The sequence below is a fragment of the Patagioenas fasciata genome, chromosome 1, assembly GCF_037038585.1.
Source record: "Patagioenas fasciata isolate bPatFas1 chromosome 1, bPatFas1.hap1, whole genome shotgun sequence".
Lineage (NCBI taxonomy): Eukaryota > Metazoa > Chordata > Aves > Columbiformes > Columbidae > Patagioenas > Patagioenas fasciata.
Window position 1 is genome coordinate 50,503,039 of NC_092520.1, and position 72,089 is coordinate 50,575,127.

Here is a 72,089-nt window from a genome sequence, read left to right on the forward strand (position 1 = left end):
AAGGTAGGAAGTGATTGACTGATTGTTAAAATGCAGATATAATTCCTTTGTCTTGCAGGATCTCTATAGAGTTCAGTTTCTTAACATAATTTTGTATAGGATGTGACACAAAACAAGGAATGAAAGTAAGCTAAGGCAGGAGCAAAGATATAGGATCGTTAGACTGAGGGTGAGAAAAAACGAAATAAAACAAGAGAAAGGAAATATTGTAATTTTTAAACAGGAAGACTGGTGTATACTCTGGTGACTGAAATAGGGGTTAGACTTTAGTGCCTAACCCGAACATCTCACTACCTCTGGACTAGAATTAAGTCTTCCTTACAATGCCTTTTTTCCCTTCCTTCTTGAAGGACTGTGAAACAACAAATTCCTCAGTCTACTTACACAGTAGTAAATAAAGCATAGATGGGAAATAAGCTGAATCACTGCATGTCTGATCATCTTTACTGCTTAGCCAATTACATATTTGCTGCCTATCTTCCAGTCTGCTCCAACTAGCCTTTTACAAGTCAAATATGTCTACAAGACATACTGCTTAGGCTATATCTAAGCATCGTAGATGTGAAATAGTTGGTGTCATTCAACCTTGGACCAGAGATACACCGCTTGCTGTTTTTTAGGCAGTAGACTAGACATATCCTTAACTTCGTACACAATATAAAATTAATTTTTCAAAAAGCCAAGGTCCAGGTGAAAATTAAGAAATTGATTACATTAATCATTCATTTCTGCAAAGTGCCTATTTTTATAGTTGCAAATAATTATTTATGTATGTAATTTTATACTACATGCTATGTCCTTAGAATCTATGGCAAAGCAGGATTAACCATCAATCTCATATAACTCCTTCATTTCAAAAAGCATAGGATTTTCAATACTTCTTCTAATTAGAATCTGATGACCAATGTGTGTTTGTATGGTCACAGCACAGTATTATAGGATATGGGCATATTTTACCTTCTGGGCAAAAGGAGAAACTACATGGCAATATTTTGTCTTGAAAATATGATCAAAAAAGTTTAATTTAGTAACTCACTTATGGACCTTCTTAGTCATCTTTGCAGGAAGTACAATGAGAACCGATGAACACAAGGAATGACTACCACTACCCTAAATCAGGGATCCATCCAGCTTAATATCCTGGTTCATATTACTGCAGTACAAGAGGCTACAGAAAAGAACATCACTTCTGTAGTCCTTTCCTCTTCCACTCCCTGTAGTTTTGGACTGAGGAAGTTAAAGCACACACCACTGCCCATTCCCTTTATCATTTGTTTCAGGCCGATGTTATCCACTCTATAATTAAGATTTAGATACCATGAAAACAGCAGCAAATGGAAGTTAGGAGGGATTGTTCTTTGTGTCAAGACCATAAGGTCTGACTTCTGTCACATTTTGCTACACATTCATCTTCTAAAAACTACACACACATATATATAATACACATGGTATAATGTAGTGCATTCATATAGGTAGTATAATACATTATTTAATAAATATTCTATGCATATTGTTTATTAATAGATTAGAATAGAATAATAGAATATTTTGGTTAAAAGGGATCAACAGCAATCATTTAGTCCAACTTCCTGACCAATTTTGGGCTCACCAAAAATTAAAGTATATTATTAAAGACATTGTCCAAATATCTTTTAAGCACTGACAGGCTTGGGGCATTGACTACCCCTCTAGGAAGCCTATTCCAGTGTGTAACAATCCTCTCAGTAAAAAAATGTTTCCTAATGTCTAGTCTGAATGTATGCAACCCTGAACCATTCCCATATGTCCTGTCACTGAATCCCAGGGAGAAGAGATCATCACCTCCTTCTCCATTTCCCCTCCTCAGAAAGCTGTAAAGAGCAATGAGACAAACCCAGAGTTCTTAACTGCTAATGATAGGACATTCCTTTCAGTCCTTTCATCAGCTTTGTTGCCCTCCTCTGGACACGTTTGAGTACCTTAACATCCTCAAATTTTTGGTCCCAGAACTGCACACAAGATTCCAGGTGAGGCTGAACCAACACTGAATACAAATAGACAATCACCTCTTCTGATCGACTGGTCATACTGTATTTGCTGCAGCCCAGGATGCATTTTGCCCTCTTGGCTGCCAGGGCACACACTGCTGACTCATTGAGCCTGTTGTTGACCAGCAAACTCAGGTCCTTTTCTGCAGGACTACTCTCCAGCCACTCTTCTCCCAATTTATACTTTTGTACAGCATTTCTCCAACCCAGGTTCAGAATCCAGCATTTAGACTTGTTAAATTGTATGACATTGATGATTACCCATTGCTCCAATCTATTTAGATCCCATTGCAAGGCATCTTGTCCCTTGAGTCAGTCAACAGCACATCCCACTTTGACATCGTCAGCAGACTGATAATGCTGCATTCAACTTCTGTATCCATATCTTTGATAAATATATTGAACAGAACTTGCCCTAGGACTGAGCCCTAGAAACAAATGATCTTTAAAGGTCCCTTCCCAGCCAAAATATTCTATGCTATCTTTGATACTAATTTGAAAAAAATTACCTAACATCTTTCTTGAGCCTTCAGATCAGTTTCATTTATATTTCACAGAAACAAACAAACAAACAAACAAACAAACAAAAACAACAAAACAAAACACACCACCACCAACAACAACAAAAAACTATCCATAGATCTAGACAGATATTATAAGGGGAATTTTGTAGTAAGGACTGATACTTATGTTCTGTGTTTAAATCACTTAAATAATTACTTAATTTGAATGGAGAACAGTTAAATGGAAGAAGAAATTATACATATGTATCTATATGTACGTGTACATAAAATACTCATTAGAAATTGGTCTCAGATAGGAATCATGGTTCTTATAAATTACTAGCAGTGCTGTAACATGGGAAAGGACTACAAAAATTGTAACACTTTCAGCATTCTAAGAGTTAAAATGAGTTAGAGATGAAACCTGAATTCTTCAAGCTATGAAAAGTCAGCTGTTAACCTCTCCTGAGCCCTCTTCCAGCCACCTGCCAGTCTCAGTACAAAAACCAACACAAAATTTAACACACTTTCATATCCAGAGAAAGCCTTTATAAAGATTAAAGCTTTGCATTATCTTTTCTTCATGAAAAAAAAAAAAAAAATCTTTTTTCTCTCAGTGACACATCTCCTTTTAGAACAGATTTCTATTATGTGTGAGATTTCTTTTTTAATGGCAGTGATTCAGCTTATGGTTTCTTCCAACACTTCACACCCAAATAAAAACCTGTTAAAATTAAACAGAGGTGACTGCAAGCTGACATCTGTGTCAATGTGAAGAACAAGGACAAACTTTCCATGTCTCTCTTTTAAGAACAAAAGGGCCTTTTATACTGGAATTCTGAAAGCACTCTAAAGGATTACACATGTAACCTTTCTTTAGAAACGAAAGATGAAAGTGCTGCAGTTAAAAGAATCAGTGTCCTGCAAAATAATAAATAAATAAGTTCTTATTTGGGAGAAGATTATTGACAAAAGCTGAAGCTATATACATACCCTCTAAAATGCTATGCTCTATAGTATACTTCATATTTGTAGTTTTATACATATATTGCTTATTTTTAAGTAGACATTTTGTCAGAAAATAGATACCTTTGTTCATAGGTGCTAAGAGCTATGTGCTGCCTAAAAATAGAAACTATTCTCATCTTTGTTATCTGAATGGAAAACTGATGTACTTTGGATGTTGGATACAATTTGACCAGTGTGCTATACATACTCACAAGCAAGGTCTGCAAGGAGAAGCTGCACCAGCAGCACATAATGGATGTCATAAAAATAAATTATGGTGCTCGTAATGGGTGACTCTCTTTACACAGCACTGATGTGCTCATCTACCACCCTAACAGGGAATCGTGACAGATGTGCTGCCTTCTGGGAGCTAAGGTGCCAGATATTGCCAAGAGGGTGCAACAGCTTGTCAGGAGCACAGACTGCTACCCACTGCTTCTGTTTCATGTGGGCAGAAACGACACAGCAAACCAGAATCTGGGCAGGATCACAGAAAACTATAAAATTCTGGAGGTGCAGGTGAAAAATATTGGTGCTCAGGTTATCTTTGTCAAGAGTGTGACCAGCAGGTCAAGGAAGGTTACTCTCCGCCTCCACTCTGCCTCAGTGGGGCCACATCTGGAGTACTGCGTGCAGCTCTGGGCTCCCCAGTCCAAAAAAAACCAAGGAACTAGTGGAGAGAGTCCAGTGGAGGCCTAGGAAGATGTTTAGGGGACTGAAGCATCTTTCTTGTGAGGAAAGGCTGAGACAGTTGAGTCTATCCAGCCTGGAGAGATAATTTAATCTAATGATTAATTTAATCTAATATTTTAATCTAATGACACAAGTAAATACAGGCAATTACATATGCTCTAAGATAGAATATAAAATACATATTATATAATGTTTCAAGTCTGTGCTAGGCTTATGTATATTAACATTTCCTTTAGTGAAAAATATGTATCTGAAATGTTTTTTTCTCTATCATCTTTCATCCAGAATCTAATCTTTAAGAGCATGAAAAGGAACCATGGGATTAATGTAAAAGATGAAAGAGAGCTGCCCTTGGATGGTATGTATTATCAGCACATCATCATTTCTGACAGGAATGACAGAAGAATGTTGAAAGAAGAACTATTAGTCAAACAGCATTTTGGAAAAAAAAAAAAATTGTGTCCTTTACATGAAAAAATCTTGAGAAAAAAAAATATTTCTATAGAAATCTTTTTCTTTTTATGAAAATAAAAGCTGAAAATTAATCATTAGCTTTTTCATTAGACCATTTTGGCTTGTCTTCCCTAACTCTTCTTTAGGATAGATTCCCTAGACAGATATTTTTTTCAATAATCGTATTTGACTCCTCAAAGTCTGACACCAAAACTAATCATCTCTGACTTTCATTATGTTCACATGAGAAGTCAGAGTGCAATAATACTGGTTATATTAGACACCTTTTTTTCAGGATTGGAAAAAGTTACCATCCAAATGTGCCTTTCTCTTTTCGTTGTCTGCAAAGGAAGACTTTGGGAATCAACTTAGAATGAGATGTTCAGCTTTAATTTTTGTGAAACTATGGTGAATGAAACCTACCCTAAGCATCCTTTTGAGGTCACACTACTAGATATTGAATACACTTAGTCCTGACTGGCTTAGAAAGTCAGATGGTAGCACACCTTCAGGAGTTTTGATTCTTATACTGTACACCAAATGTATTTTCTATATCTTACTCCATGTTTGTATTTTCTTTAGATACACTGTTATTTTCATTAAAGTTTTTACTTTGTTTAGTTAAGAAACATATTTGGACAGCCAGTGGACAGTGGTATTTCCTGTTTTTAAAAAATGACAAATATTGTATTAGTGAAACAATTAAATTTGCTTAATCAAAGGGAATTATTTTGATTATATGACATTATTTTAGACTATGTCTCAACAGACAAGCATTTTGTAGCAACCTCAAAGCAGCATGTTATGTAAGTAAATTGAAAGTTGTGTGTATTATCTAACAATGGTTATAATTGGCTATCTACCATTATCACTCCAGTACCTGTACATCATACCAGTTGTCTTCATGTACTATAAGGCCCTCATTCTGCAAGTTGAAACACACTCTAAAAAAACACTTACACATGTCCATAATCTCACTATCCTCAGTTAGTCACTGCCAGCTACAGCACACTTGACATAAATCAAATGTAAAAGCCCAAAAATTTCTAAAACCTTCAAAATACGCTCCTCAAGGATATGTGCCATAATCAGTTTAGAATTACTTATTGTTTAACTCAGTTAATTAATAAGTCTCAGTACATATATGCATTCTTGGAGGAAATAAACTGGATGTCTATTTTGACGTGACTGTAGTAGAGTGCAAACAGCAATAGAAGCCTAGACTTCTGAGACGAAGGAAGGTCTAGTATTTTGCATTCAAGATCAAATCTAATCTCTTAAAACAATAATGGTAATGTTATTCAAAACAGAAAATAGTAACAACAAAGACAAAAAATATCCTATAGATCATACAAATTAAATCCTCTCAAGTAAAAGAAGGTTTTCAATAAAAACCTTATGACATCATGATATGTACTTCAACTATAAAGCTAGGAAGTATTGGAAAAGCAGACCAAGTGTGTGGCAGCTTCTGAAAGAATTCTTTGTGTGTATATGTGACAGATCTACTAGACTCCCCTTAACCAAACCAGCAGCAGTTTGGTACAGTCTCCAAAGGAGGTGAAGGCCTGAGCTGCAGCCAGGCCAAGAATGTGTTTTAGGAAACCCACAAGGAAGTAGAACAACACACTGAACATTGACAAGTTGTGGGTGCGAGGACTCCCATACACACCTTTCCCACTACATGAAATTTTGCTACCAGCTAACCACCTTATTCCATAAATTTGACAGCCTGGGTGAGCCTATTTTGAACTTTCTGTGCTAGACAAGAGTGACTGTATGGCAAGGATCTTTTACTTCTCACAGATCACTGGATGAGCCCAGTTTAAATATTATATTAATCTTTTTGCTTAAATAAGTAAGTTTTAAATAGAATGAATCACTAAGAATAATAACGGAATGTGATTTTAATATATTGTGTACTTCATGTTACTTAGTAAGCTCAATTTGCTGAAATCTTCAGCTGTATGTTGTAAAGTTTTCAGCAACCTGGCTTCATGGATTGCTTTAGGTCTGTAAGTCTCCTCAGGCACTATGAAAGGTTTTTGAGCACTGAAAACAGAATGTGTGTTCTACTATGTGACAAAATGTAAGAAAGAACAAGAAATTTCCACATCATGCATTTTGAGATCTATCTCCAACCTCAAATGTTTTATTATCTAATGGAAAATGAATGATCAGGAGTCTTAGTCCAAGAGTTTTTGATCAGCTCTGTGTAACCTACTTGTTACTAAATGACAAAAATTCCTCTTCTGCCTGGCTGTTCTGCTTTCCAGTATTTTAAATATACATCTAGTAATGAATCAAATATATTTGTTTTTCTTAGAAAGAAAATAATAACTTAGAAAGCTATAATTCTTTTAAAAATACATAGTCAACATTAAAAAAAATAATAGGTTGATTTAACATTCTTAGTAGTATTGGTACAGTATTTTTTTTCTGTCATAGTGCACTCTGGAGTGGTGAATCATCGTGGAGTGGAATAAAAGTGAATTCAACTTCTGAATCTGCTAAAACTAGCGTTTTAAACATGAAATGCCTTCTTTTGGAACAGATGCTCCAGAAATGCAGTTTTTATTCTGTGTGTCTTTATTTTTGACTATTTTAAAATTGAAAGTGCTGTATCAACATCCCTGGAAAACAAGGCTCTTCACTCAGCCATCAGACATCCAGAAGTCATGTGGAAACATCATAGTTTTGCCCTCTAAGTACTTTGGATTGAAATTAATATGTGTGTAACACATCATTGTGTCTTTGTTTTTTTAGTTTTAAGCCATGGTCTGTGCTGTGGGTTGAACTGGGTGGGCTGCCTGACCTCTACCCTGCCACTGTCACCCACCCAGCTATTCTCTCACTACACCTCCTCAACAGGACAGGGGGAGGAAATAAAATGAAAAAGCTCATGGGTCAAGATTATCCCAGGAGAGTGAGTGGTGCAGAGGCACGGGCAACGGGGGTTGTGGGCAGTCCATAAAAGTTCCTCTTTGCTGCTCCCTCATCCTCCTGAAGTTGGGCATTTCAGTAACAACACCAAAGATGTAACAAATTATTTTTCATTACATAATAATAATATCAATATCACGGCCTTGGTCCACATTTATTTTTCTTCCTGTCTCCAGGTAATTAAGTTAAATCATTGTCATTTAATGAGAATTTTAATATCCATCAGAAAAAAGAAGTTGTTACCAGCTTGGATCTTCAAACATTTTTCAATATTTCTGCAGCTACGCAATAATAATTGCAATTTTTCTATCATATCACTGCAATTTTCTTAAAAAAATAGGAAATTTGCTATGATAAAACAAAGTAGGCAAAGTTTCAGTGAAGTCTGGATGTATGTGTTATCAGCACAGTGTTCAGAACTTTTAAAAAAGCTTTTGTTGGGTATCTGACATGTTTCTATGAATTCAATTTAATCATTCGTATTAACAACTTCTCATTAAAGCTTCTATAACAAAATGTTTCGACTCTTCAATTCCACATAACAAATAAGAGTTCTCTGAGCAAAATACACTGATCTTGAAAACACAAAGTAGATATATTCCAAGATCAGACTATAGCTCGCTGTACTTTTTAAGGTTTAACCACTCAGGGCAAGATTGTCAACATTAATTAAACATTTCTAGCTTAAGGAATGGATCTAATTAACTGAAATGTGTTCGCAATCTGATTTATTTTGCCAAATAGATCAGAAACAATTCAAGGAGCTTTTAGCATAGAAGAGACCAAGGAGAATCTGCATCTAAGTGAGAGCACTTAATTTTAAGCATTTTCATGATTATATGTGACATATACTTTTTGATAAATGTTTCACATTTTCCATTGCGTTTCCAAATAAAATTATTCCTTATTTTTACTTTTTTAGTCAAGATTTCTATTATTGATATTAAGCAAATCTGTTTTTGTACACAACAAACGTATGTTGTAAATAATTCCATCATTATATTTTACCTCTAGATTTTGATTCTCTTGTTGCAATGAGCACTAAGTTTCTGCACAGTGTTGTCTGTACGAAAGAATACTTGTCTTTTAAAACAGACATGACTCTCACTGACACTGGTCAGATCAAGACTGAATGATAACAGCTCAGTCAAAGCCAAATGAAGTCCATTTTTTAGACATATCTTGAGTTCAGCAGGCCTTGGCTCAGACTCACATGCCTGTGTTTTTCCATCTCCATTTTCCTCAGGCAAGCAAGTCCTTGCTTGCAGGAAACCCATCTGGTACTGTGGTGTGGGAGCTGGCTGCAGGAGGTCAGAATGTGAGGAGCCCAGGCTGGTGCAAAAATGTCTTCTGAGCCTCAGGAAGCCCTGAGACAGAACCAAACAGCTCTACCAGTCTCTCATGCAAAGAAGTTAAAGTAGCTCAAGGCAGTAGCTGAGGATTGGTTAGAAAATAGTATGATTGCATCTTCCCTGATTCCTATGGATCAGAAAAATAGATGTTAATTTAAAATATGTGCAGAAAAAGTTATGCTTAATACTATTATTTTAATGGAATTAGGTTGAAATTATTTTGAAATGTCAACTTCTCTAACACTGACAAAGTTTATTGTTTTATAGCATCGTTAGAGAGTTTATCAGTAGCTAATCCATGAATATAACAGCAAGCTGACTGTAAACATTGTTATTGTACTGTTGTCACTAATGCACTACTAAATTGTGAGAACAAAATAGTACAGAACTTGCTGTTTTGAACTCTTGTTAACACCACAACTTAGGTTCAACCAAAGGTCTATAAAGCTTTGAAGAGAAACTTCAGCACCGTTTTAGAGAAAACTCTGTGTTTTATATGTGTTTTGTAATCACAGAAAATATAGAATATACCAAAGCACTTAAAAGATATACACAAAATTAATTGCTACATGATATACTAAAATACACAAAAGCAAAAGTCAGAGATATGTCATGCAGGAAAGTCTTCCAGATAGTCACCCAGCAAGACAGAATTCTGGTATTTATGAACAAGATAAATATTACTCATATTATAGTAGCATCTACATCTACAGTTGATCTGTGATCATCTGTCCCTTCATTAAATTCTGTACAAACTCATACAAAAGGGATAAAATAATGTAATTATCAGGAAGAAACAGCTTGAAAAGGAGCAGGAAAGGGAAAGATGAAGGGGAAGGGGGGAAGGGGAAGAAGAAGGGAAAGGGAAGAAGAAGGGAAAAGGAAGGTGAAGGGGAAGGGGGGAAGGTGAAGAAGAAGGGAAAGGGAAGAAGAAGGGAAAGGGAAGAAGAAGGGAAAAGGAAGGGGAAGGGTAAGGGGGGAAGGGGAAGAAGAAGGGAAAAGGAAGGGGAAGGGTAAGGGGGGAAGGGGAAGAAGAAGGGGAAGGGGGGAAGGGGAAGAAGAAGGGAAAAAGAAGAGAAGGGAAAGGGAAGGGAAGGGAAGGGAAGGGAAGGGAAGGGAAGGGAAGGGAAGGGAAGGGAAGGGAAGGGAAGGGAAGGGAAGGGAAGGGAAGGGAAGGGAAGGGAAGGGAAGGGAAGGGAAGGGAAGGGAAGGGAAGGGAAGGGAAGGGAAGGGAAGGGAAGGGAAGGGAAGGGAAAGGAAGGGAAGGGAAGGGAAGGGAAGGGAAAAGTCTAATAATATCCTCAATTACTCAATAAGAATCCAAGGTGTTATAATACTAAGTAATTTGCTCTAGGTCGTATATATTTTGGAAGGTAGCTTAAATCTTCTAAGTAAAAGCTCGATGACTTATCTAGAACTGGTGTTCATACATATTGGAACCCTTCTCATTAAATGGTCACCCTTGGCTTTCTTTTTTTCACAGTAGCTTTCCTCTCTCTTTCTATATGTTGACTTTCAGGAAAACTGTTTTATTTCCTGTTTCTGTTTTATGAGTTAAGGCAAGCAACCAGAAAGGGGACTTTTCTGACTCTCTCCCAAGCCAGTTAGAATTGCAGTTCTTCAAACCAAGAAACTCAAAGTTCAAAGATTTCAAGAAGTGATGACACATTTTGAGTACTTTCACCTACCTCTCCCTGAAGCACAATCTTTCCCTGAGTTCTGTCTGGATTAGTATGGTTTTGAATAGCTTCCAATACATATGTCAATTCAAAAGGTGAAAATCTTCCTTTAAAAAACATCAAACTATCAAAACCAAAACAAAATCAAGACCTTGTTTGCTTCTTCCTGAGGCAAATGGAAGAGGAAGTGTAATTAATTTTTTTTTTTTTTTTTTTTTTTTTTTTTAATGTGAGCTCCATTTACTTCCCTGGTGAATGCTCTTTTCAAAAGCAAAACCTTATTGGTATGAAGTGGTAAAATTACTTAGCCTTATAAAGCAACAATTTCTCTTTACTCTTGGGGCTTGGTCTCCCTTACTTTGGAAATGGAAGAAAAGACAGATGAAAACAAATATTTTTACAGAAAATAAGTACGTAAATCTAAAATTGTAGTGCCCACTCATCTGTGACTGAAGTGAAAAGGGATTATACTAAATCAGAACCTACTAAAATGTACTAATTTTTTGCAGGTTAAAAATTCTGAACAACTTAGCATCTGTCCAATTTCTACTGAGAAACCCAACTTTAGAAATAATATAACACACAAAATGTATTTGGGACAGCTGTATACTTCTAAAATGCTTTTGATGGAAGAATGTGAAGTACTTTTAAACAAACCTGACAGGTTGAAGCATCTATTCATACAATGAAAACTTGAGCTTCAGCTTCCTTCCATGCATGAAGGATTGCAAATGTACATTTCTCATCCTCATGACAGTCACTTAAGCACTAAACTTGAGGCTGTCAGCTGTGCAGAAGAAAGTATAACACTTCCATTTTTTCTAAAGAACCTGTTGTATTAGCAGAATATGTCAAGATTTACTGGGCCAGGAAAAGGAAGTGAGTGTGTCATTTTAGCTTAAAGTTATGGCATTTAAACAAAGATGAAAAACCTTTATTTCCTATCCCTAGTCCAATAATTTCCTTTATCAATTTTATTTTCTAAGGAATTTAAATTTTAGCAACTGTCAACAAGACTATGAGCAAGAAACTCAAACATCTCCTTCTATTCCCTTTCCCAAAAAACCCTGCTGACTTTTGAATGTTCTCTTCTTATTCAAGTAATTTAAAACTGTCTACTGCTTAACAGAGAATTATAAAAACCTTCTAAATTTTGAGCTATGGCACTTCTATAAAGATAACAAATGTGTGTTTGAAATCTGATAGCAAGTATGATAAACTCAGCATTGATTTTCTGTGGCACAGATGAGACCAGAGCTAACAAGTTGTTTTCAAAAAGTACAAGTTGTTTTTGATAGAGTGGTTTTGCCTATCTGTTTTCACTCTAGACTTAGCAATCTCCAGCGTGACATCATTTTTATATAAGAGACATTCTGCTGCTCAGGACTTGATTACTGGACACACCAATGTGCTGGTAAGTCTGGATCTCATTTCCAGGCCTCTTCTTTTCCCTGTGTACTGCATTTTAAATGTAACTAATAGTTTTACATGTACTGCGCAAATACATATAACTACCACAGCGTATGCAAGGGAGGGGTGGATGCAGCTGAGTGGTGAATCAAAAAAGGTAAGGTTCATTTTACTATGTTTAAGCCTTTAAAAGCTAGACATAACATATATAGGCATAATTCATTCCCCTGTTAAGGAATGTGTGCGCTAGCAGGCTTATCATTCTTCGCTGACTTTGGAACATATCCAGGAAAGTTTATGTAGGCTAAATAGCTAAATTTTAGGGAGTTAATCCATTTCAAATTATGGACCTGTGCCCACAAGATGAATAAGCCTTTCTTTTCTTTTAAGTAAAGTATGTCATCACTGCAAAGAAAATACTCGACCTTGTGATGATTTGGCCTTTTTAACTGTTTTTTTTTTTAACTTCTTTTAAAGCTGAGTCCAAAGCAGAAATTTCCTGAATGCGTTAATTTAAATTCTCACACACTACTTCAATCCATAATTAGACTTTTTCTGGTTTATTCAGTCATCCAGTGATTGTCAAAGTAGAATGGCCTCCAGCTTTTTTGGGGACCCTTAGGCAAATCGCATCATGTAGATATAAAATTAAAATGATGTAGTCATGTCTACCACTAAAGAAATATTTGATATCTTGATATCTTGATATTTTAGCTTTAATACTAATTTAAAAGGAAACTTTTAATAGTAACTTTGCTGGGTGTTTCAAAACCTCAAATATAGCTATTTATGAAGCTTATAACATTTAAAAGATGCACTTACAGAAACGTAGTACAATAGATACTAATTCAATGCTATACAGATTTATGTAAAAGCTAGACATCTAAGTTCACTGTATTTGTTGTTCTGTAGGATAGAACGATTCAGAAAAACTTAGGCGTATATTTGACAGCAAAAGTTTATGCAAAATCATGTAAATGAATTGACAAAACAAATTTAGTAATACTAATGTCTCTGAAGTAATTGACCAACTTCTTCTAAATTATGTAACTCAAGAGATAGATTGTGTCTGTACAGGCAGAACAACAGCAACGTGTAAGGCAAATGACAAACCAGAATATGTCAATCAAAACCAGGTGAGATCATAGCATATATTCACGTGTTCTAGGAGAAAATATTTGTTCTAACTGCACTGGACACCATATTAACTACAATATCCTGGTATAGATGTTATAAATGTAGAAGTGATGAAACATACAGACAGAGAGAAAACAGTAGATTGTTTGAGAGCTGAGTGTACTTGTCTGTGCTTGCCATGTGTGTGTGTATATATATGTATGTATGCATACATACACATGTGTACACGTGTATTTGTGTGTTCGTGTGCCTACTGAGAATACTTGCTCAGCCTTACTACTGTTGACCTGTGGGCATGGAGTTGTGGTAGCCTCACATTTGTTGGGTTACCAAATTAATGGCCTGCTTTCCTGAACCTCCACATCCCTGATAGCATTTACAGAAGTTTCCATGCATTTCTTCCTCTAATGCCAGAGGATTATATTAAGGATAATTTGAAGTTAGGAACTCTTCTTTAAACAATCATCTCTAAATTTTGCCTGTGAAATAAAACTCAATAACTGGTGGCATATGGAGTAATGTCATTTACAGAACACTGCATTGTGTCAGAATGCAAAGTAACTGGGAGAACTTGTAAATACGAGAATTCAATAGACTGTCTCTTATCTGGTAAGGTTCCCTAGGTCATACAGTTGGTTCTTGAGAGTGAAAAAGAAATGGGGAGGAAAAGCCTTGTTTGTCCAGTGACCTGTATGTTAACTTAATTCTTTCAAAATATAAATGTTTAAATATACAAATAGAGACCCTTACTCATCACAAATAGAAGTGACAGGTTTTAAATATTTTTGAGACATAATAGCAAATGGGCTTTCAGACATGGCCTGAAGGACAATGCGAATGGGGACTGTGGTATAGACACAGTATGTTTAAAAAGGCATCAGGGAAAAAACAGTGTATGCATATGTATATGTATGGATGTACACATGAATGCCTGTGCATATGTCACACATTTTACACACACACACACACGCACGCACACACACACACAAATTTCTTTAAATCTGCCGTTCACTCTTTTCCATTCAAATGGAAAATTCTTATAACAGTACTTGCTTTGAGGAAGAAAGATGTCCATCTATTTGATATACTAGATGATTTCTAGGCTAAAGAGGTAACTTATGCTGATAAAAGTTATCCTTTTAACTGTATTGCTGTTCTGCAATTATGACAAAGGAATTGTAGTGTGGAACAACACGCAGAGAACATCTGCAAAAAAAAAAAAAGATGCATTTTAAATGGTTTTGTGAATACATGCCCTCTGGTTAGATATAACTATAGAATTGTGTTTGAACGAAACTCATGGTGACAGTTGAGGGAGCACACTAATTTAATAACATTTGATGAATTAAGAAACTGTATTACTTTTTAAAATCACTTACAAAGACTTCTCTCAATTCCCTTGGTTGCCTGGTTGATTCTTCTGGACAGCATGTCAAAAAGATTTGGAAACACGTAGTTTGTACAAACCATTGTGTCTGGTTGAGCCTCTTTTTCACTTTCTAAAGAGACTTACATCAAAGCTTTATATTTCCATTCCAATGAATATGCTCTGTAAGAGAGTTTTCCTTTTGGGACAAAATAGTGCTGATTATCACAAAATTTGTTCTTAACTGAATGCATGACCTTTAGTTTCCATCACTTTTAAAATTGTTTCTTTTCAAAGAAGAAGAGTGTGTTAATGACACAAAGTGCAAGCATCCTTAATCCTTAATGGTGATAAACCACTTGTTCATATTTATACATAATAAAAAAGCAAATTATTTACAAAAATGTAACTTTCCCGGAAAAACTCTTAATATGGTGGCACAAATATTTAGTGATTAAAACCAAATACTACAAACATTATAACTTTATTGTCAGTAAAATGTGTATGAAAGAACTATTTGAACTTGGCAGTCGAGTTTTCTAAAACATTTTCAAAGCACTCAGGGAATGACTATGACTGAAGTAAAAAAACCTTACATACCCAAAAGATAATTCCCACCACTCACAAAGACCTCAAACAAAGTAATTTCAGTTACTTTTTTATGGATTTAGGTATTTTCAGAGTTACCCATTTCTATAATAGCTTGTCTCAATGAATTCTTCATGAAGCACAAATTAACATGACGTCTGATCTGACTAGAAATCAGCGCTTCTCCGAGTAGCAGTAGTGATAGATAAAGGGAATGTCATGATATAAAACAAGACATAACTTCTGAAACAGGTATTTTTTATTTAATTAAAGAAGAGACAGTAATTATAGCACAGACATGTTTCTATGTACATTTTTCTATACAGCATAAGTTCTAGTTCCAACTTCTCATTTGTCAGGGGACATTGTGAGGCTTAAAAAAACCAGCTAGTACTGAACACTATGAACACTAGCAAATCCATGAAAACATAACGTTAAGTGGAGTATAACACATCTGTCCAGTAATTTTCTCTCTTGTTTTTGGAAGTGATTTGAATAATCAACAATGTCCTGAATCACAAATTAAAAGTCTTTTCGCCTGAGAAACTCATGAATTATCTCTTCTTGTAATAGCGATAATATTGTACTATGCATATATAGTATTTGACCTATGATACTGTGTCTCCCTGTCCAGACTTTAAAATTTATATTGTAAACATACATTTAGTCACAATTAGTATAAGAAAAAAATAACTTCTCTTTATTTCCTGGTTCTGCTTGTCTAAAATACATATGATTTTAATCATTAGCTATATAAAAACAAAAATTTCACCCTCTATCTTAGAATCCTTGAGCTGAAATGAAGCTCCTGTTCTAAGGATGTTTTCTTTATACTCACAATATTCTTGACAGATGTTTGTCCAGTTTCATTTAAAGAATCTCATAACAGAGATTTAACAGCATCTCAGGCAGTGTATTTAAGTGATCTTCTACCTTATTATAAAGTTCCATGGGTTCTTTTTAGCAACATATAACCTAATTTTGTTCTGCTGGTATTTGGATATCTTATTGTTCTGTCTCAAACAAACAAACAAAAAAACCTTAATACTTTACCAAAGTGTTCCAAAGATATTTTCATTTGTATGTAATATAAATGCACGTATACATGCTTCTGCATGTCTAAATGTGCATTCATATTTATTTTAGACAATGGTCTTTATCCATGATCTTTTATTTCTTTCAGACATCTGGTTGTGTTTCTTTCAAATAAGTAGATAAACAGCAACAATACGTTATTCATGGTTATTGCAGAGTAAATGTGATCACACTCAAATAAATGGTTCACCACTGTATATCTGCTTGGTCCTACCTTAAATTTTCCTGTAACTTAAATGAAAAAGGTCTTTGATTCATCACTGAAGAATCCAGATTCTTTCATGAAGCCTGAACCTCATTCTCTTTCACATCTGCAAAGGACTAGTTACACAAACAGTATGTTGTGTTCCAGCACAAACACAAAGATAGAAATTTTAAGCAATGGAAGATTGAAGTTAGGGAATTACTGGATTTTGACTGAAATAAATGAGTCACATCCTAGAGTTAAGCCATTCAACTTAATTTTCAGCCTGCAAATGTACCTTTATGTAGTATAGTGACCTAACAGTTACTGAAGACCATGAGGGTACTGTTTGTTCATTGTTACTGCACAGCTGACACAGCTCCGGGAGACTAAGTCAAATTCTCGTTATTAGAACTCTGAATTCAAAGCTTCTAACAGGATCTTTTCCATAAACCAATGAAAATTGTATTTGCCTGTCAGATCTCACAGTAAATTAACAAGACTAACAGAGACATTTTGAAAAAGGAATGAGCAGTGTTTTTACAAGTGGGGTCATTTAGGTCAGCTTTATCAAAGGACCTTTGAAAATAAAAAAGAACCCAATGGAGGTTTATTGACCCTTTGCTTTTCTTCTTCAGTTCTGCAAGTTAAGAGGAACAGGCACCAAAGGCAATTTTTTTTTCCTTCTGTCTCCCACATTCATGTGGACACAATCACTATACGAAGGTGAAGGAAACTAAAGCATTGATGCTACCATTTCAGGGAAATTTTTATTCCATATATTACAAAAAAATACATTTTAAATTGAGTTAGTCTTTGATAAAATACTTAATAGGTATTAGTAAAAATTTCTTCATGGAAAAGATTGTCAGGCATTGGAACAGGCTGCCCAGGGAACCATCAGAATCTCCATCCTTGGAGGTGTTTAAAAGACATGTAGATGACATTTTTAGGGACGAGGTTTAAAGGTGGACTTGACAGTGTTAGATTAATGCTTGAACTCAATAATTTTTGAGGTCTTCTCCAGTCAAAATGATTCTATGATTCTGTAACGGACCAAAGAACTTCTGTATTCCAATTCATGTTTATTAGGAATAAGTAGAAAAACTGATGCATTACTACACTCACATCTTAAGAAGGATTAATAGGTAAACAGGTAGAGAAGCACACACGTGTTCCCAGCAGACAGATGCTAGGAGAACAACTTTTTTTTTTGTCTGTTCCGCCTCAGATTTTTTTTTCTTTTTTTTTTTTTTTTTTTGGTGGTAACAGGAAAAAGAATTATTTTTAGTAAATTTCTCACAGGTAAAGCTGAAGACTTGGTCACAGGACAGTGCTGAGATGGAAATGAAGAAATAATTATGCAACATTAATACAATAAATGGTTTCCTCTTTTATGCTCCACAGCAGTTGGTCTTAAAATAGTAGGAAATCCAAATGTTACCATGTTTAGTTGTGGTTTTATTCTGTAATTCTCCATTCTTTTTTTCAAAGCTGTAAAGAAAGTACTAGTGTCCTCTATAAAAGATAAGTACTAAAGTAGAAAGTGTTTCTTCAGGTTACTAAATTATTTCCTCTCAGATCTTTGAAATATCCACTTGAATATCTATTTTTATATTATTTTAATTGATTGATAATGGGACTACTGACAGTATAGTGGTGACATGGTGTTTCTACTGTAATGAAGTTTCTGTGGTGCAACATGCAAATTGGGCAGAAAAAGAACTAAAATAACTATCTTTGTACAAAAGGTCAATAATAAATTACAGAAAAATCATTGAATTGTCATGATACTTATTCCTTCATATCAAGGAACATTATTAAGTTGTTATGACTTAGATACTTCAAAAAGGAGAAAAGAAAAAAAAAAATCCAAATCCACCTGAAACTTGTTACCTATTCCCTAGCAAACTGAATAAAAAGGACAAGATTTTACACAGAGGCTGACTTTATGTTTTCTTAATAAAACAGAACAAAGAAAAAAGAAGAAAAAAGAAAAATACAATACATTTCTCAGTAGTTACCATGTCTCTTTCTCTTATACCCATGAAATTTTGTCTATACTAGTTAGAATAGAACTGCAGTGAAAGATTTTGATCCGCCACTAGAAGCTACTCCAGGCTGTGGGAATCAGTAGCTTGGCTCTTTCATTCACCATGTGAACACGAACTACATGCTGCAAGTCACCTCCTTCATGATCTCTATAGTAGGTTGGAGTAACCACCTGCTACACATCCTGGAGCAGACACTGCAGAGTCTCACACGCCTGGCAGTCAGTTGGTATAGATGACCCTAGTCAGGTAAGCATTTTAAGAGTCTGGCACTCACGCCTAATAAGTTGCATTCTTGTATTATAATTATGAGAAATGTTTATGTCAGTATACAACACAAATGACTTGTGTTTCACACACAGTTGGTCAAATACAAAAGTTTGAACTTCAACTTTGTTTAGGCTTGTACCAAAACAGTAAAAATAGCAAAATATTTATGAAAATCTGTTCATAAATACGCTCCACTTTAAAAATAAAAAAGTAAATAATTCCTGAAGTCAAGCATTCGATTTCATTTTGTTTGATCCAATGTCAACTGTTACAGCCACTCAAACTCATGTCAGAATTGCCATAATACTCTGCTATCTTGCAGTCTGTATTTCCTACACTCTTATTATTTTTGTTCGGCCAGGCTTTCCAACAGTCAAGCTAGATGGAAAATTGTAAAGATATAATGGAAGGCATTGCTCAATCAATGAAGTTTTTCAACAGTAAAAAATAAAATCATAGGCTCATCTCTTGCTATTTCCATAGAGTTTTATGAAAGATTAGAGGAGGGTAATGTGATAACAGAACAGCCTCACAAACTGAAATATGTAATTATTGATGATTGTGTTCAACTGAAAAAAAAAACAACAAAAAAAAAAATTGCTGTTATTTTTGGAAAAAAAAGTCTTCCTGTGAAAATCTGGGGGTTTTGAAAACACTTAGATGGAAAAGTCTCAGCCAGCTTGAACTATAAGCCCTTTTATTTCCTCCTGCCATATAAACATTGTTATACCTGTTTGTATTGTGATGCTTTTACCTCAAAAGATAAAAGAACCCGAGTAATGATGTACACACTAGTAACTTTATTAAGACCTTAGTCATCTGTTTCATTTTAAAAGCCAAGGATAGAAAGTACACCATTGTCCAGTGATAAGCAGAAACACGTAGAGAGATGTCACCTAAAAAACCACAAATTTATTTGGGTCACAAAGTTATAATATACTAAAACAAAACAAAACAATAGATGGAAAAATAAATAAATAGAAAAAAATAGAAATTAAAATAAGCAAAACACATATTGAAGAGAAATATGTGAGAAGTTATTCAGAGGGCAATGAATCAATACTTGAAATGTTATCTTCTTTCTTTTTCCCTTTTACTTTTCTTAATGGCATTTGTTTGTTTGTTTGTTTGCTTGCTTGCTTGGTTTTACAGTTGTTTTTATTAGTTTTTACTAAAGCACTGTGTTTTTCAGTCCTCTGTTGTGTCTTACTATTAGAAATGAGATTGAGGATTCACTGCAATACTGACAGAAAACAATGTATACCTGTGTGTAAAATCAATTATTTTCCATACCCTGTCAAGGCATTTATTGTCTGAAAAAACTTTGTATGCAGGAGGGAAATTTTCAAATCCTTGTGGAAGTTCGTTGTCATACATAAGTAGAAAACAGTCATATTTTTTATCAACATTAATATAAAATAGTTATGTAAGTGGTGTCTCATTCTCTACTTTTAAACTGTAGGAGTAAGGAACATTTTTGTGTCTATTTCTGAAAGACTTTGACTCTTATGTCTGTGTTTAAGATCAAAGTAACAGATGTTTCATTACATTTTTATGGATGATTCTCTGTGATTATTTTGATCATGTGAATCTTTCACTTCTTCAGGTGGCTAAATAATCACTCTGGTAGAAACACATCCAAGTTTGTACTACACTTCAGAGGTTTAGTTTGCAAGATTAATGTAATATAAAACTATTGTAAAAAAGGAAATTATTAGGAATTTCTATTAAAAATATCCCATTAAAAAGGTCAAGAAAACACTTATGTTATGGCCTTCTTAGGTCAATTCAAAGATCTATTTACTATCCAGTCTCCAAGAATGACTAAAGTACATACCTAGAGAAGAGTATAAGAAAAAGGAAAATATCATTGCATGCATTTTTGCTCTAAATCTGTATGAAAGCATCTAATTTCAGGTAATAGATAACATACAATAGAAGGACTTTTGAACAGATTGATTACTAATTAACAGTAGCATGAAACACTGCACTTAGATCAAAGACGCCTGATATTCTTTCCACTGCTCAGCACTTATATTGCCCATCTCTATATTTCCGTTACAACACACTCTAAATATACACAGAATTTGAAAGTTGAAGAAAAGAGGCATGAGCGATTTTCTGAGATTATCCAAAGTTCAATTAAAAATGAAGATATTTTCGTTTCAGAAAACATATGTGGATCAAAGATCCTTTTAAGTAGCAGCATTGAGTGCTTGCATCACATGTAAAGGAATTAACACGTTTTCTACTATTCATCTATCTTAAAGTGTTGTCATCCTTAGATTTTTGATGGGAAAAAAGGAAGTTACACTTACAGTATTACCTGCAGTGGTTCATGACCCAAAATAAGATTATCATAACCAAGACAATTAACTGATGTGATGATAATCAATGTGTAATCAGTTATCAATAAACACATCTGTGATTATGGGTTTATTGGAAAGAAGTATACTTGCTTCAATCACCAAAGTCTAGAATTTTCATATTAAAAAATTGATTGATATAGCTGCAACTCTGACCATAGCTAAGAGGCAAATGAGCTGAGGAAACAGTAAAAGCTGAACGTACATCCAATACCACCCAGGGAGCAGCACAAATAAACTGAAAGGATAATCTTTACAGGAACATTTGTTAGGTATAGTGATTCTAAATGCTACTTAACTATACTACTTTTTTTTTTTTTTTTAGGAGTATCAAAAGTTCTCCATGAGTAAATTACTGTTGCCAGAAGCACCAGTAAACAAAACAGCAATCCCCAAATCCCTGAATACAAAGCTAAGCAAATTATCATATGATTTTTAACAATCTATTTATATCAAATAGATCCCAGTTTCGGTAAATCAGTTACATTTAGAGATGCACCTTGCTCCAACTGCTGCTTCATAATTTGAAAGATTCGAAGTAGCATTTTATGTAAAACATATTTTTAATTTCAAATGTACATCAGTCATAGCATGATAATTTGGCCTTCTAACAAATAGAATACACAAAGTAAGAACTGCTAAAGCCTGGAAGTTCCTTTGAAAAAGTAAGATTATCACTACATTTGAAATGTGTGAAGAAGTACAACATTAGTATGACAAAAAAAACAAGGTCATTAAATCAACTAGTACAGAAATGGATCACTCTTCAAGAGATTCAGATAATTTCAGCATTTTATTTAGAAATTTGAAATCACCTGCCATGTAAAAAAAAACAAATCAACAAACAAAGAAACAAAACAAAAATAAAACCAATAAAATATACCCCCAAACCCCACTTTTAATAATAAACTCAGGTAACCACAATCTGCATGCATTTTGACCAACATCAGAGAAGTACTGTTTTATTTGATGCAGCATCAATTTTAATGCTTCCCTGTATGTTACAAAAGTTAGCTGGAAAACTTTTATTCCATGACAGAGTTTAGTGATTATTGCCTTTTTCCTTAACTTCATATTTAGGAAGCCTGTGTATAGGAAAATAAACAAACAAACAAACAAAAACAAACAAACAAACAAAAAACCACAAAAAACCCCAAACAACTCTTTGCCCTCAAATTAATTTACAGAATCATATTAGAACCACATATATTTTGCCTGAAGGGGACCTACAGAGACTGTATAGTCTATCCTCCTGCTTTGAGCAGGACTATCGGTTCTTTTAGATCAGCTGTGACTTTGTACAGCAGAGTCCTGAAAATCTCCTGGTTACTAATGTTCCACAGATACTTTGAGTGACATATTTTAGTGCTACACTACCCCTCCTAGTGAAGAAGGTTTTCTTAGTATCCAAATATCTTGTAGGCATTTAGAATTGGTATTGAGCTTTATAACTTATATTGTGATCTTCCTTACATATCTGTTAGAAAAAACAGGAGAAAAAACAGACACATTGCTTTCATTTTTTCAGGAGACACTTCAGGAGAATCTTCAGAATAATTTTAGTGAATTTAACATATAACTGGGCCTTGTACTTAAGAATAGTTACTGGTCTTGTCAAATTCCAGTTCATGCTGGCCAGAAAAAGACGTAGTGCAGCAACACCCCTAAGTTTTTTGCACTGTTTTGTTTTGTTTTGTTTTCTGTATAGATTTTTTTTCAAATAAAACCATAGACCTCTCAGACTATGATGACATATAACTCCAGATACAAAAGATATAGTTCCTTAGCTCTAATGGCCCTTAGATCCGAACATGAATAAAAAATTCAGAAGGCATAATTTTCCTTACAAGATTGCTTTTATATAGGAAAATAGTAAAGCTTCTGTTTATTCTGTGGTCATTTTTATAAATAAAAATAATCACAGAATCTGAGCCTGCAAGAAGTCCGCTTGACTTTAGATGACATTTCAGTGCTTAGAGCAGTTAAGAGATTTCAGCCTACGATAAACATTTACTTTAGAATCTATAGAACATGATTCAGCTTTCATAATATCATGTATGGCAGCAAGAATATAACTAACCTCAGCACAGCTTTTCCCTTCAGGAAATCTGAATGTATCAGTGGTCAGTAGAAAACAACGCCACCTCCCCCAGTCTCTCCTGAAGTGATATATTACGTAAAGACACACAGCATATGAGGCAGTTAACATCTTTATCTCTTAATCTTCATTTCATGAGAACACATGGAATCATTTACCTTTTGTGAACAGTGGAATCTAAATGCTACATTTTGTCTTTATTAAAGTTTCACGTTCGTTCCTAAATCATATGATAAAATATTGTGGAATATTGAACTCAGGCCAGATTAAAACAGCAATCTAAATCTTTAACTGTAGCTCAAACGCTCTTTCTCTATAGCACACGATCTTAGAGGTTTTTCACTGTCCTCCAAGTATCCAAAGATCAAGGGTGTCTACATGCCCATAAACTTGCCCAGAATTGGCAGCCTGGAATCTTGCATCTTATCAGGTTTCATAAAGATTTGAGAGGATCTTTGGAGTCTGATCTAGCAGATGTATTCAAAGGATATTTGACACACAGGGTCTTTTGAAACAGTGCAGTTGCAACAACCTTCTATTTACAAAAGAACAAGATTGCAGAGACTGCTAGTTAGGCCCATCATTTCTGTTAAGAATGTCATGCATTTAGTTGTTCTAAGTCTGAACTTCTTACATAATTTCATCTTATATGAACTGTGTAACCATACTGTACCACAGGAATAGGAATCTGTAATATTCTTCTCCCAAAGTGTATTTAACAAAGATACAAAATAATTCATCTTCTTGTTTTTTCTCCTTGCCCAGGAAACATGGGGTTTTTTGCATAGCACACTGCACGGTTTCAGCAGGGAAAGGTAGGGAGAATATCAGATTCTATTTGAGAGTATTATTATCTTTTTTTAAAATGTCTTAATATGGAACCATTTAATATGTGTTTAACTCAAATATGTGTCATTATGGAAGTGCTACATTGGCTTTGAATTAAAAAGAAATGCAGAAAGGCTGAGATGTCTCTTAATTTAAAACTAAAAATAATACTTTTATGAGCTAATAGAATAAATTTTATAGTTTATTTTAAAGTGCAAGTTTATACTAACATTCCATAGGATTTATGCATATATAAAAGGTTTCAGACTTCTTTCTGTTTGAACAATTAATTATCTGCTCTTCTGTATTTTGTTTGGTAATTAAGTACAACAGAAATAATGTAAAAAAAATGTTAACTTCTCAAACAATTCATCCTAAAATGAAATAATCTGGATTAATCAATTTACAAAGGCAAACAACTGAAGTTACAATAGATAACATTTCTCTTTGAAATATGAAACCAAATTTTTTCTTCTTTTCTGTATTAACTCATTTCATTGTGTGAACCAGAAGTAATATTAGGAGTGGAAGTAGTCCTCCAGTAGTAATAGAAGGAACATACTGTGAGTATTTACAAAGTCTTAAAACACAAAACTTTGGTAAATGTTTTATAAAATGTGCTGTGCACATGTACTTGTACTCCATCTTGGTGAAGCTGAATAATAATAACAATAATAAAAAAAAAGTTCCTCATCACATCTTGCTTTCATAGAGTTGATCAGCATCTGGCATTTTACTTTCTTCCTTGGGGTTAGCTGCTTTCCATTAGACTGTGGCTCTTAAGAATTTGTTCTGTTGTGTCAAAAAGCTAAAGCTGACTGTTAGGAGATGTGCAGGAAGAAAACACCATGCTATATATTTTCAATATGGTGATTAACTTCCCCATATTGGTTCCAGCCACAGTTCACTTCTGCGTCAAGGAACAAAAGATCCTTAAACAAGTTCAAGAATATAATAAATTTCATAAAATCAAAAAATGACAGGTCTTTTGACTTACAACACAAGATCAGTAATAGATCCATCTTCCCTGTCTCAAATCCAACAGGGTGAGACAAACATCACGTCCAAGAGGAACTGACCACTGAAGGCAATGCACAAAATGCAAAACCTCTCCAAGGACTAGGTTTCAATTGCAACAGTAGATTGTATTGCCAGAGGGCTGTCTATTGCTGAACAGAACTTGTCCAAGATGGAAATCCCTTAATGACAAATAAAGTACTCTCTGTTGGGGACCACAAGAGAAAAGTACCACTCTTCAGAAAGTTTCTCAGCTGATCTTTTGAATTACAACAAATGTTTTATTTTTGTCATGATGATTTCAGTGCACCTATGTGAAACTTGCAGATTGTTTTGCTGTGGCTGATAAAGTATATTGCTGTAGACAATGACATCCTCAGAACGATAATCCAGAATCCCTTGTGATGATGAATTTGAGATTCAGTCTCCATTTTTTCCCTTGCCACTATTACTTTGAAATAATATTTTATTTATGTTAAATCCTCTTTTTCATTAACACACCAGACATTGACCTTTATATGATTGTTTTCTGTCCCAGTCAAATTTATCTTTTCAGTTTAGCATATGATACAATTAATGATCTCTTTGTAGGTAAGTAGGTGGTACATTGTAAACATCCTCTATTTGGGATCACACTGGGGACTTCTTTGTCAGGCAAGGAGGGGCCAAAACCTGGTCCTCAGATTCCAATCAGAGAAGCAATGACTGCAGGTGTAAAAGTTTTGGATTCCAATCTACACATCACTGACAAAAATTATGAACTCATTTTCAGTCTGGAATTTGGTTACAGAAAGTTTGATCTGTCATTCTAATGGAGAAGAATATAAAATATTGGACCATTTCTGAATAGTCGAATACCCTAACTTATATGTAAATTTACAAATTTTGTTGGAAGAGCTTTTGGGGGCTGGAGATGGTTGGAGAGGCATCACTGCAGGTAATATATTCAAGTATCAGTACTAAAAGTCTGAAAGAAAAATAAAGAGAAATATGTTTGCCTTTTATGAAGCTGAAAATATGAAAACAGTTTAAAATTAAAAAGTGCAATATAGTACTATAATATCTGTTTATTTAGAGAACAGGCTATAGTGTTAAAGTATTTTCTTCACTCTAATGTGAGGGGAAAAATAGGAGTGTTGGTTACCTTAAGGTACCCTAACAACAACACAGCTGCCATGTACATCAGTGTGCTTGATGAAGCACTGTTCTCTCACTCAAACTATCATGCTGACAGGAGAAAAGTGGATCCACTTTGTTGCAGACTGTCAAACATGCTTTGCCTTCCAACCTCTGTTATTCTAGGTAAGTGAAATGTATCAAACCACTCAACTGGGTCTGCCACTGGAAGAAAAGAAAAAAAAAATGGAGAGAATACGGATGTAAGAAAATACCCCTCTCAACTTTCCTCAAACACCAATTACATTAAGGACACCTTTCTAGTTATTATAAAGAAAGTGTTCCAAGAAACTTTTAGAAACAACTGTTGCATCATTCTTTCTTTGTATGTGATACCTTCCATATTTTTATCAGCAGATACTGATATTCTTCAGCTGAAGAATAATCATATAAGGCCATATTCTTATGCCATTTTGTTATGGCAATACAAAGTTTCCTCATAACTGGAAAATCACTGTCTGAGAATGTTATTAAAGGTAAGGCTACAGGCAGATCCCTCTCTCCACATCATGCAGACTGTCATTATGTGGCTGTCTAATACAGACAGATGATAGGGAAGTGGATGACGTGATACATTCTAGTGATTCCTGGATACTACAAAATTACTTGCAGTGTTAAAAACTACCAAAGAGCACACTTAGCCTTCTGTAATGAATGACGTGAATCTCCCTGTTGAGGGAAAGCTAAAAGATAAATCTCTCTTTAATTCTGCTGAGTGATGCTCTGATTGAGCTGCACAACTGAGTCACTTTGACATGAATTTAGCTGACTCTTCTTTCTGATGCTTTGAGACTGCAACAAAGAAGAATATTTTGCCACATAGTTGTCCTCAATATTCTGCCAAGTAACTGTTCGCAGCTAAACAAAGTGACATCTGTGTATGTGGCAGTTGTCTTTAGTCTGAAGCTATTTCTCTTAAATCTAAGCCTGAGGGTCTGAATCATAATTTCCCTGAATCATGCCAGTTGCAGGGTATTACTTTACTGCCCATTTTTTACTGTTGGAAATAACTACTGAAATGAAAGACACTGAAATACTCAACTTTGATATCAAACGCCATGTGCATTTTTTTTTTTTCATCTACACTAATTTGACATCTCTAAAAATTCAAAAAAAGAACAGTATGAGCAGGTCTGGTTCAAAATTCAAAGATTTCTAGTGTCACTTCATTGATTAATTTCAAATTTTCACTGGATCTGAATTATTTCCAATAATAAAGTTAGATTTTTTTCTGTGTGAAACTAAATTGTTTAAATGTAGGCCTCTAGCGTAAGTTTAATGAGCTAAGCCATCCCACCTGAGCTCTGGGTGCTCCTCCAGATCAAGGCATAGGTTTCCATAGGTTGTATGGCATGTCCATGAAGCCCATTCACATGTCTTGAGTATGCAAGGACAGTTAAAATAACACTAAATACCAAAGTTAATGTAAAGTTAATGAAGCAGCATTTTCCCTTTTGTCTCACTCTTACCTCCACATGTACCTTAGCATTATCTTTACTTGTCCAGAATAAAGATAGTAATGAAACCAGTATGTTCTCACCAGATTTACCCTTCCTAATCCTCCTAAATACACAGGTTTTCTGAACTATATTATTCTCCATCATAAAAAGAGAAAAAACTTATTTTCTAATAACTGACATTTTGATTTTTGGAAGCCAACAAGTTTGAATTCCATAGCAAATTGATAACACCTCAAAAATATTAATAAGGAAGTTCAATTGTTAACAGAGATTCGTGGTCAGATTCTATATTACAGAAATTAGTATAGCACCATTAAAGTCATTGTCTCTACATGAATTTGACAGAATTTAGAATCCAACTTTTGTATGTATATAGGGAAATTTTCTGCCAGAAACTTATGTACAAAGAATATGAAGAACTCACATCGGTATATACAAATAGGTAAGACATCAACAGTAATACGAACTAAATAATATGTATTTTTACTTTGAGTTTATCAAGACTTCAGTGCTAAGTTTAGCATACATATGCAGACCTAGTAATTAAGCTGATCGTTTGCTCTACAAATAGAAATTAGGAAAAAAAGTTCATGCATAGACAGTTTACAAAAGATTTGCTTAGAAGAAAATAAATGCAGGTCAGAATTTGTGTTTTGGCACCATGTCAGTCATGCACAGAAATTGTATGGCCTTACTGCATTCTGGACAAGATGCTTCTGTTCACATAACAAAAGTGAGAAGCATTGTGTTTCATTCCCAAACAGTACTAAAATTGCGCATGCAGAAGTTACTGCCTTCTTTAAAAAGTGATCTTTAAGAAAAAGACATTTTAAAAAAAAACTTTATTTCCTCCTAATTGATAGACAGCAGTTCCTTGATTTTCTTGAAAGGCAGCCAGGAATAAGTTTTTTCTTTTCTTGTGAATTAAAAAAAAAAAATACAAAATTATACAGAATAGTAAATATAAATCTAGAGAGAATTCATTGCAAAAATAAACCTGCAGTGTTCTACTTTTTTTTACCTACTTTCCCACAACACTTTATTTTCTTCTAATTTCAGAAAATACAACATATCTTTGTACAAACAGCTAAATAGTATTATTCTTCCCTATGAGTGTATTGTTGCAGTTATTCTGTCTGGCAGTTGCTTTTGGGTGGTGGGAAAGGACCTGTATTTGCACTTGGAAGTTCCTAGCCACAGCAAACTCGTTTCCTCCAGGAATATTTAAAGCCAGAACAGAAATTACTTTTATATATATATATATATATGTATAATATAAAATCAAACTTATTAAACACAGTAACATATTTATAGCTGATACTCAGTAGCTTTTCAAATTGCCCAGGATTATGAGTTGAAACACCAGTGATGCACAATATTTTATAGCAGCAGCTCAGTAAGATTGTCCAAACTTAGGTAAAGCTATCAGATAAAGTAGCAAAAGGCTTACTTGTTTCTTCACTGAAGATGTTGGGTAAACATAGTTACATATTTTTCCTTCCACATACTAATACAGAATGCACATGATGAATTTCTGAGTAAAATACTTAAATATTTTTCAGGCTCTGGGTGCACATAGAGATTTTTTTTTTTTAACTGACATTTAGTATGATGACATTTCAACTCCTTTTTTATTATATGGGTATGTTAGGTGTAGTTGTAGGCAACAGTCATGTATGCAGTGCATATACTAATCTAAACAATACACTCACATTGTAACTACAAACACAGGTGCTTTTTTAAAAAAAATATCTGAGGGGAAAAAAGAAAGAGTAAAGGTAAAAAATATTTTTCTATAGCTTGGGTACAGAACAGAGAGTGTCATACACACCTTTTTAAAAGGTTGAGGAATATTGCAATAAGCAATCTTCCTCCCACAGTTCAATCACACATAGTTTCATGTTTACTTGGGATGATACATATTGCCTGCACACAACCCAATGGCTTCCCACAGTGATCCCTGAGGTTTTTTTTGCTAGGATTACTGCTGTGCTTACGTTCTGACTGTTGACATGTTATTATAAGGCACTTTTATTTACAACAGTTCCAACTTAAAATAGAATTACAGGAATTCAGCCTCAGCTCAATGTATTATCACTTCATGTTTGCTGCTCCAGGACTTCCAAGTAGTCAGGCTCAGCATGTAAATTAGCTTTGAGTTCAAAATATTCATTTTTAGTTTGTTCTAGAAAAACCTTTCTTGGCCTGGAGTACATGAGTGTCTCCATTAGCTTCAGCTCCTCATGTGTTCCAGGATAATGAACTTCCACGTCAGGTTGGAGCTGGACAATATTTTTTCTTAGGTACTCTGTGATCCCTAGTTGCTGTAGTTCTCTCTCTTTTTCAAGAATGTTTCTGTACAAGCAGCTGGCATCCTGAAAAGACAGAAATTCAGCAGATTGATTTGTAGCCTTATATTTGACATTTGGACCTGTAAGAGGTGAACTGTTCTCTCTTTCCAGGAGACTTCGGCGGAGATGTTTGGAATCAACTTCCTTCTCACTTCCCTCCTCCAGCTGCTCAGTGTGCTTAGGGCTGAAGGATGGGCTGCGATAGACCTGAACCATGGGAGTAACCATATGTTGCTCATAGAGAGTTGCAGCTGGGCGTTCGGTGGTGTGGTGTGTTGTCTTATGCCCATACATGCTGTACTGAAGGTGAACTGGGCTACTGTCCCTCATTTGTTCATCTGCTTGTTTCTTTTTACATCTTCGTCGCCGATGAAGAACAAGAACAACTATTCCTGCTGCACAAAATACAATAGTTATAAACACAATTAGAAGTCCTAATATTAGAACAGAAAGTGGGACAACATCTGTAAGAGATCGCAGGATAGAGTCTGCAGTGTTGGTAGTAGTAGGAGAAGTTGTCACTACTACAAAACTGGCATGAGTTGGTAGGACAGGGCTGTTTATCAAACCTGGACACAAGACTTCACTGTTCAGGGATTTCAGTTCTTTTTTTGCTAGGTGTCCAGGAGATTTACAAAAAATATCACCCATCATTGTATTCTTACTCAGTTTTTGTATCCATTTTTGCAACCCAACTGAATCACACGTGCAGTCCCAGGGGTTGTCTTCAAGTTCAATTTGTACCAGCATGTCCAGTTCATCCAAGACATTGCTCACAGGCAAATGAGCAAATTGGTTTGTTTTCAGATTTAATCTGGCAAGTGGAACACCTGAAAAGATATGGGCTGGCAAAGTCTGCAGAAGGTTGTTATTTAAGTAGAGGACTTTAAGTTTTGGCATTGCATTAAATGTTCCTGGCAAAACTTCTTTGATGGCATTATATTCAAGGTACAAGTATTCAAGGTGCTGAAGGCCAAGAAAAAGACTCTGACTTAACTTTGTAAGATGATTGCCATTAAGATATAATTTCTGCAGTCTAGTCAGATTCATAAAGGATCCTTCCTCAAGGACTTCAATGCGATTGTTTCCTAGGTGAAGCATTTCCAGGCTGTCATAGTCCACAAGATCTGATTTCAGTAATGTCTGAATAATGTTCCCAGCTAGAATAAGCTTTTTAGGGTTTGGAGGAGGGGGTCCTAAATCAGACAAGCTTTCAATATTTCGCTCCTGGCAGTGCATGAGAACTCCTGAGAGCATATGGCTGGTGCAGTGACAGGGGATGGGACAATAGATTCCCGGAAACTGAGTAGTAGGCTTTGAAGTATGGAGCACTAAACTTGGTTCTTTAGTAGGAGCTTTCAGGATAGGAAACACCCTAGTTGATAGGTGACTATCACTGATAGAGGTGGTTACAACCAAGGGGAGTGACCCTGAAGGATCTTCAAGTTCATTGACAGGATGAGTGGGACAAAGTGTTTCTTTTTTCAATCGACTTAAGATGCTGCCTTTGATAACTGGAGGACTATTGCATACAATATCACCTATTATTGACTGAGGAGGCATGTTTTCTAGCCATATCTTCAGCTGCAACAAATCACAGTTACAGGTCCATTTGTTGTCTTCCAACTGAAGGTCCAGTATTCTACCAATGTGTTCCAAAAAGCCAACATAGGGAAGAGTCTGTAACTGATTTCCCCGAAGATCTAAATGGGTCAATGGGACAAAACGAAATACATTTGGAGGAAGATACTCAATGGCATTATCATTCAAAATAAGCACTTTAAGCCTGTTGAGCTTGCTAAAGGCACTTGCTTCAATCACTGTGATGAAATTGTTGTCTGCTTGAAGAAACTCTAAATTTTCCAATCCATTAAATGTATCTTCTTTAAGTGTTTCTAAAGAATTGTGATTTATATGAAGTTGCTTAAGAAGGCTGAGACCATTGAAAGCCCCAGGCTCAATATCTGCAATATTATTAAAACCCAGATGTAGAGAGATAGCATTAACAAGGCCAGAGAAATCATTCATGTGTAACATAGTCAGACCGTTGTTCAAGAGATTAAGATGGAAAGGCCGTGATGGTGGGACATTTATTTCTGATACCATCTTGATGCCTCTTTCTTCACAGTTTATAATCATGGTATCATCCTTTTCTTCACAGGAACACAAACTCTGACAAGATCCTCTGACTGAAGAAAAAGAAGGCTGTGACTGGAAAGAATCAGATGCAACCACAACTGAGTATAGAATAACAATCCAGAGCTTCATCTTGCCAGCAGCTTCTACATAAAACATAAAAAAAAAAAAAAAAAAAAAAAAAGGAATAGAGTCATGATTTCACAGGGTTGGTGTTGTGGGTTTTTTTGAGGTTTTGTTTGTTGGTTTGGTTTGGTTTTGGGTTTTTGTTTGATGGCTTTTTTTTTTTTTTTTTTCTGGGCCAGAGGGAGCAATAACCATTCCTAGTACCTGTCATTGTGCTACCTCAGCTTTCAAACAATATTGTATTGTGTTAAACAGTTGAATGATTTTCTGAGTAGAGAAAAATATATTTAGTTTAATGTTTTAATCAATAAACACAGTCATAAGGGGAATGCTTCAGTACTTTCATGCTAATACACTAAAGTAGGAGACAATCAGGAACATGTTGTCTTTACCTCTATGTCATATAGAATGTTTTGCCAGAGGACAGCAGTAACAAGTTACTGCCCTGAGCTACTTATATTAAGGTTAATATAATATTTTGGATCATTGCTTTGTGTCACCACATAGCACTGCAAGTTTTAAGAGTACTTTGCTAAGTTCAGCTTAATGTCGTCCAGCTGCTGAAGAAAAGAAATAAGATTTGGTTTGATGCAACAATGTGTTGTGAGCAAAAGCACATGCAGTCAGGGTATAGGGAATCTCTCATTTGGTTCTGCACTATGTATGTAAATTAAAAGGCAATTCCTCTGCAATCCTTGTACTCCCAAAATTAAAAGGAAGTAGAAAAAAATCATTATTTTTACTTAAATTTCAATGCATATGTTATAGGTTGTGGACATATAGTGAAAGTGGGAACACAGCACATAGCAGTGTAATATGTTTGCATATAATACACACATAAAATAATCATGTACAATATGAAAATAAAAAATAAGAGAGAACTGACAATGCAGTATATGTCAGAAGAAATAGGTAGGAAAGGTGCAAACATGCTTTATTTTAGATTGATTATTAGACTCCTTCCAATTATTATAATCATTAATTACTGCAAAAATTCTGAAATGAAAATGGAACTAACTGTACTTTACAAGTTAAAAGTGATCACTGATATCCTTCATATGTTATGTAACCAAAATTATCATCTATCAGGCTGATCTTGAACTTTGCAATACCTGATAAATGCACCATTACAGTACTATTACGGAGTCACAAGCAGAATTTACATCTTGAAGTCAAGCATTTATCATTGGTTTGAATTAATTTATGCTACACTCCATTTGAAGATTCTCTTTTTCTTTCTGTCAAGGCTGTCTAATTAGCAAGAACGATGGTAATTCTTGATATATGAGATGGAGTGGAATTGTCGTTTCTAATCTTAATTTCCACAATTCCTAAAAAGAAAACCAAAACAAACAAAAAACTTACAATGGAGTTGATAATTTAAAAGACAGTTTTTTTGAGGGGTGTAATATTGATTCTAGGACTGAACTAAGCAGGTTTCTTAAGTAATCCATCTACTAAAGGTCACCCGATATTTCAAAGTAAGCTATTGAAATATGGAGCACAGAAAGTCACTACACAATTAACCATGTCAGCTGTTAATTTCTGAGAGATTAGAACCTTTTACAAGTATCTATTCAATTACATGCATAAACATTCTTATAGTGTGGACATATTGACATCTAATCAATACATATTTTAATTATCAGGTACCTTTGTGACTAAGAACACCATTTCTCAAAGCTTCCCTTAAAATGGATTGCAAAGATTTATACACAAAGGCATTTAAGTGCTGTGGCATGAGTACACACACACATACACACAGAGAAAAGCAACAACAGCAAATGTGTACACAGTGAATTATGTTTTTCCCCATTAGTAGTTCCTGGTAAGTGGGAGTAGCTGTCTGAGTTTAGAAGTAGTAAGTGCAACTCACAGTGGAGAAAAAGTGTCCCTAAAAATATGACCTTTTATCTTTGTTTCAGTAGAACAAATAATTTTGTTGTTTCATATAACACTAATTGAACTCCAGCTGTATATGTTTAATATATTTTTATTTAAGTTTGTTTTCCCAAGAAGTGTTAGACAAAAGACAACTTGTCAAGGTGCATTTTTGAAGTATGCAGAATAACTGTAGCATATTATGCTAGACATTTATTCTTGCTTTACATGAATCTATATCCTTTTCAGTGACCCAAGGTAAAAAATGCAGGCTCTTGACACAGATGCTAGCTTCAAACCTACAGCATGACTCATTACACTTTATTTCTGTACACTTGTCCTCTGTAGGAATTCCAGCTACAATCTATATTAAATTCAAACTGCATTTACAAAGGCCCTGAGCAAAATTAACTGAAAAAAAAAAAAAACCAAAAAAAAACCAACAAATCCAAAAAGCATTTTGCATTCTGGACCATATTGAGAAATTAGGTTACAAAAATGAAAGCCCTCCTCTCAGAGATGAAAGTAACGACATTTGTAACCAATTGGAAACCATTCCCATTTTAATCATCAACATACTTCTGTGGACAACACTGCCAGAACTCTCATAAACATATACACACAAAAAAAATTGATAGGAGAATGGTATTATTTTTTCCTTTTCTTTTTTTTTTTTTTTTTTTTTTTTTGTCTGAATGCTCAGGAATATGTAATGAATCTCTCAGTGGGATACAACTGTAAAATAAAAACTGCTTCCAAGTAACAGATTATCAGCATTTAACTGAAAGAATTCACAAGAAAATTAAATTTAATTTATAACACTTGACAAATCTGACCTTTCTCTGTTTCATGTGGTGAGATTTTTCAGCAAATTCTACGTTGTAACTTAAGTTTGTTGGTTTTATCTGCTTTCATGTAAGTCATTACTAACTGAATACTGTAACTAAGCTTTTTGCAGTAGGAATTCTAACACTAAAAATGTTACAAAGGCAACATCAAATACTTTCAGAAGTAGTCACTTTATAGCAAAGGCATCACATACTTGACAAGTAACACTCAGTGTGTTTTTAAAACATTGAAATAGCTTGTTTCATGTTACAGTTTTGTTTGTTTGGTTGTTTTAATTCAGCTATTTTAAAAAGTGCATATTGAAGACTTTCAAAGCCTCAGACTGAGAACTGGCAATTTCTAAAAGCCTTTGGGATTGTTTATTAAATTCTGAAGGGAATCACAGTCAGATGTTTCTTTCACTTCAAGAAATAAAACAAACACTCATTCCTCTCCCCTCAAGGGATCTGAAATCAGCATTTCATTAATACACACATTCTACACAGTTGGCAGTTTGAATAAATGCACCTGGCAGACTGTTTGAAACACAGTGTAAACTGCCATCATTTAACATAGAAGTTATACAAAGTCATGCAGAAAAATAAATTCAACTGGTACTGAGAAATAAACTTCTCATATGCTAAGCTAATTAACTAACTGGAATCCTTCTTACCTGTATAGCAGTTACACTCCCTGAAACGCTCAGTAATGCACTGTTGGAACAGCTGTTTCAATGCGATGTAATTTTTCCCTGGGAAAAATGCACACTTCCTTCTGAGTTTCACTTTGCTGCAAGCTCTAGTAATGCTACAGCTCCATAAAGTTAAAATCCTTGTTCAGAAGACAAAGTACAAAGCGTTCAATTGAAAAAAATCTTCCAGGCAGCATGCATATTAGACCATCCTGTAAGCTGTTGTCCTTTTTCCTCAATTAAAATTCACAGCATACTTCACAGCTATGCTGAGTTTTCTGCATATAGTTAACTGTTTGCAAGCATTTGGAAGCTGTAAACAAACAAGATGCTCAGCAGAGCTTGACTTGATCACTTGGTTTGTCAGATTTTTAGATCCAAGCTGCTTCTGTGTTTTCTCTGCTCTTTCTAGTCTCTCTTGTTAGCTCAGTTTGTTATTAGTCAGACTGCCAGGGGCTGGGAGGTAGGCGTAAATAAAGAGACTTCTTGGCTTTTGACTCAGCCTTTAAGCCCTTCCCCACTAGAGAGCTTTAATCTGCCAGTGTCATTTAATACGAGATACAGCTCCACCTTGAGACAGATCAGCTCCTCCTCCTGCTGCAATTTCTCTCATTTTTTCCCTCATCCTAGTGAACCTCAGAAAGTAAAATTCAGCTAAATATCCTCTAGATTGCTTAAGATAGGTTAATGGCTGATTTTGCAAAACAGTAAACATCTACTGCAGCTCTTGCAGTTTGTTCTCTTGAGCAGATCTTGTATTTAGTTTATATTTACAAATGCTTGCTTTAGAAACTGAAAGCATTCCAGACCAAATACACTGTTCAAACTGCACCACAAGGGAAACCTTGTCCTCTGGAAAATACGTTTGTTACAATGAAGTGCAGGATTATTCACATATATAAATGAGACAGTACAGCACTCAATCCAGTCCACTCAATGTAACTGGGCTAGGGCTGAGTATGTACAATTGCACATACTTTATCTCTGAAAAAAATCCAAAACCAAATTGTGTAATATTAGTTCCTATGCTTGCACAACGTTTGCCTGCAGTCCTTTTAAAAACTGTCCATCTTGTTCTGTATGAAGAAAACTGGGTTGATTGTAATTGTCTGTTTTACAGATGTTAGCATAGTGTGTTGTTATCTGTCCATGTGAGATTTTATCGTGTTGGCATGAAACGTTGCTTTGATAAAAATCGGTCTGGTTTGGTGAGGGAGTGGGGGTATTCTTGAAAGCATGTATCATGCTTAAGGTATTATATTCTTTGTGCTGATAAACAAGTAACTAGCAGATACAGTAGGGCTGCAGGAAAATATTTATTCCATGCAAAAAAGATTTTCCTCATCCCTCCTGCTCTTCATGGGATGGTTTAATATGCTGCAAATCCCACTTCCTTGTTCATTCCACTGCCACAAAACCGCAAAACCTTTTGATAACCAAAAATAGCTCTGGTGCTTCAGCATATTTACCCTGTAGAGAAAACAATTTTGTTTTGTTATTATTGTGTCTTGGATTAGTTTACGGTTTGTTTACAACAGCCTCTATACCAGTCAAATTCCAGTAACTTCTTTCATGCTGATAGCTCTCCAGGTGGCCTCATGTGCCTTTAAGGAAGTATTGTGATGTATGTTCCATGTGATGAAGGCTATGAAGATCTCATCCTATATATATAGAGAGAGAGAGACATACAGAAATATATTTAGATATATAGGCACATGTATATATGCCTTGTCTTATCAGGATGAGTTATGTAGCACATATTTTTCCACAGATAAAGTATGTAATTTCACAAAATAATAATAACAAAAAAATCCTAAGAAACAGCACAATTCAATTTCTATTCATTTCAACACATCACTAATTGGATTACATTTTGCTACTTTTGATGACCCTTGCCACTCTGCCTTGACTTGCAGGTATGTTACTGTTAAGGCTCAAAAATTCTCAGCTATCTGTATTCAGTTAAATAAATCATTATATTCTTTATACATTTTGAATTTATTAATTGTAAGTCAAAGTCTTTCTAATTTTTACTGAACATTTCAGAGGTGTTCACACTTGTGGTTGTTTGAGATGAAGAATATCTATATATATATAGACATTCATAACAGAAATTAAAACAACATTGTTCTTTGCTTTTCAGTAAACATCTACAAGAATAAAACTTAATCACAAAAAGTCAACTACTAAAAACAAGAAAGCATTTCCTAACCATATGCAATTAAAAAAACATGGAGAATGGTTATGACTGTTTGTCATTCTAGAAATGGTATGTTTACCAGGATCATAAAAATTTGGCTAATGATTGTTTTTCTACTACAAATGTGTGGATCATTAAGCAGCTGATTATAACTAATGTGATACTGCAAGTGTATCTGCACGGACAGTGTTGAACTGACATGGATTTTGCATCCTACACTTTAAACATTCATTTTTATCAATTGCTCTAATAATTTTTAAATTTGTGAAGCTGTATAAATAAAATCTAAAACTGTCAGGCTTACTTGCTTCCAAAAGGTCTTAAGCTTTTATGTCATTCCTCTTTACCTCTTTGCAAAATACAGGATCTCCATAAATAAGAAATGGGACCATACATATATTGATAACTAACTGTACGTATTTTGATAAATTGTACAGAATTCTCCCCCAGCTAGTGAATTTTCTTTCTTATCAATATATACATGTATAAATAGAAGTTCAAATGCTGTTAAACATGTAAGCCTTGTATAAAATCCTTAAAAGAGGATGTTCTAATACTGTGTATCGTGTTTTATTAAATTCTATGTTATATGGTAAGCTGCGGCATTTTCTTTTACTGTATATATTGTTGAAGAAACACCTGAGCCTAAATGTAAATGTAAATGTAAATTTTGATATGACCAGAAAATGCCCAGGAAGTCTCTTCTGAAGTCTGTTATTTTCTTCTTGGCAATACATTTCCTCCATTCTGGAAATCTTGAGGACTACAGGGACACTTGTAAGAAGCATGGAAAGCTTTCTTATGCCCTTTCATTCGGAACTTACTAATACCACTTTTAGATTACTTTGACTAATGTTTTCCATATAAAAGATATTACATTCAAATGTGGAAATTAAGCTTATGATTTACAGATTAGTCTTCAAAATATGGATTTTCACTGTACTGTACTTATTTATTTGTAAATTCAGTGTTAAAAAACAACAGGAGGAATGAGGATCTGCATTTGCTACTTTAGTGGAAGGTAAAGCTTCCCTCCTTCCTCATTCACAAGTCATTGGCACTTCTCAATATGCACATGAGGATCCATTAATTCCACACAAGTTATATGAGCCTAATAATGTGTCCTGCCCTGCCTGCAAGAAGCTTTTTGAAGTCTGTGTATGTACTAGTCAGAGAGCTTAAGATACTTAAAGGAAGTATTTTTCTGGAACAGCTGAGTAGCATCTGAATATTCATACCTGAGAGAGCAGGATAAGAGAGTCTGTTGAAACTCATATACACGGTATACATGAAAATTCCATATGGGGGGAGATTCACCCAGGCTAAATGTTAAATAAGTAGAATCAGAGAAAGTAGCACATGCACATATACACACAGAAAACAAAACAAACAAAAACTCCGTAAGACAATGTAACTACAATCATGGAAGCTACAAGTGTCCACTCCAAGAGCCTTTCTTTCCAATGACAAATGAAATCAGGAAAGGTTTTCTTGAACTGTAAGTTTCACAACAGTCAAGTGAACAGGAAAGAAATAATTAAGGTCGACATTAAGAAAGAGAGAGTTTTATTTTGCAGGCATTCATTTCTTTAATTCATCTACAGAACTGTTTCACCTTATTTATGCATTGGGATAGGTCTTACTTAAAATGTTTTACTGCTCAGAACACACTGTGTGGCTTTTTGCAATTGCAATTATGTAAACAAAGATCAGGATTCCCCTTTAAAAGTGGTATTCAAGCCTAGTACTGACTATTGTTTAAGTATTATAGTAGGGGCAGCAGGGGTTGTGGTCAGTTAATTGCACGTAGTTGCTGTCATTTCTTTCTCCTCCAGAGGAAGACTCCTCACACTCTTCCCCTGCTCCAGCATGGTGTCCCTCCCACAGGAGGCAGTCCTCCTTTAACACCTCCAACTTGTGTCCTTCCCACAGTCTATGGTTCTTCACAAACAACTCAACAACTCCAGCATAGATCCTCCACAAGGTCACAGGTCCTGCCAGGAGCTTGATCCAGTGCAGGCTTCCCATGAGATCACATCCTCCTTTGGGCACATCCACCTACTCTAATGTGGGGTCATCCATGGGCTGCATGTGGATATCTGCTCCATCATGCACCTCTGCAGAGGGACAACCTGCCTCACCATGGTCTTCACCACAGGCTGCAGAGGAATCTTTGCCCTGACACCTGGAGCACCTCTGCCTCCTTCTTCACTGACCTTGGTGTTTGCAGAGTTGTTTTTCTCACATACACTCACTCCTTTCTCTGGCAGCAGCAGCATGGGTTTTTTTGTTTGGTTGGTTGTTTTTTTTTTTTTTTTTTTTTTTCCCCTTCTTAAATATATTAATCCCCGCATTCAAATTCTCATACTTTTGAGCAGCTACCTCCTGAGTAGCTTTGTGTTCTGCCATGTAACCATACTCCTTGTTTCTACTCACACTATTATCACAGAGCAAATAGAGTCCATCAAAGAAATTAAATCTATCAGATTTAGAACACACTTCAGTCTTTCTGTCAAAGTGCGAAGAACATACAAACCCGTACCTGCCAATTATTTATTTTTCTGCTTCTGTTCTCAAATAGTCATTTATTTTTAAAAAGCAGCTTTTAAAAATATGAGTGTCATGCTAGTCACTATAGAAATAAACAAATTAGGCAGCAGAAAAATGTAATGGACAGAGTAAACAGTATAAAATTTCCCAAATTGAAAGAATATTATTTTAAAAGTTTCCAGGGGATTTCTGTCTATTGAAGAAAGACCATAGCTATATCTAAGCCCATTTTTGCAGAAGTAATGTCACATTTCTGCTTTTAAAAGTATGTCTCAAATGTATAATGGGTGTTGAAAAGCATTGAAAGTTGTTTTTTGAACAGTTCAGCATACTATATCAATAACTTGTAATCCCGATGGCATAACTTTGGCTCTAACATCAGAGTCATTAGGCTAAGTTCTGTTTTATTTCCAAAATAGGAATGGGCTTATATAACTTTCTATAGTTTTATTTTTTATTCAGGCAGATGTGGACTCCTCCTTCGTTTTTATGGAGCCAGATAGTGCAGATCAAAGAAACCTTTGAGTTCACCATTGAGGTGAGAGTAAGAATTTTTGTTCATGTATAACAGGCTGCATCTTATCTTGAAATGTCCTTTGTGTTTCAGATCTTGTGAATCTGTTTCTTAAGTGGACTAGGAAGAACATTACTACGGCAAAATCAGACATTTTCCCTCTGTAAAAGGGAAGACAATCCTCTTTAGGATGAAGGAAGAAAATTCAATTCAATGTCCTCAGGGGTGAGGAATAAGGACAGAAGTGAGAATATTTCCAGTTAAAAAAAAAAAAAAGCAAAAAAGTAGGTCAGGAAGAGTGAACTTTCTGTTCTCCCTGTTGTTGAAGGAGATGAGGATAGGGTAAAGCAGTGACTTTATTGAGAGAGTCCATCTCACCAGCTGTGATCACATTGTTGCACACCCTTACCTTTCTTCAGTGACACTGACAGGTACAGTAGGCAGGAATAAAAACATTAATTCTTCTTCCAAAAATCGGTTCCCCTACACACCACCTGTTGTGTAATTTGCTTATGTATAAAGTCTTTTATGAACTTAACCTCTGCAATTAAATGAGCCTCATTGTCACATGAAATTTAACAGGTAAATCAGCTTTGTTTAGAACCCATAGTAATGGCAGCTTTTGAATTATTTTTTTGACTTTGTTTTTCCTAAATCTTTATCTGACTTCAAGATCTAACTACAACTGACCATCTACTGGCAACTGAGCAAAGCCATATGGATTTTACTGAGTAACACACCATGAACAGGTATGAGCTTCACTGTAGAACAGCTACTGAGTCAGTAGTAGTGGCTGCTATTCTGCATGACATCAGGGGTGGATTTTTTCATCAAAATCACCTATGACATGGCAGTCACCATCTCAGTCCAACTAATAACAAAGAATGTGGACAGTGAATTAATACTAAATGCTGTGCAATATGCACTGTAACCTGTCTGAATAAATAGAAATTATTTCTCCCCACCTGTTCTCAGGTTGTAGTTGTTTTTATCTTTTAAAGAATAAGATAAAGACTCTCAGAAAGAACCCTATTTTTCAGTTTCGAGTGTCTTTATTGCATTTTATCCACCTTAATTAGAAAATTATATATCTAGCTTTAGTACTGAAAATAGTTTTCCTTTTTGGAGTTTTTTTTTATGTAAAGCATGACCATATGCTTGCCAAGACTGAACTTATTTTTCATTGATCTTTTAAATCTTTCAGAAGTCTACCATGTGCATAACTGACATGTGCGTGATACATGTCAGTAACAAATGAGTGGCAGCAAACACTCAGATGTGGACAAAGTCTGCAGGTGGAGTCTAAAACTAACTTTTTTATCAGAAAACATCCCTATCAGAGCAAAATTACTCTAAGGAGCCACAATATCCTCCTTCTTCTCATAGACAATATTGTTAATCTCACAACTTTGCATAGGAAGTAGTCTTAGTTCAGAACACAAAATATAGCATCATCTTGACAACCCTGACATTTGACCAACTCAGTCACTATCACTAACTAAGCTTATCAATTTTTTTTCAGTTGAATTTCATGTTGTTTGAATTCATACCTACAGAGAATACCTCTTAATTTGCCATTACATTCAGGTAGTAATATTGCAGCAAGATCCTTAGTCTATTTCTTCCAAAATTTCTCTGGTTTGTGGTTAATGGGTATTGCAGTATTAAAAGTATTCTTTCTCCTTAAAAAATGCAATCTATTTCATCCTGCCAGCCATATAAAGATCAGGAAATTTATTTCACTTATGACATCAAAATTGTTAGAGACCATTAAGAAAGAAAAAAAAAACACATAACAAAAAAGTCATGATGATTTTGATAGAACTCAGGTCGTCAGTCTATCATCACTTTTTAATGGTGCAATGATTGAGATTAGGGTCATCATACCATGGAACAGATTTCCTAGACAGATTGTTGGGTGTCCACCTCTACAGATGTGCAAAGCCAAACTGAACATGTTCCTGGGTGAACAGCTGTAGCTGATCCTAAGACAGGGGAGGTGGACTAGATGATTTAAGTAGAACCCTTCCAATTTCAATAATTCCATTAAATGCTTTGGGTGGGTTGAGAATTTTAAGGCACATCACTTTTAAAATAATCCTCAGAACTGGTTTATTATATCTCATAAAATTATAATTAGCATGTAATTTATCTTATACAAGGTCATGTACTGTCATATGGTTTCTCTGCCATGGAGAGACATGGAAATAATATTTAATTATCTGAAAATGTAGCATATATAGTTAAAATGCCATGTTACTGTAATATAGTTCAGAGTAAACAAGCCACGTGACGTTAATTTAAAGAAATCCCCAAAAATTAAGATCATTTAATGCCAACTGTGATAATTAAATGTTTGTTTTAGAAGATTTAGAGGTTTCAGTCCTACAAGCCTCTAGACTCATCTTTTATTCATTCCTAGTATTTATGGACGGTTTGGGGTACTATGGACAGTGATATTTTCACAGTTGTAAGCAATGACCTAATCTAGTTTTGAAAGATACCATTTTAAGAAAAGATGTATCTTGTGAATGCTACTTTACTTCATATTTCTTGTTCCACTCTACAAAACAGATAATCAAAGATACTAGTGTATTAGTTTATGCACTTTAAAAAAAACCTGTGACATACAGTATATTATTTTTGAAATACACCTTATTATTAAAGCTGTTCTAAAGAAAAGACTTCTCATATTGATGACTGTCAGTTCAGAAGCACTGGACACTTTCAGTGAACTGGCTAGTAAAATATGGATCAAATAATAAATTCCTACAGAACCTAACTTGAACATAACAGGTCTTCTGCCTAAAATTTATCAAATTGATTCAGTTGTCAATTTAATTATAATTCTAAAATACTGAAGCAAAATTATATTGCTTAGTTTGTCTAAACTACAAAACATGTAAGCATCAAAGATCAAAGGACTGATGCCAGTACACTGATTATCCAAGTACCAATCATCTTTCATAGCCATTCAGTATGAACACATAAATTCCTTATGTAATCACTTATCTTAAGCTCAAACAGATATACTTTCCTTAAAATGTATTATGCTTGCCTAATAAAACACCATAATTAGAATCAATCTATTGTCTCAATGGATGCCGTTAGGAAAAAATACAGTGTGTTTTTCCATCACATTTTCTACCACATTTTGTTTTCAAGTTTCTACATTAACTTTTTCTGTTGTTTAGTTTCAGTTAATATTTTTTTCTTTTGTCACTGTCAGCATTATGCTATTTTGTTTTATTTTCTCTAAATCCAAATTGCATTTCATACCTGATGTTTAACTCTATATCTTGAATATTAATGCATTCATTTATTATTTATATAGTTAATTAATAAATTATGTTAAGTAACCATAGATGTCTGAATTTGAACCTTAAGCAGCAGAACAAAATAATACAGTGTGGGTAATTAAAATGTAATCTATATATGGATTACTTTATACATAGATATGTGCATATGATCATAAGCATGAGTATTTTAGCTATGTGTTTTCTTGTCAAATTGTGTCACTTTTTCCCAGGTGATATTAATTAAGATTCAACTGCTGAAAGCTCAATAAGACTAACACTGAAGTAAACAAGGAAAACAACATAAAGCTTTTACTAACCCTATAGAGCTATGGTAAATGTATAAATTAGTTAGTATTAATAATAAAATTATTAAATAGTATTAATAAACAAGTAATTGACCAATACTGTTAGCTAATCCACTGCCATTAAATGTGCTCACTTCTTTCCTAGTTCTAACTTGCAAATTTAATTTCATTTTCATCTTCAGTTCTGTAAAACTTGACCTACCAAGAAAGAAAAAAAAATCATGAAACACTGATACTCAATGTACTGAATGATATTAAGAGATATTTAGAGTATTTAAGACTTGTTTTCTTCATACAGTGTAATGCATATCTACTGATTACCCTGCATTATAAAGACAACATATGGAGGAACAGTTTTTAAATACAAATCAGTGAGATACAAGTGTAAATTCTGCAAAAATCTGTTTGTTCATTGGTGAAGAAACCACTGATTATTCTGTACAAGATTGCTGGTAGATCCTTAGCATGAAGTTGATGGATGTAAAATACAGTATGGCTGACTTGAGAATCAAGTGGTGGTACAGAGTGAAGATTTCTTGTGACGGTCACCATGATTTAATATTAGAGACTACTGCTTTACCAAGTAAAGAATGTGGGGCTGGTAAGAACTACAGGAATATTATTTTCTTATTTCCCATTGTGGCAGAATGCAAACCCCCTCTTTCTCCTCCCCCCCTCCTTCAGTATGGAGGGAGTAGGCACATCTCCCTCTCTCTGCTACTTGAGGCTAACAGCTTCTTTTGTTTGGCCCAGAGCACCCTGGCCAGGGCCATTAGGAGAAGGGATTGCCAAGGCGCCAGTGAGCTGCTGGGCACCTGTGACCAGTGTGGGGGATGTTTGGAGGCTTCAGGGGCACCCCACACACAGTGTGGGGGTGCAGAGAAGCTTCTAGAATGCCTACAGTCAGGTCTGATCAGCCAGTATAAAAACGGGACTCTCTCGTCGAGACTGGGTCCATTGTCGCCGGTCTCTCGGAGCTGTGAGCTGAAGATGCTGCTGCCGAGAGCCCCCCTCCCCGGATGGAGACTCCGCTTGCCTTGCCGCCACGGGTGTGAATAAAACCCCTCGCAGGATTGCGAGTATATTTATCCTTTCCGTGCACATATGCACGTGTAACTTCCCCTGCTTAATACAAGCACGTATAAAATTATTTCCTCGCACAATCGCGAGTGTATTTATATTCCGTGCACATTTGCACACGTACTTTAAATTATTTCCTCGCACAATCGTGAGTGTAACTTTATTCCGTGCACATTTGCACGTGTACTTTAAATTATTTCCTCGCACAATTGCGAGTGTATTATAAATTTATCCTCGCACAATTGCGAGTGTATTTTCCTCCCGTGCTTCCACATAAGCACGTGTAGTATTCCATGCACATTCACACGTGTAAGTAAATTAACCCTCACAGAATTGCGAGCGTATTATAAATTTACCCTCGCGGAATCGCGAGCGTACACTTTACCTGTATCTCTTTAAGAATAATCCCGCACCGTGTTCAGGCAAGTGTGTACTCCTCTGGGACTCGGGGGTGGTGCCGTCATTGTTTTGGGTGAAGCCACGTGCATGCACTCTGTGGACCGCCTGTTGTACTAGTTGCTGCCCCTTAATAATTTTCCTCAACTGGTACCCGAACCTATATTTAAGTCACTTTTGGAGTGCTAATACCCTGTTCCTCACCGGTTTAATAAAAGTTGTTTTGGACCCTGTTGTCCCTTAAATTAGCCTCAGGGTGCCTCCGTGACACGCATTTTACATGAAAAAGCTGTTATAATTTATTTTGCATCATATTTTACACACCGCTGTAGCAAATAAAACCACTTGCCCCTCCTAATGTATAATTCCATTGTAACTGAGTAAAAAATTATATCAGGAAAATGATTCAACAGGAAAATAAAATAAATCTTAATAAGAACTTTAACTACTTTTTAAACTGTGGTACTAGCTATATGTCCTCTTGTTTAATATACATATACTTTGATAATACATAATCATATCATTATGACTCATTTACAAATGTTTGTCTTCAGGGTTGGAAGGACAGGAATTCAACAGATACATTTTTCATTCTCTATTCGCTCTGAAAATTTAGAAAGTATATTTGAAAATCTTACAGTGCCCTTATCTTCTTTGAACAAAGTATTTTTCAAAACCAAAAGTTTTGTAATATTTCTTGTGCAAAATACTGTACACAGATTCAAGTGAAGACTGAGCTTACAGTGAGAAGGAAGATGAGATTGCTTTAGATTTATAGTTCTACAACACCCTCTCCTGGCAGCATGCCTGAATTAAAATATCATCAATAGACAGTTTTTAAAATTCTACAAGTCTTTTTGTATTGTTTTTAAAATATGAACATCTCTTTTACAAGTTCAAACAATACGCTTAACTTACTGAAGAAGAAGAAAATTAAAATCTCCTTTATGTTTTCTTGTGACAACTGTAATCCACCTGTCATGGAAGCACCCCCAAAATCAATTTAAGGAGGTGATAAGCTCCAAACAGACTTACTTCTAAACATAATTGTTTAGCAGAGGACGAACTAGAAATTATGTTTATCCAAAGTCATTCAGCACTTCCACAACATTATAAAACACAGATGCTGATACCAGTTGGGACTTCAAATAGATTTAATTTCATACTTACAATATATGAATAATTAATATAATATAAATAATCATTGGTTGTGGAAAGTCGTCAAATGCAGATAAAGGATTATTATGTACTTTTGAATACCTATGACCTCTTCAACCATTGAGATGTTGTGAAATGTTGATAAATGACATGGGGTACTGTTGCAACAGTATAAATGATAAAATGTGCTTTGGTTTTTGAAATATAAAGTCAAGAGTTATAACCTTTCAAATGCATTGTGTTTGCCCTCCAGTAAGAAAGACATTTGAGATTTGAAATACAAATCTCTCTTCATTGCTTCTTATCACAGATTTATTATTTTCTAAACTGTTTCCATTCCATTATATTATAAATGTTCACATTTCAGAAAGGTTTCTCCAGTTATTAACCTTTGATGAGCTGTTAACTCGTAACAAATAAATGCAACAGTAGATTAATGGTAGTTTAAGTATTACTCCTTTATTTTAAATATCCCACTGCTGCTGAATAATGCGGATTCAGGTTAATTCACCAAGAATATTCCTTTCATTTTCTATTTTTAGCTGACTGTGGTATAAGTTTTCTTATATTTGCTAGAAACTAATCAAGCATGTTAAATATTTAAATGTATTGTAATAATCTGAACACCTCTTGAATTATTTGGAAGTTGAAACATTACATAAATAGATGGCATCCTATATAAAACATAATTATTTTATTTCTATTAATGAACACATGTTTATTCAATTTAGAACGTGGATGAAATGAAAATAATTCTTACTGTTTTAATGACTTTTTTGATTAGCTGTGTGTTCTCAGACTAAAACACGTAGAAGATATTTAATCAGATAGCACCTATCCCAACAGAATTTTTTTTCCTTATTACTTTATTCTTTTTTTCTTTGAGCTTCAGAACTTTGAGTCTACAAGACTTGTTGCCTTGACTGCAACATGATCTCATCCCTGTTGTCATAGCTATAGTATCTTCATTCAGTCCATGCATTCTTCTGTTTCTCATTTTTCTAATTCTGGGAAAAGTATTCATATTCACCATAAAGAGAACAGTGAACTCAGTTTCTGCATTCTGCAATGTGGTTACCAGCTGCTGGGATCAAGGACCACATGGTCTCTTTCATTCTTACCTCGCAGTTATTTCTTGTAAACTTGATGACTATTTTTTCAGTATGTGAAATAATTACTTTGCAGGGAAATTATAAGCAGAAGCAAGACTCCTTCAAATTAGTCAGCATCCTGAAATTTATCCTATGCCTATTTTAAAAAAATTGTAAAACACATACATAGTTATTTAGGAGTTATTTTCCCCTTAGAACTCTTTTAGACATCATAACGTATATGCACATATTGACCTATAGACTCCATTACACTGTCAGGGGTTTGAGGGCACCATTAAACCTTCCTGGCTTTAGTCACTTGAGGCCTGAGCACCCAGTGCTGACCTGGGCTATCTTGTATGTGTGCCTCTGACCAACTCTGTCCCCTGATGTTCCTGTCTTGATGATACATTTCCTGGGTTAACTTTAGCTGTGAAATTTCACTTTGTACTAGTGTATGGGAATATAGCGCAAGAATGGTGAAGAGGTTGGTTAAAAGTAAATGCTCTCAAGTGACTTGCAGCTGTCTGTAGAAAAAGCACATACATCACACTAATTGTTTTACTGACCTTGTGTGCTTGGTGAGTAGAACCTCTGTGTTAGATAACACAGGTCAGTGAGAAACTCTTATCACTATGTCTGAGATTCCTGTTTTGTTGTGAGAAAGAGCTGCAGGCTGCACCTGCCTTGAAGTCTTGAAATACAGGCAAGCTCAGCAGGCCCAGGGGTCTTCTACCATGGCTGAACTTACCAGCACCTATGTCCCCGCTTGTGTTACCTCTGCATGGGAGCTTAGGTGCTTCTTCAGAGATCCACCAGTAGAGATGTAACTAAAATAAAACTTGCACTTTGCAAACACACTTGTGGCCTCTGGCTCCTCTTGTGACGTGCTTGAGCTTGTGCTCACAATCAGTTTAAGGATCTTTGGACTGTTAATAAGGCCTTTTCCTGACACCAGTCCTGTGTTGGTCACCCTACTCTGTTGCTGTGGGGCTGCACTTCATCATCAAGGGCAAAGCCTGTATTGGGTTCATCTTGACTTCATGCTCATCCTCCTTGGGAGCAGGCTCATTCCTTCTGCTCTCACACAAATGCTGCCAGGTCACATAGTCATGGAACCACTGAGGTGGGAAGGCAGAGCAGCCTCCCGTTCTGATCTAAAACAGGGTCAACTCTGAAGTCAGATGAGGATGCTCAGAGGTTTATCCAGTCACGTCTTGAAAACCTTCCACTTTGGAGATTGTGAAGCCTCTCTGGGAAACTGTGCTGGTTTGACTGAAAGTGAGTTAATATTCTTCATGCAGCTAGAAGTTTCTCTTTTTTGCAGTTAGTATGGTCATTGTTTGAATTTAGTTTGAGAACAAGAAGATAACAGCCCAGCACACAGTTAATGTTTTTCTTCAAATAAATTTCCAGTGCCTTTGAATTTGAACAAAGAGAATGTAAGAGCCTGCTGTTATCTTAGTTGTTGTCTGGCAGCCAAGGTTTTTCTGAGCTCTCTGCCTCCAGTTGTGAGGCAGCTGGGGAGGGGGCATAGATGGCGCAGACCTTCACTGACATCCAGACTGATCAATAAGAACATTCCATGCCATTAGGGTCATGGTTCACATTTAAGGAGAGTCAGGATTTTTCAGCTAGTGACATAGAGAGGGAGACAGAGACCTGTTTTGTTTCTGCTCAGTTTTGGTGGAATTTGATTCAGGAGTTTTTCTAGTCCAGCCTTTTGGCATCTTGCATTTTGCAGTTAGCCTCTGGGGTTTTCTACCTTTTCCCTTCTTTCCACTGTATTGGCTGTTAGGGACCAGGGTGTTCTCTACCTGGGACTGACTGCTCAGTGTGGAGGGACTTGGTGAGGAATTGCATCGAGCGTCTTTCATTTTGTATTCTATTACCATTTTATACTTATTAGTAGTGGTCTCTCTCTTCATAAGAAAGGTGCTCTAGTTCTCTAATCATCTTCATAGCGCGCTGCTGGACTCCCTCCAGTAATTCTTTATCCTTTAATTTGGGAGCCAAGAGCTGGACACAGTACTCCAAATACAACTTCAACAGAGCAGAGTAGAGGGCAAGGATAACATCGCTTGACCTGCTGGTCACACTCTTAATGAATCCCAGGATACCACTGACCTTGTTGGCCACAGGGCACACTGCTGACTCATGGTCAACCTGTTGTCTACTAGAACTTCCAAGTCCTTCTCTGCAGTGCTGCCTTCCAGCAGATTTACCTCTAACCTGTACTGGTTCTGGGGTTATTCCTCCCCAGGTGCAGGACCCTACACTGGCCCTTGTTAAACTTCATTAGGTTCTTATCTGCCCAGTCCTCCAGCCTGCCCTGGTCTCACTGAACGGCAGCACAGCCTTCTGCTGTATCAACCCTTCCTCCTTATTTGGTATCCTCAGCAAACTTTCTGAGGGTGCACTCATTCTCTTCATCCAGATCACTGATGAACAGGTTGAACAGGACTAGACCTAACACTGACCCCTGGGGAATCCCACTAACTACAGGCTTCCAACCAGACTCTGCACTGTTGATCACAAACCTCTGAGCTCTGCCATCCAGCCAGTTCATGATACATTTGCTCTAGTAAACTGATGTCATTCTAATGTAAAGAAGGTGTACACATGCCACTAATTACAATGGGAAATCTTTTAACTCTTCTACAATGTTTTCCTTGGAAACAAAATGATATATATATTGTTCTCACCCAAATTGATTTGATGATAATTTACATATTAACTCTCAGAATTAAAGCTGGTTAAAAAAAAAAAAAAATTCCTTCTTTAGCTAATAGGAAGAGGCCTAGGTTTTTCCTAATAAAATTGGATTATATGATGGAATACATGTCTGTCAAACATTCTTAAACTGAATTTTCTGTAGTGTAGATAAACTGGAATATATACAGTTGGATAAATGGATGGGACATATTGTTGTTACATATCTTTTTTGGTTCTTCTAACATAACCACAACAGGCATACAATGAGCAGAAACAATTTATTAATTTTTATAAAGTATTGCTGACCATTTTAGACCTTACCATGTATTGTAGAATATAGACCTGTAACTACAAGGACCGTTTAAAAAACCCTGGCATTAAATTAATGTAAATTCTTTTACTTTCAACACTGAAGAGAAAATTTCTTTGACAGGATCTGCCTTGAAAAACTAACTGCTCTCTTTCAACATTTGTGCTTGTGGAAAATTAGGCACATATTGATTCAGATTTTCTGGGTGATGTGCAGTAACACAACATGTCATTCTATATCAAAATGCCTTGTTGCAAAGGGGCTGGTAATTCGAATTCATCCATCCATCACAACAAACTCATTTGATCATAATTTTGGGTCAGTAGATCTGTCCATTAAATGGATGATGTAGGGTAGCATTTGGTTGGTTAGTGAAAGCAACTCTGTTATAAAGTTTGACTCACCAACCTCAGAAATGTTACAGAGACACATAAGGAAACTACAGCCTGAAAAAAAGGCACAATTGTTAACATCACTAAATAAAATATCGATTACCATGTGGTGATCAAAACATCACTATTTTCAGTCACACATCTCTAGATAACATTGAAGACTCAAGAGTTTGAATTTAGTATGTTGAATTCCTGGCAAAGATTGAATTTGAGAATTAATGACCATGAGGCATGAATAATGATCCCACCTTTTGTGACAATTTGTTTCTCCAGAGAAACTGACGCACACACAGGGAGTAAAATGATGGCTCTAGTTAACCTAATGACAGTTAAGGGTGTAGAGCAACACTCAGTTGAGATATTTACCTTTAAATAGGCTGGCATGTAAACATGTACTTGGTGGGATATGTCACAATATATTCTCACTTAAATTAAATATTCCAGGATGTGGATGTGTTCATTCCAGAACCTGCATTTCCATTTAAACAGAGACATCTTGAATATTTTGTATATGTGTGAAAAATTAATTTCTTGCTTGTATGACATTAAATTTTATCCCTGAAAGTTGTATTTAGCATAAGAACTTAGATCGATATAATCATGATCTTTTATTTTCCCATTAATCTTTCTGTGTGTGTACATGTATTTATGTAACTGATTTTTTCATTATGAGTGCCTTCAGATTGGGATAATTTTTTTAATCCACTGGAAACTGTAACTGATTTTAACAGAGAGATAGGAACATCAAGCACAATAATGTTCTATAAGTTTCATCAGAATAAATATCTCATTGAGGAGGATACATATTAATTGTGTATCCATGAAGAAAAAATTACAGAGAAGCCAAATCTACACTATAAACTAGAATTTAAATAGGATTTAGAAAACCACACCATGCATTATTATCTCTGACTGCAGAATTACTTGCTTCAGAAAAAAAATATATATATTATAAAGCTTACACATTTTTTTTTTTTTTTAGAAAATTAAATTAAACAAAGAGAAAGTATACAGCATAGTATACAGTACAGAGCTTAAGATTCCTGCCTTTGTGCTCAAGTGAACCAAGTGTCTCAAATCACACTGCAGTAACAGGTTGGGACTGTCAGCAGAACCCAGGGAGCTGTTAAATCATTCTGAAATCATGAAACAGAGTTGAGCTGGACTCAGTTGCCTGGACACGCAGTCCAGTGTTTAAGGCATTATAGGGTGTCTAAAACATCTGCACACATGTTTGAAGAGGACTTGTGGAAGGTCTGTACCCTGTAAGAAAGGCAACTAGAAGTGGTAATCCCAAAGACACCTCAAATGTCACTAGGCACTGATTTTGAGATAGTTGAAGTGAGGTCCTACATTTCATTAACTGTAAAACTGCATCACTTTCTAGGTATTATTGACTGATGAAACCATGTAGATGAGCAATATGGCATGCTTGTTGCTAATAACATGTCATAAGCTTTGTACTGAGTTTGCAAGGCCTCAGGTTTGTCAGACCTACCCTTTCTGACCTTTTGTTGACCTGCTTGCACCTTTTTTTTTTTTTACCTAATTTAGGTGTGACAGCAATTTCTCTAGTTGAGCAGATGCCTAGGTCTAGCTTGTTCTACTTTTGTGTATCTCTGTGGTAGAAACGGAGCTCTGTACAGATAGTAATAACAAGCAGTTTTTCAATGTAGAATGAGATATTAATGACATTAGTGCAGAGAAAGGCAAACCTGGTATGATGGCAGAGCTCTTTAGAGGTAGAGACACACGATGTGATGTAAAGGAGCTCAGGTACATGATGGGGCACAGGTTTGGCACTGGACACCCCACAGATATTAAGAATTCACCTATGTTCAGCCAAAGAAATGTGGACCTGGATCTGGAAAACACTAGTTATAGGGTTAACAAAAAGAAGAAAACAATAACATCTAAGATAAATAAAAGACATCAAATATATTTGGAAGTAATATGGAGCCGCAGACCAGTGAAGAAAGAGGTTCTTAAAAATACCAACACTCACTGTATTACCTTGGAAAAGTTTAAATGAAAGAAACATAATTTTCTCTATGTAGATCTTTGTGTGAGATTAATCATATTTCTGCACAATAAAATTATCTTAATATATTTGGAAGGATATATTACTTAAATGTAATTTATTTAGATAAGTTCAGTTAACAAGCTCTGAAACAAGTCATATAAAATATTCAATTTAATACATTGTATTTTATTTCAGCAAGCATAGCAATCTAAACCAATACTTCTCCCCCACACCTCCCCAGGACATCATGAAGTATCAATTGCCCTTTTTCCCAATTGGTATTATTTTTTTTCCTTTCAGAATTACTTTGCCATGTTCATATTTTTTTTTTTCTTTCCACTATCTTGTTCTGTTAGCGATTGCAAGTCTCATCAGTCATTTTGCAATTATTTTAAATTGTCTTAATAATTACTTTAAATTATTTTGACTCATATACCTTATTTCATGGTATTCTAAAAAATGTTTTGAATTTTAATCCATCTTTCAGTCCTTTATAGCTAGCTCAGGAGTTAATTACCAGTCCAAAATTACTAATTTGTCAAAAAAAGTGCTTCTAGAAGGAATTAGGCTTAATGTATTTAAAAAGCTATCCAACCCTGCACTCTAGTGGCCATCTGTTTTCTCATGCACATCTTGAGAGGGAAAGCCAGCATAACATGACAAATAAAATCCTCATTGATTTTAGTTTATTCCATTTTAACCTACAAAATTCAGTCAACTTTTTTGTAGGAGCTGTTTTTATGCAACATGTCTTTATACTCATACTTTCTAAACATCCAAATACAATTTTTTCCATGTTCAGTTAGATATACTCTAAGTTTCAATTACGTTGCACTGCAGTTTCACTCAATCATTTTAAAAGATTTTCAGTTTTGAAGCATTGATTCATAGCAGATCATACCTCAACTCATTCAGAGTACTTTGTTTGAAATTCTTTTTTTTTTCCTAAAAAAAAAAAAAAAAAAAAAAGAAAAAAGCCAAACACCGCAACGCCAAAACTTCGTACTGTAGTAATTATTTTATTATAACAAATATAATAACAGTGGTTTATAAGTTAAGCATGTATAATTTGTTCTTTGAAACAAAAACAAACGAATGCACACATAAACAATAAAAAGAAAGAACCTACAACTTGAGTTACAATGACCTCATGCAATGCTACAGGCTTGTGAAAGAGTGGCTGGAAAGCTGCCTGGTGGAAAAGGACCTGGAGATGTTGGTCAACAGCTGGCTGAACATGAGCCAGAAGCGTGTACAGGTGGCTAAAAAGGCAAACAGCATCCTGGCATGCCTCAAGAATAGTGTGGCCAGCAGGACTAGCGAAGTGATTGTACCACTGTACTCGGTCACACCTTGAATACTGTGTTCAGTTTTGGGCCCCCCACTACAAGAAAGACACTGAGGTGCAGGAGAGAGTTCAGAGAAAGGCAATTAAGCTGGTGAATGGCCTGGAGCACAAGTCTTATGAGGACCAGCTAAAGGAACTGGGGCTGTTTAGCCTGGAAAAAAGGAGGTTGAGGGGAGACCTTATTGTCTACAACTACCTGAAAGGAGGTTGTAGCATGGAGGATGTTGCTCTCTTCTCCCAGGTAGCAAGAAATAGGATGAGATGAAATACCCTCAAGCTGCTCCAGGGGAGCTTTAGGTTGGTTATTAGGAGAAATTTCTTCCTGGAAAGGTTTGTCAGGCATTGGAACAGGCTGCCCAGGGAAGTGGTTGAGCCACGATCCCTGGCGGTATTTAAAAGATGTGTAGTTGAGGTTCTTAGACACATGGTTTAATGCTAGTGTTAGATTAATGGTTGGACTCCATGACCCTGAGGAAGTCTTCCAGCCAAAATGATACTATGATTCTGTAATTCTGTGTTCCTCAGTTGCTATAAAAGAGGACTTTATAAGCTATGTCTGCAGTGAGAGGGGATTTTCCCCTCTATAGGACCTCTGTTCATTTTGCCAAATATTCCAGATTGATTTGCTTCTACATTGCTGGATTTCTCTCACTGGGTTGGACTGCCTGTGCCCACTCTATGTAGTACATAGCCTTCTCTGTATGTCTGTAGAATCTACAATAACGTATTATAACACTTTATTTGGAAAGAAGTGGTAGTACAAAAAAAAATAGTGCAAATAGTGTGAAAATACTGTCCCAGCCCTGAGAAGAAGCATTTAAATATTGGAGTGTAACGATGTATGTTACTGTGAGATTCAAAGGTAACTAGGATTTTCTGAAGTGTTAGATCTTCAAAACAGTGTTGGAGACCCCTATAAAGTAGAGGTAGCCAGCTGCCATGGCTTTTTTGGATTAAGGTTTTAGGAAATAATTCCTGAAATTACGTTTGGAGAGTACTAGACAATTTGCTGCAAAGGTGAGCCCTCAAGGAACTAAAACAGATTTTGTGGGGATGTTCAGGACCCCACAACTCCAGGAAGACCTGTAAAGTTGATTAGATGCATTGATGGTCTTTAAAGTAATCCAGTACAATAGTCACATAAACTTCATAAAGCTATCATCACAGTATCACAGTATCACAGTATGTTTGGGATTGGAAGGGACCTCAAAAGATCATCTAGTCCAATCCCCCTGCTGGAGCAGGAACGCCTAGGTGAGGTCGCACAGGAATGTGTCCAGGCGGGCTTTGAATGTGTCCAGGGAAGGAGACTCCACAACCTCCCTGGGTAGCCTGTTCCAGTGCTCTGTTACCCTCACTGAGAAGAAGTTCTTTCTCAAATTTAAGTGGAACCTCTTGTGTTCCAGCTTGATCCCATTGCCCCTTGTCCTATCATTGTTTGCCACTGAGAAGAGCCTGACTCCATCCTCATGGCACTCACCTTTTATATATTTATAAACATTAATAAGGTCACCCCTCAGTCTCCTCTTCTCCAAACTAAAGAGCCCCAGCTCCCTCAGCCTTTCTTCATAAGGGAGATGCTCCACTCCCTTAATCATCTTTGTTGCCCTACGCTGGACCCTCTCCAGCAGTTCCCTGTCCTTCTTGAACTGAGGGGCCCAGAACTGAACACAATATTCCAGATGGGGTCTCACCAGGGCGGAGTAGAGGGGAAGGAGGACCTCTCTCGATCTACTGACCACCCCCCTTGTAATACACCCAAGGATGCCATTAGCCTTCCTGGCCACAAGGGCACAGTGCTGGCTCATGGTCATCCTGTTGTCCACCAGGACCCCCAGGTCCCTTTCCCCTACACTGCTCTCTAATAGGTCATGCCCCAACCTATACTGGAATTTGGGATTGTTCCTGCCCAGATGCAGGACTCTACACTTTCCCTTGTTAAATTCCATCAGATTATCCCCCGCCCAACTCTCCAGCCTGTCCAGGTCCCGCTGGATGGCGGCACAGCCTTCTGGCGTGTCAGCCACTCCTCCCAGCTTAGTGTCATCAGCAAACTTGCTGATAGTACACTCAATTCCCTCGTCTAAATCATTAATGAATATATTGAATAATATTGGCCCCAGTGCTGACCCCTGAGGCACTCCACTAGATACTGGCCTCCAACTGGACTTCGCACCATTGACCACCACTCTCTGGCTTCTCTCTTTAAGCCAGTTTGCAACCCACCTCACTACTCTATTGTCGAGACCACACCTCCTCAATTTAGCTGTGAGGATGCTGTGAGGGACTGTGTCAAAGGCTTTACTGAAGTCAAGGTAGACCACATCCACCGCTCTGCCATCATCCATCCACCTTGTTACATTCTCATAAAAGGCTATGAGGTTGGTCAAGCATGACTTACCCTTGGTAAAGCCATGCTGACTGCCCCTAATGACCCTCTTATCCCTGATGTGCCTTGAGATGGCACCAAGGATAAGCTGTTCCATTACTTTCCCAGGGACAGAGGTGAGGCTGACCGGTCTATAATTACCCGGGTCCTCCTTCTTGCCCTTTTTAAAGACTGGAGTGACATTTGCTTTCCTCCAATCCTCGGGCACCTCTCCCGTTTCCCAAGACTTGGCAAAAATGATGGATAGCGGTCTAGCAATGACTTCAGCCAGCTCCCTCAGCACCCGCGGATGCATCCCATCTGGACCCATGGATTTATGGACGTCCAGACTACTTAATTGTTCCCTAACCCAGTCCTCATCGACTAAAGCAAACTCCTCCATTAACCTGGCTTCATCCGGGGTCTCAGGGGTACAGGGTTCCCCAGGACATCCTCCAGCGGAGTAGACAGAGACAAAGGCGGCATTCAGCAATTCTGCCTTCTCTGTGTCTTCTGCCACCAGGGCACCCACCTCATTCATCAGTGGGCCTACATTGCCTCTGGTATTAGTTTTATCTGCTATGTATTTGAAAAAGTTCTTCTTGCTGTCCTTGAAAGATCATATATGAATATGGAGAAGGGACATATAAGTGTCCCCTGCTGCAAGTGGAGAATATGATGGATGTCATTCTGTAGGAAGGTAATGGAAGGTCTGGCACTAGTTGTCTATATAATCAGTTCTGATTTAGATAATCTAAGAAACACAAATTTAGTACATCTCACTTCAGCATTTAGTGTGTTAAACTAGTGAAGCTGAATAAATTTGTTTATTTGTTTTGTCTTTCCCTTTAAAGAGGTTGCCAAGAAAAATTCTTCTCTGTTACTGTCAAGAGTAAGATACAATCTCTAAATAATTTGGTTTTAAACCCACCAGATGGCATTGTTGAGAGGTTTAATTAAATTTTGAAAGCATAGCATCTTGTTAAATTGTGGTGACAAGCAAAAAGGGAACGAGAGGGAGTAAGAAAGACAAGGCTCATTTCTATTCCTCTGAATTAGTAAAGCAAATCAATAAATAACCTTATTATAGTATAGATATTAGTCTCCTGGAATAACTTTTTTTTTTTTTTTTTTTTAAATGAAATTCAAATTACAGATTCTTGGTTCTTTTACATGAGCAGAAATACTTCTTTCCAGTCTCTAATGTCTACCTTGCACTGTGAAACTTGTGAAAAACATCAATAAAAACATGACTTATATGAAAAGTCTATTTAAATGTACCAGTTTTAGACTAATTGATAAAAACTTTTATCATTGTATGTTAAAAGCTGATACAAAGTTCTTTTGTACTATGCAGTGTAAAAGTTTGGGTAGATTTTAGACACTTAGAAGTAAATATGTTTTTGATATTTTTTTTTCTTTGAAATATGCAGATGCTACAAACGTCTTCCATAGAAAGGCTAGATTTTAATAGAAGAATTTACAAACTATCTTGAAGTACAACGCTGATACATATTATGAAATCTGTTACTACTCTTGAAAATGATACAACAAAGCGTATACTCCAGACAACTTGAATTAAGCGAAACAATTTGTTCTCAATGATACATTTATTGTAACTTTAGTCGAGTGTATGACCTTTCCTGAAAATTTGTAAGAATTTGGCAGATTTTTTTTTTTCAGTTAAACAAGCAAAATTTGTTTCCATCAATTAAGTGTGGAACTTTTGATGGTTAAACACATGCAAGATTAATAATTTCCCAAACACTTCGTTAGTAAGTAATTTAACATTTAGTATTCTAATCTATTTTATCCTGTGACTGTTATTTATTTATTTAGTTAGTTAGTTGATTAGTTAGTTAGTTAGTTAGTTATTTGTTGCTATTTTTATTATAGGGCTTAATGTTACCTCAGAGGACTAATAAGGAATGGTTGTAATGAAACAGTAGGAAGCAGTGTAAATCTCCAAGAGTTTATCAGTTGTAATAATTGAATATACACATGGCAGATGAGGGCAGGTGGATGAAATAGGAACATTAATACAGGGAGAACTGTATTCTTATTGACTGGAAGAGCTTGGATGACTACCAAGTCCTACCTGGATATTCTGGTAATAACCTAAATCCATATCTGCAAGAAACTGCAGAGCACACCACCTCTACCATATTCCTTTACAGAAAAGGATTTCAGTAATGACGTCAGTTATGGGGTACTCATTGCTATAATTGAGCACTTGGTCTGGAAAATCAGGGCATCGGACCTCTAGGATATGCAGTGAAGTGAACTATAGTAGATAAATGCAATCTGGGCAGATTAAAAAAAGGATGTTGAAAGTAATGCACACATGGAGCCAGGCTCTTCTCAGTGACAAACAATGGTAGGACAAGGGGTAATGGATTTAAACTGGAACATAAGAGGTTCCACTTAAACTTGAGAAGAAACTTCTTCTCAGTGAGGGTAACAGAGCACTGGAACAAGCTGCCCAGGGAGGTTGTGGAGTCTCCTACTCTGGAGACATTTAAAACCTGCCTGGACACGTTCCTGTGTAGCCTCATCTAGGTGTCCCTGCTTCGGCAGGGGGATTGGACTAGATGATCTTTCCAATCCCTAGCATTCTATGATTCTATGATTATATTTATATTTGTACATGACAACTTTTTCTAGATTCTTCCATAAGCTCTTTAATTAATACCAAATTGTTTAAATGTTGACAGTTCCATAAAATTCTGTGTATTAAAATACCCTTTAAGTCATTAGTATGAGTACTGGGTAATGATTGCATCTTCCTGTATAATTTCATAAACACATATTTCTTTACTTCTTTCAAATGGAGTTTGTAAGTGCAAATGTAAACTATAAGTGGTAGTAACAGTTATCAAATAGTTATTCATTAGTTGTTTTCAATTAAAGATATATTCTCTACATAATATAAGCAAACAATCTCAACTAAATTGGAGGGATTTTATTTTTCTTCAAATGAAAAATAGAGCTTTTTTTTGCTTGTTTTCAGTTATAGGTCAAAAAGTGTTTTGTGAACTTGAAAGTCTGACTTTCTTCACTATTTATGTTGCATGTAAAAAGAATTCACAAGTTTTTTTTTTTTTGCAGTCTGCAGTAAAGTTTCTTTAAGTGGCATTTTGCTATAAACAATATTAATGAGTTTACAAGTTTGAACTGAACAAAAGTCATAAAACAACCTGTCCTAATAATATTAAAGAAATAACCCTAGTGCTAAACCTCCAATTTCATGTCATAAAAATCTGTTGCTGAGCATAGGGAACACAGGTAGATATATTCTTCCTTTCACATTCTATTTCTTCTGTGCAAGTGTCTGAAAAAGTAAGTTTTCTAATGAACTGCATAGGCACAATCTCGTTATTACTGAAATGAACAGAAATAGTTGATTTTGAAAGGAGATGAATTGTAATTCAAAGTCATAAAATAGTAGAATTTGTGATGTCAAATGTTGCGTGAAGATATGAAAAGAATTTGGATGTCCTAAATTAGCCAGAGGTTAATTATAAATATCTAACTCCAGGAGTGCACTTTGGAAAACTTAGCTTAATTGTGACTAGTGGAAGATTCTTGCAGCCATTTCCTGATACTTCAGTGGAAGCAATTTATTTCTAAAAGTTGACACAACACAACACCTAGTCTGTTGTGTAAAACACACTCTGCCATGACTGGCATCCCAGCGTTTAATAATGAAGTTGTCTGAAGCTGAAAGCAGAATTATATTTCCCCATTTTGCACTTCTTGCTTATTAAGAACACAGCCATGCAGCTTCATTTTCTTACTGTATTCTCAGTTTTCCAACCCTGGCTTAAAAAGCCTGATGGACTTTCTGAAATCCTGAAAATACAATGTTAAACATTGTTTGTCTACTCTCCTTCATTAGAGAAAGTATTTTACACACATTCGATAAAGCAAACCAAGTCTAGTGCACTATTGACTTGATAGAAAGCACACATGGTACTTCTGGCACATCAGCGTAAAAAGGAGACCTGAAATATGGCATTTTGCCCAGACAGATGTACATTGTTGTATATATTTTGATCATATACTATCAGAACAAAATATTCCTGAATCATGCTGGTCTTTATCATTATCCTGAGTACCTCCAGCAAAGTTCTTTAGCTGACCAAAAAAAAAAAATCAATTTTTTCTGTTATTGAATGTGCCCTTACTCAGTACATGGAAAGGTATTATCCTTTTTAAGGCATCTCAATGCCTAAACTGGCTAAGGATTCACAAGCTGAGTTTCTCTACATTGGATTCTACTAAACAGCGTAATCTCTAAGGTGTGCTTTCAGAATATCTAACATACACAGATTCCCCATCCTCCTGCACCAGGAGGTAGAGAATTTGGGAGTGAAGTTGAACCTGGGAGGAAGAGAGGGGTGGGGCAGAAGGTGTTTTAAGATTTGGGTGTATTTCTCATTATCCTACTCCGATTTGATTGGTAAGAAATTGAATTAATTTTTCCTAAGTCTGTTTTGCCCATGATGGTAATTGCTGAATGATCTCCCTGTCCTTACCTTGACCCAAGAGATTTTCAATACATTTTCTCTCTCCTGTCCTGCTGAGGAGGGAGAATGATAAAGCAGCTTTGGTGGGCACCTGGCATCCAGCCAGGGTCAATCCATACATTCTGAAATGGGATTTAACTTTTCTTGAAAATCACAAATGTGTTGAGAAAGAATTAGAGTAGCCTCCAGATTCTATTAGTTGTAAAATATCCTCCTGTAGATGGAGATAGAGAACAGGAATTTATAGGTGATGTATCAAAATAACTTTTCTCAATGGGAGTGTTCATACGTTTTCTGTCAATCTTTCTAGTATGTTCATCATAACTGTTAAAAAGTTGTATTCTGTCAAGATGCTCAAGAGAACACAGACAACATCTCCCAGAAAACAATCTAAATAGTCTCCATACATCAACGGTGAGTGGGATTACCTAGCAAATGCATTAAGAATTAATTTCCTGTGTTCCTATTTCTAATTTCAGTATCAGTCTTAAAACGAAATGTACCTCTATTGGGAATTTCCTCCCTAGAAAGATATTTGTAAATTTGTAATTTTTGATTTGAACATAGACTATATAGTTCATATCTTGAAATAGTTTATTTTTACCAGCAAACTTTTGTCTGCACTATTTGAGTGTTCACCATATTAATGGAGGTTTTTTTGTTGTTGTTTATATATGTTTTTTATTATGTTAGATATGTAATAAATACTGTCATAATTTCCTCCATCTTTCATTTAGTTTGAGATAAAATGTGTTGGTTCTTTTACTGACAGACTACCTGTCTTCTGTGATGACTGCAGAAGTGTTTGGGATCATATTTTAAGTTGTCTCAAACTTTGCTTACTCCCACCTCCACTGCAAGCAATGACATCACTCTCCAGGAGCCCGCCCAGTGACAAGCCAAAGGAGCCTGTGAACTTGTGCAGTGACAAGAACTTTGCTTGGCTACAGGGGACCCTGCGGGGACCCTGCCCAGTGACAGGCAGCGATCCATGGTGGTAACTTTCCTCTCAGCAGCCTGTTCCCACCGCTTGCGAAGTTTCCTGTTTTCCTGATCTTCTTGTTTACCACCTTTCCTATTGCTGCTTTTTCTACTAATGTTCAATAAAGTTCGGGAATTAAGTGGCATCTGACCTTGTTTGTGCCTTACTCTCACTGTCGACAGAATTAAAAAAATCTCTCCAGCTTGGGGCTTCCGGGACTGGACCCCAACAAGAAGAAAGAACCTGAACTAAGAGAGAAGACTATGGGAATGTAAAGACGTAAATAAATAAATAAATAAATACATAAGCATATAAATATATCTAAATCCAAGTGATGGAACAGAAAATACACAGTCATCCTGAATCCAGTTTTGTTCAGTGTGCTGTTTTTGTCTGGAATAGAGTTAGTTTTCCTCATAACAGCTACTACAGGGCTATGTTCTGAATTTGTGCTGAAAACAGTGTTGACAATAGAGTGATGATTTTGTTACTGCTGAGCAGTGCTTACATAGCATCAAGGCCTTCTCTGCTCCTCACACCACTCCAACAGTGAGTAGACTGTGGTGCACAAGAACTTGGGAGGGGACACAGCTGGGACAGCTGACCCCAAATGACCAAAGGGATATTCCATAGTATATGACATCATGCTCAGCAATAAAATCTTGGGGAAGAAGAAGGAAAGAGGAATGTTTTGAGCTATGCCTTTTGTCTTCCCAAGTAACTGTTATGTGTGATATAGCTCTCTTTTTCTGGAGATGGCTTGAGGGAGGAAGTAGAGAATTTGTGAGTGAAGCTGAGCTTAAGAAGCAGGGCATGTTAGGAGGAAGATGTTTCAAGATTTGGTTTTATTTCTTGTCATCTTACTCTGACTTTAGATTAGTAATGAATTAATATTCCCACTTGTGTCAGTTTTGCCCATGTTCATAATTGCTGAGTATTTTCCCTGTCCTTATCTTGACTCATCAGCCTTTCTTTCATCGTATTTTTCTCCCCTCATCCAGATGAGAAGAAAGATTGATAAATGGATTACTGGGCACCTGGAATCCAGCCAAGATCAACCCACCACAAAACATATTCTTTCCTGTAGATGGTACTTCAGTAGTTACTGGTGAACACAATCAGAGGCAAAAAATTGTGTCTACATTAACTTGATGATAAAGAGAAAAAAGAGTTATAAGACTTTTTTTCAGAGAGCCTTACAAATAGTCTCTCACATTTCTGAGATGTCTGTGTGGAGAGGATATTCATTTTTCCCTCACTGTGTAAAAACAAACATTCATTTTCCTTTTTTTTTTTTTTTTTTTCCAGAAAATAGGAAGCAATCTTGAAATTTCTGATGATTTATGAAAAGAACTGGTAGAACTGAAAGAATAGACTCAAGGACAGATTGTCTTGAAATAATTCTGAAGAACAGGGCAAAGCTGTGGTGCAGGTCTGCAACCTCTTCATCAATAATGCAGTGGTCTCAGGAGCTCTATAGTATTGGGTGGATTAGTGAAAGGTCTCTTTCATTTAAAAAGATATGTGGAAAGACTGACCTTGCTTCTCAAGAAGGAAGTACTAGAAAATAATTTCCTTGGAATACCACAGAGGAATGCTTTATTTTCTACCTCAGAAAGTAAGAGTCTCTAAGAACTGTTGCAGCATTTTTTTTTCCTTCTTTGCCCAAACACTGTCTTACTACCACGTCTTCAATGAAAATTTACAGAAGAGTTTCTTTACATTTTTTCTTTTTTTATATCTCCTTGTGTAATGATGCTTTCTGCCAGTAATAAATGAGGAGCAGTGTACAGTCACACAAGTAATTATCAGATAATTTGGTAGATATGCATATATAGATATATATATATATGAAGACAAAACAAGTGTATTTGAAGATTTGTATATTGCCCTCATTTTTTTTTCACAAAACACAAAAGCCTGGTTTTCTACCAGTTATTGAGACATTAATTATTTTGGCAAAAGCAAGAATTGTCATGAACTGATGCATTGTCATGTTAACAAGAGTTTACCTAACCACAACATTAGGGATTTGGAATATGTCAAGGATGACAGATACAGAACCTTTGTTTTTCCCTGTATCTTGCTGCTCTAAAGGTCAATCAATCCCCTGAAGTCATCAATAAGTGTGGAACACTTGTAACTTTATTTATGAAGTGAGCATTCAAAATGATTTTCAATTATTTTTGCTGTTCTGCCTCCCCTTTGTTATTTCAAGCATAGTGGTACTGAGTTAGCTTTTCATTAGCTTTCCTGAGCCAAGCCAAAAGTGCAGTCCTGACAAAAGATCTTTTTGATGACAGAAAGAGATGCAGAACAAATTGATCAGTACAACAGAGGTCTTCTATTGTCTGAATGGTTACTGTTTTTCTTGCCTTGTCTATGGAACCTGCACGAGTGAACAACTTATTCAGAAATAAGAAGCCCAGGTCAAATATAAAACAAAATAACTGGTGTGGATGGTCTGTAAGATAAAATCAATTGTAGACTTTGAAATCATAGACCTTCAATAATACTCATGACTGTAATCTAACCTTTCTCAGGACCACATGTTCCAGTTGCATTAGTATAACTGCTCAACTTATTTCAAAGTAAGGTACTCCAGGTCTTACCAACTATGTAGTGAAAAGATTGGCATTTTTCTCTGATTTCAAAGTCCTTTACAACATAACTTCTGCACTGTTCTGCACTGCAAATGACAGCATTTCTTGTTTCCACCTTCCACTTTTCCAGGCTGTCTTCATTTTGTAGCGATTGTTAACTGCTTTGGAAGTATTTTAGTGTCAGCAACATTGGATTTAATTCAAAGAACTTGTAATTGTCAAGTTATTTTAAAGGGGCAACCATAATGTTTGCTTAGGAGATCAGAGAGTGCTCTCTCTTCACATTTTACAGTACCTCAAGAAACAGCATAATCCTCTTGATCACCTCATCTAAAGTAGATTACCTGTTTCTAGCTTGTCCTACAGCATCTGATCACTCTTGACAGTGTGATTTCTTCCTTTTGGTGTCTAAATACGGATGACCCACTCATACAACTCTACAATTGTCTTCTGCAGAGACTGGTTTGTGCTATTTTTCTTTGCAGCAAACAACACTAGTGAAGTTCATAATAAATTTCCTGTTCTATGAAGATCCATGTATAACCAACCAGAAAAGAAGGGAACTTTTACTTGTGTCATGCTAGAGATGTATCCTTGGTGTGGGTTTTTTTTTCCAAAGAATGCCAGATTAAAACAATTTTACATTTCATTATTATAGTTATGTGCAATGATAAACACTAATCTTCCTAAAAGAAATAAAATAAAATATTTTATGAAGTTTTTTTCAAGATTTCTAGCAGAATGTCACTTACAGTAGCATAAAACAAACAAACAAAAATCTATTTTGGATTCTTCCTTCTTGTTCTGGCTCTGCAGAATTTGTATTCACCTCCTCTATGCTTTTGTTTGATTGACTATAAATGCTTCCTTTAGCATTTCTCTATGTCATAGCAACTTCATGAGCTGCAATAAAATGCACCTTGGGGATATTATGCTCACTTACAAAATAATTTAACTAATACCCTTGCCTTTATAACTTCACTAACACAGAGTACAGAACATCAGAGAGAAATGTCAGCTGCGTATTTCAACCAACTTTGACCTTTCTTCTATGTATCTTGAAATCTTCAGCTCAAATACTACTGGATTTTGTGAACTAGTGATGATAACACAGACATACATTTTCTACCAAGAGTTATATGCTTTTCATTTAATCTTTCTATCTTTTGCTTTTGTTAAAATAAATGCTAAGGAGCACAGGTTGATCTTTCTTTCTGAGGCAGTTACAAATCTCAACTGACCAGAGGGAAAGACACAGCAATAGAAATAGAAAGTTTTGGAATCAATGTTAATGCAATGTCTTCAATGTTTGTTTTTCTTAAAAGCATCAAGCACCTGTAGAAGAAAGAGTACAATAACTCAGGTTTCCTCAGGAGATTCACATACATGCATTAAGCAAGAAGGAAATATTCCAAATATCAGGTAATATTGTTTTTTCTCTTTTAGCCTTTATCTTACACCAAATCCAGAAGTGCTGCTTTTGATCTTTGATTGCTAACTCTCATACCATAAAGAACTGCATTTAATAACAGATTTGCATGTCATTGATAGCAAGTTTTTCACCAAACTTTTGTTGCTTGTGTTTACATAAAGCTGTACATACTGATCTTCTGCAAACTCTAAATACTATCAAAATGAAGAAAAAAATATACATATTATTGCAATAATGTAATATTTTTCCGCTGTTGTTGGACAAATGAGGATCTAGAAAATAAAACTGTTCTCATGCCATAGTTCTAATCTCCAAAACAAAACAATGTATTTACTTTTTCCACATGTTTTATACTGTATCTATTAACATTTGAGGATAAGATGTATCATAGAAGGTTGTATTAACCTGCCTACATACAGAAATCTATGTATGGTTTAGTCACTTGCTGTAGACTGCTGTCAATAAAGGAAAAGCTGGCACAACACGAGTGTGATTTACTGCATGCAAAGCTAATACCAGTTAGGCACAAATGAACAAGCTACAATTATTCTTTCTCTCTCTTAACTGTAAATATGAATACTATGAACATAGAATGAACACCTTTGATTTAAACTTCCACAGCTTAAGATGTCTAAAATCGAAATGAAAAGTTCTACACTAATCAACTCATCAGGCACATGTGGACTAAAAGTAGTGCATGTAGATGAAACCAGCTGTTTAGACTCAATCCATAGTGAGCAGGAAAGAAAGGTAAAAAAACCCAACTGCTTCTCTGTTGCCCCTTCTACATCACAACGAGGGTCAGGAATGTCTCTCTACTGTTCTACATTTCTACAGGAAGGAAATTTTGCATAGAGGCTGGAAGGGAACTTCTGTACCTTCATTCAGGTTTGCAATGAAAGCTGGAGACTACAGCTGTGGGAGAAGCTGTTGAGCACACTTGCTTATAATGCAGATGTAGTCAAATGCATCTATAGAAAATCTATTTTTTTACTTCTATTTGAAATAAATTATTCTGTTCTTCTAGAAGGACACATTTTTAGAGTTAGGACAATTGTTTTACGTTAAATGTCCAATTTTAGATGTCTAGTATTAGGTAAAATAACCCTGCAGTGACTACACATTTAAATTTTTAGAGCCTTTAATTTCATGCTTTTGCCAGGGTTGCTTTAAACTTAGAGGGGCTTGTACTGAAATATGAATTTCATGTTATTTGTAACTGAAACCTAGTGGACAGATGTACCAACGAATCAGTGTTATTATCCTGAATTGGATACTAATTCCTCTCCTCACATATTTTTGTACACTCGTTCCACTATCATGGGTAGCATTCTCCTATACTTTTACAGATTATGTAAACTGTTGTACATGAAAGAAAATAATGCACTACGTCTGAAGCACAATAAATCCCTGAAAGATGAAATTTCTGGCAACTGGCACCTGGTTTATATGCATACTTTCTAAGGGAGGTGGAACAACTTGGGGGTTGATACTGGTATCATTATGTATATTACTCACTAAAAATTTGGAAAAAGAGTTTTATTAGTCTTCTCAGAAAAAGAGAAGTCATATTACGGTCTAGCCTGAGTAAGTCCAGAAGGTCCCTACTGTACTTCATTCTGAACAAATCTCTGGGATAGCACTGGTAAACCCTAGCCAAGATACTTGCCAATGTAGTAGACCTCTATTGCAAGGATTTATCTTAAAAGGAAAAAAAAAAAAAAAAAAAAAAGGTAGCAATACTCTCAGCCTGATTGTTATTCCACATATTCCCAATCTCCATCCTCAGAAACTGAGTTGTTACTTGAATATCTGTGACAAAAACAAATTATGTTCTTTCCACATTCTTTGACTATCATTTTAGATCACATGCAATATTTCACTGATGAATTCTGTAAAGTGTTGATTTCTTAACTCTTACAGCTACTATAGCAAATTAAAAAAAAATACATTATGCTACTCCAAAAATATACTAAATTATGTTAAACATATTTACCAGCTATGAAGTCATTGTCATTCACAATATACGAAGTGTGATTATGAAAGTCCCTTTGTAAAAACAGCTAATTATTATTATTTATGTTTCTGTTTGAGTGTTAACTTTTTGGTCATACCCTTATGCTTTAAATGTTAAGGTCAGCCCTACTCATGGAAATCAATTTTCCTTTTCCAGATCACAAACTCTAAACTTCAGTAACTTAATAACTAAATAAACATGAAAAACTAAAAAGAAAACAAACAAAACAAAACAAAAAGAAACTTTGGGAGTTTCACCATATAGTTGAAATATCTAAGATTAATAGCAAAAATACAATAAAGTTCTTAATTCCTTCAAGTCATCAAAAGGTCATACTAAAGAAAAAAAAATTAGAGATAAAAATATTTAATAATTTTACCAGGAATCATCTTTCTAGCCATTCCTTGAATTTTCCCCTCTAAAATGTGCATCAAACAATTAAAATCTTTAAACTCAGAAATATCTCGACTTGACCTTTGAACACATATATTTCCAGATCAGCAAGGTAAAAAAAAAAAAGGATTTTTATTCTGAGGTAGTTTACACATATGCCTTAATTATCTGCTTACTTAGTATGTAAAACATTTTGTAGTTCTTAGTATATCTTTAGAAAAAAAATATTAAAAGTAGAGATATGTTTTTTTCCCTATGCAGTAAAGGGAGAGAATTACAAATATAACAACATTTTATACCTGGTTACAATAGGTAGATGGAACAATTTGCCTGAGGGTGAAATACAAGAGAGGCAGAATGCATTTGATGAGAGGTAGCCAGTAAGAAATACTTAAGAAAAAGGTGAATCTCAGAGGATTCAGTTCAAAGCTGCAGGGACAAAATTTAACTCAGCCTGGGATGCTGATATAGCTATGCATATGGCTACTAAAAAATTCTGGATTTTCTCTTTTCCTTAAAACCACAAACTTGGAAGAGAACATGCTCTTGAGTGGTAGCAGACCCTTTCCTAACATTTTCAGAAGTCAGTTAGAAGTTGTGACTCAAAGTATTGTTGTCACGCTTTAGTTACGTGTGTGTTTATAATTACTCAAAATTTACTGCATCCTTTTTGTGGATAAAAGAGTGAATGCCCTCAGATGAAATTTATGAAAACTTTACCATTATTACTGTCTTGCCACATTGCTATTCTGCCAATACTAAAAGACTGTTTCCACTAAAACATTCCAACCTTGCTAAATCTCAAAATGCAAAGCTTAAAACATGCGTTCCTTCTAAATATTTTATCTCAGATGCTTTGAATGCTTTGATCTCACTGATGTTATATTTGTTGCATACAATTTTTAAACTAGGTCATTTCTTTGTGCATTTGGAATAAAATTACCATGTGATAATATTTCCACATGAGCCTGTGAACATGTTAGATAATTCCTTCCTTGTCACAAATCTTCACTAATCTTACTTACAAGTCATGAGTTTGGATTTACACAGCAGATATATTAATGGATTGAGGAGTAAATGAATGGGTAGAATGCCTGGATTAAAGGTTAGAATACATATTCCCTGGATAGGTATGAGATCATAACTCCGTATCATTTATTTTGTATTAGACAGCCTAGTCACTGCTATCTTTAGCGAGAATCCTGCAGACACTGATTTTTTAAAAGTTTAATTCTATGAGATATAGAAGAGAAAGGGCATGGAAGATACGTTAGAGTCTGATACAAATTTTTTGAATGTATTACTGATTCTTGTGGTTTCAGGTGGGCAACAGAGAGGCTGAGATTTTGTTTCCTTTAAGAAAATAGAGAAAGTAATCAACAAAAAAGTCATGTGTATCTGTGTGAAATGTATACAAGAATGTGTTTTAATAAGATTGTGAAAAACAGAAATCAGAGAATTAATAGTATTTCGAGTAGTGCATTTCTGATCAATATTTTTTTTATCTTAGAACTGGATTTAGATATTAGTTTAGATTCGACCTTAATTGGTGTCATTTTTCTAATTACCTGTGGGAAATTCTGTAAGCACCTACGCAGGCACATTTTTCACCACCTAAATCACTAGGATTGCCTTTCCCATCCAAAGCTGAAAGGTGTTATATTACCTGATCGACCAGTGGATTGGAAAGTAAACCAAGATTATTTTCATTAGTACTAGGGTCTGTTGTACATTTTTGTGCCTCCAGCTCTTTGATAGAGTAGGCTCAGAATTTCCCCTGACTGTTAACCTAGGAAGTATCTTGAAAACAAAGGGGCACCATCTCTGATCAACTTTGTTCCACCTTTTTTTTTAAATTATTTTTTATTTCATGTAGCGTGAAAGGAATATTAAGTACCTCCAACTTTCTTTCCATATGGTTCCACATCCAGCTATAAAGTAATGAGCTTGTCTGGTCAAAGTCACACATCTTCCGTGATTATATTTGGATTCTATCTTGGAGGTTGTTCTTGGTGATTTCTGTGATACCAGCTTTGGTGTAATTCCACAGCTGGAGATCTTCAGATACATTTGCAGCATTTCTGCTATGTTGCCTATACTTAATTAATAAAAAGCAGTCTTTGATAAGACCGTGACATCAAACCCATGACATACACTGGAGATTTTACAAATGAGAAGAATAACTAATGACAGTGCTTGAGAATGACAAGGGGAAAAAAACCCTATATCATAGAATCATAGAATCATTTTGATTGGAAGAGACCCTCAGGATCATAGAGTCCAACCATAACTTAACTCTAGCACTAAACCATGTCCCTAAGACCCGTGTCTAAATGTCTTTTAAACACCTCCAGGCATGCCCACTTCCATGGGCAGCCTGTTCCAATGCCTTACAAACCTTTCCAGGAAGAAATTTTTCCTAATATCCATTCTGAATCTCCCCTGGTGCAACATGAGGCCATTTCCTCTTGTCCTATCAGTTGCTACTTGGAAGAAGAGAACTACATCCTCCATGTTACAACCTCCTTTCAGGTAGTTGTAGACAGCCATAAGGTCTCCCCTCAGCCTCCTTTAAATACAACTAATAGAAGTCACAAAGCACCGACATGGAATATTCTCAGGGGCTTTGTCAGCCAAAAGTTCTAGGCAAATATACACTGCAGGAGT

The 72,089-nt window shown here is 35.6% G+C and overlaps 1 protein-coding gene across 4 annotated transcripts; it reads right to left on the reverse strand.

Moving 5' to 3' along the window:
• Nucleotides 1–18,960: 18,960 nt before the first annotated feature.
• Nucleotides 18,961–36,225, reverse strand: SLITRK6 (SLIT and NTRK like family member 6). Of its 4 annotated transcripts, XR_010652352.2 has the most exons (4): nucleotides 35,700–36,225; nucleotides 27,542–32,337; nucleotides 26,213–26,409; nucleotides 18,961–26,035 (listed from the first exon to the last, which is right to left on the reverse strand). XR_010652352.2 is itself a non-coding variant. In XM_065848633.2 (2 exons), the coding sequence occupies exon 2, from the start codon at nucleotides 32,321–32,323 to the stop codon at nucleotides 29,804–29,806; it is 2,520 nt and encodes an 839-aa protein (XP_065704705.1). In that variant the 5' UTR covers nucleotides 32,324–32,337; nucleotides 35,700–36,225; the 3' UTR covers nucleotides 18,961–29,803. The 4 variants fall into 4 exon arrangements, 1 of the variants encoding a protein (XP_065704705.1); XR_011738398.1 differs by lacking the exon at nucleotides 26,213–26,409; XR_010652257.2 differs by having other exon boundaries at nucleotides 26,213–32,337.
• Between the last annotated feature and the right edge of the window lie 35,864 nt (nucleotides 36,226–72,089).

What these genes read in the sequence shown, in the direction of transcription:
- SLITRK6 (XM_065848633.2), bottom strand. Translation starts at nt 32,323, where the DNA reads ATGAAGCTCTGGATTGTTATTCTATACTCAGTTGTGGTTGCATCTGAT.